The sequence below is a fragment of the Tasmannia lanceolata genome, unplaced genomic scaffold (genome assembly GCF_043159265.1).
Source record: "Tasmannia lanceolata isolate RefF3 unplaced genomic scaffold, GAP_Taslan_0.1 ptg000021l, whole genome shotgun sequence".
In the NCBI taxonomy this organism is placed as follows: Eukaryota; Viridiplantae; Streptophyta; class Magnoliopsida; order Canellales; family Winteraceae; genus Tasmannia; species Tasmannia lanceolata.
The window spans coordinates 6,046,498-6,118,586 of record NW_027518698.1 but is presented as its reverse complement, the minus strand read 5'-3'; the positions used below and the strand labels follow the sequence as shown (position 1 = coordinate 6,118,586).

Genomic DNA, 72,089 nt, shown 5'->3' with positions numbered 1-72,089 from the left:
GGTCTGCACAAGAAAGTAAGAAAACACAACAAAATATACAATATAACAACACAACAAATCCTAAAACTCTAAACGATTTAGCCCGAGTCCTTGGATGATCTGATGTTCATCCAAAGAAGCCTATGTATCCCCGCCTCCACGAGAATCAAGGCAACGTAGTTCTTCACTTCTATTCTAAACTATGATGCCTAAAACACCTAGACCTCTATCTTATACTCGATCTAAAAGACCGGACTAGTTCTTAAAGCTTCTTGTACGATTATTTAAATTCCAGTGAATTGTAGATTTTAGGACACCCTATATGCCCTAACTAAATGCAGGTTAGCTCTAAGCTAATGCTGGTGGTTCCTACAACCTATGTGTAAGTAGGCTGTATTTCCTAAGGAAAACAAAGGGTTGACTAACGCATCCTATTCTAGTCATCAGTCGGCGATGTGAATCGCCCACTGACCGGACGGAGGCGCTCCTATAACTCTAGGACAAACCCCTAACTCTAAAACAAACACAAACAAGTACACAACAAATCAAAGACAAACTCCTAACTCTAAAACTCTCAATCTAGGACAAACTCCTAACTCTAGAAGAAGATCTTGTTGAAAATAAGGTTTTGAAGAAAAAGGGTTAAAGCATTTATTTACAAAGTTTGGCTGTACTTGGGATGAAGATCCCAAGCTGCACTACGTACCTCGTGGAAGAGGATCAAGCGACCGTAGTTCGAAACAAACTTCCTAACTACGCTACTAAAAACACTCAACACTGTAGATTTTTTAAGGTTTTTTATGTTTTCAAATGTTTTTTATGTTTTAAATTTCTAATGTTTTTGGATTTTAAAATTCCTCAATGTTTTAGGACCTTTAAATACTCTCACTCTTACAGGGAACACGCAAGCATAACCACAAACTAGGGCAAATCCCTAAAGCAAAAGGGGAAACCCCGAATAAGCAACTAGTGTCAAAGACACACGAATAAACCACGAACAAGTCAACAAGTGCCCTAAGAAAAATGAAAACAATTTAAGATCCCAAGTTAGCAAAACTCTGATAAGACTGAGTTAGTCTCCAACCAAGAGGAATGACAAAAACTCTAAAAGGGATAAACCTAGCTAACTACACTAAGAGGGGGGGCAAATGAGTCAATGACTCTCTAATAACACTACCAAAGTAAGAATGAGTCAAAGACTCTCTAAAAGATAGGGGGCTACATGGGGCTATACGTAAGTCCCTTAAAAGGGGAAACTCTCTAAATGAGACAAGGATTGTCTCCAAAGGGTTTGATTCTTCTGCTAAGACACAACTTGTCTCCCTAATGGATGGGCTTTTCTGCATGAGACATAGCTTGTCTCCTAAAATGGGGCTCCAGATGACTCTTTCATTGCCCTTGTAACGAGGGAAAGACTCTATCTAAAGGTATCTAAAAGACTTGGAAAGTCTACTAAATAAAGAGGGGGCACCACTTGGACTGAGCAAGTCCCCTAAGGATGGGCTTGGGCTAGCGCCTTCATCGCCCCTTGCAAAGATAAGATAAGATATCTAAATTACTAAATCCTTAGCTTAGAGAGGTGCTCTACTTTATGGGATTTATAAAAAAAGTCTTCTAGGGGAGCCTTTTAATGAGACCAAGATTGTCTCTTTAAAGGATACCCTCTCAAATATCAAGGACTTTGACAGGGTCATTCAAAAGCTAAACCCTCTCCTACAGCTACCTGAATATAGATATATTTAAATGAAGTCTAGCTATCATGAATCAACTCAAGATAAGAAACAAATTACTATGGAGACTACACATAATATTCCTGGTCTTCATTTCACATTTTCATTTTAGGAACAGGACATTATATATTAACAAATCAATATAAACGCCTTAGCTGCTTAAATGACACCATTAAAATCTTATTATAGCTACTAATGTATCCACAAAACATACATCAACCTATATTCACCTACTCTAGAATGCAAAAGTCTCCTAATGGAAATAATAACACTGATGAGAAGAGAAGTTGCTCTTACATAATGGAGAAGCAAGCGACAATAGGCTTGGCTGCAGCCCACTAAATTCAGAATTTCCAAACTATAACGAACACAACTAGATGACAATTCCAGAATATATTCAGTTACTGAATCTGTCCTGAACAATTGAATAGAATAGTTTCTTTCAATTTGAATGCCACATTTCATCAAACAGTTGAGCTTCAATGAGAGACATTTTTGGTACAAACACAAGCTTGTGCGGGATCAGGAAATCAACAGAATTTAAATTACCACAGAGCTCCAATCTAGCAAGGTTTGGATTACTTTCTATGGATAACTATTAGATCTAGAATGTAATCTGGAAGCTTGTTAATGAGGTTCCAGTGCTTAGTTCGATTCTTCCACAACAATTATTCCTAGATCAACCTTGGTGGAGAAAGGAAACCAAAACTTCAGTTCCGGACTGTCTTGTTCAGGAATTTGACGGATCTAAAACCAAACAAAGCAGATCTTGAAGGAATTGAAGCTAAACTTCCAATTATTAAAAATTTTCCTTGAAACTAGCCTCAACAAGAACAGAGTATAGATCCTGGATTAACACTTGTAACTTGATTAGACACGAATTCTAATTCAAACAACATAACTCCCCCAAATAACCAAAGATCCAATAAACAAAAATACCTAATTCACATCCATCATGCTTGATTTAAAAAAAAAAAAAAAAAAAAAAAACTTTCCATTCTAACCAAATTTAAGCAGAAAAGCTACCTGAAATATGCCCTTACCGATTTTCGAAGGTGAAGATGGGGTAGAGCAGATGAGGCAAGATGGTGGAGGTGATTGGGTTTAGGAAATGGTGATGGCGATGGGTGACGCTCGGGGTCGGCCGTTATGGATGGAAGAAGAAGAAGAAGAAGAAGAAGAAGAAGAAAAAGATAGTGGTAGTGGCTCCTCTCCTCTCCCTCTCTGTTTTTCTCTCCCTCCCTCTCTGCTTTTTCTAGAAAATGGGTTTCAAGGTGGAGGTAGGTTGCAGATGGTTTAGGGAAGAAAATGGGTTAATGGTGGAGGTGGCTGGCCGGAGTTGGGAGAGGTTGAAGAAATGAGATGGGTTTTGATCGGATTTAATGGGGGTACTGAATTCCGGCAAGATGGGTTGGTGGAGAAGAAGAGAGGGTTTGGGTTGTGGGAATGAGGTGGTGGAGAAGAAGCTGAAAAATGGAAGAAATACAGGTTGATGGTGGTAGAGGTGGTGAGGATTGGAGGAGGTGATGGTAATGGTGGATTTGGGTGGGGTTTGAATGGTGGAAGATGGTGGTGGTGTGAACTGTGCCTGAGAGGAGGATCGGCCGAATTTGGGTTTTGGGTTAAATGGGGTTTGTGGTAAAAATGGGGAGGGCCGGATTCTATGGACGTGAAGAGGGTTTTGATGTGAAAATGAGGTTGCTGCTATGGGGAAGAGGGGGGTCGGAATTGAAGGAGTTTGGTCGGATTTTCGATTGGGGATGGAGGTAGAAGGTGGAAAAGATGGTTGAAATGGAGCAGGGCCGGCCGGATTCCGGTAGGAGGATCGGAGAAAGATGGTGGTAGGAGGTTGTTGGTCTCGGAAAAAGGTGGCTGGCCGGATTTCCGGTTGGAGGTTGGCCGGCAGGAGTGGATGGGTTTGGAGATCGGAGAAGATGAAGATGGGGTTCTCTCTCTGTGATTTTGCAAAATGAGGTCCCCCTCTCAAACCCTATTTCGTTGGGTTTTAAGGAGAAAGGGAAAAGATATATTCGACCCCTCTTCCTTCCCAGGTCACCCCCCTTGGCAGTGTATTTATGCTTACTCCCTGATTCTACAAAGGGGGTGCCTCGGGTAAGACAAGCCCAAGGGAAAATTATGCATTTGGCCCCCCTCCCTTTATATGGACAGCCAACCTCTAGGGCATTTATAATTAACTTTTATACTGGCAGGGGGTGCCCAAGAAAATAACAAAAACGGAAAATTTTTGAGAAAATATCTTCTTGAGAATTGATCTCAACCCTTCAAATTGCCTTTATCAATAAAGGGTTGAGATTAAAAGCTTTCTAACCACCTAGGAGCTTCCAAGGAAGCTTCCTAAGATTCTCCCCTAACTAATTTTGCTACACACTAATCCGTATACCCCCCCGTATCTCCCTGGACAACCCATTACGAAAAAAATTGAACTGATTTTCTAGGTTCTTGCGCACCCTTGTTTCTGGCTGAATCGTCACCCTTAATCCTACACTACACTACTCTACAAACATCGTCCGTTTGCTAGGCAGACCAAGACGGATTTTGATGAAATTTTATGGGGACCTAAATGAGACCCTAAACTATTCTATGAACAAATTTGGGACATTAAAACACTAGTTTGATTGGGTTTCTTGTCCTGGCCGGGCTTATTAGGGTTCGGTCAAAATGAGGTGTCTACATCTTGCAACTGATAAATGCCTCAGTTTGAAATATGATATTCAAGACCTTATAGACATGGAGCTCCTCGACCCTCAAAATCTTTTGTCAAGCGGCGAATCTCCATCCTTTCCTGATGACCGCAAACCGTGGTTTGAGCAAATGAAGAGAAACTCTCACGATAATCACGACTAGCAATGTACAATGATGGGTCGAACTATTGAGCCCGGTCTCCATAGGTCAGGAAATCAAAGTGGCCACAACACATGGGGCTTATAACAGAGGCAATTTTACTTCAAAAAAATCAAGGAGCTACAAAATCCTATGGTATTCAAATACAATCAGTTAACGGCTACACCTAAGCAAGCACTTAAGAAGGATTTTACCCCTCTCTCATTTCCACCATCAGTCATTTTGCAGCAAGGGTTAGCTTCAGGTCACATTACCCTACCCGGCATTAGGGCTCCTCCTAATCCTTTACCAGCAAATTGGAGAATGGACCAGTATTGTGAATACCATAGAGGCCTTGGCCTCCTTTCTGATAATTGCATTGCCTTAAAATTTAGGATCCAAAAGTTGATTGATGAAAGAAATTAGCCTACCCAAATCATGCAGTACTGCCGCCAGCCGATCGCAATGCTTAGATAACTGAGGGTTCAAAGAAGCACAGGTCTGGTTGCAATGAAAAAAATCAGAAGTTGAAAGTACCATTTATGAGCCAGCTTTCGCCGAGCCTCCAAAGCCGGACAGTTGCAGCAGTCTTAGTCCTTTTGTTATTTTAATTAAGTCCAGTCATGATGTCGAGTCCAGTGATCGAGTGCAGTCTTCTAAAAGTTTGAATAAATTCCTAGTCCAGTTGAGTCTTTTCTTACTTTTATTTTTGAGTCAAGAATGTGAATCCTGAGTCTGTTCAGGATAAGTCTTATCAAATGTAGTCATTTTCAATTCAATAAAATTTGCTTTTTTCTATACATTCGAATGTGTGCTTCTGACTTTAATAAACAATGAGAATAATACTCCCTCCTCGAATGAGGAAAGATGCCGACGAAACTCCTCTTGAATTGCAGCCTATGCTCAAACAAGAGGATGAGCACCGAGCCTAGCCTCTCAAAGATGAAATTGAAGTGGTAAACACTGGCACTGAAACTTTGATTCAGTGAATGCCGATTGAAAATACATTACCCTCTGAAGAATTGAGGAATTGATAAACCTATTTCAAGAATAAATAGATGGTCCAGTAAGCGCTACCATTAATGCCAGAAGAAAGACCCAGATAGAAGGTTCAAGAAAGAATGAAGTGAATATCACATGCTATACAAGGGGCATGGATTCGAAACAACTTCCATATCTCCAGTCAATGGCCCCGGTCACAGGTTTCACCAGTGACAATGTAAAGCCATCAAATTCAATATGAAAAGTGCAAGAGCAATCATCTCAGAGCGATCATCAAAATATCAAGAGCCACCGATTCAAGGATGAAATGATGTCCAAAAACCAGTATGCACTCTCAAAGTCAAATTACTTATCAATATCCAGAAGGAAGAAGAATCATTATCTCTTACCGAAAAATGCCGTCAAACTCCGTGAAAAAAAAGAAAAATAAATAAATAATCAGTACTAGAGAGACTCTAGTAACCTAGATCGATTCCCAATCTGAAAATCGGAAGGCCTCTTTTGGCCAAATAAATCCCAAAATCATAACCCAGTGTCAAAGAATACCGGTTTGCAAATACTTTTAGCCTGAATAAAATTTTCGTCAAAACCCATCAAACTAGGGGCATCTGCCCGGAACTACGCTAAACCTGATCCCTACACTGGGGTACGTAGGCAGCTCGGTTAAACCGAGTTCGGTCGATTCAAAAAAAGAAAAGAAATTCAATCGTTCCAAAAAAAAGAGGGACAAGTTTCAAAAGAAGAAAAGTCAATCATTCCAGAAAGAAAGAAGAAAAGAAAAATCAATTAACCCTCAAACAATTTATCTTCAAACTAGGGGCATTCGCCCTGAACTATGCACGACCTGATTCCTACCCTGGGATACGTAGGCAACCTGTTCACAGGTTCGGTCGAAACCTTTGTTGAACCTTAAGACATTCTTTGAAAAGCCCTATCCTACCTATAAAGTCCTTCCGGTGTTGTGGGACCCGATCCCGCGAGAGGGGTGGGGCGCGAGCCGCCACGCTCTCTCTTGGTCTCTCGTACCCACGCGGTTGGCGTGTGCATTTTTAATATTGGCTTTAATTCATCTTTTATGTGAACTTGGGATCACTATGGCAATCCGAATTCCACACAAAAGAGACTGACAGAGTCGCCACCTAGATGTGGGATCTAGGACCCATAATTAACCAGAAATCTAGACTCGCTACCTGGTTACAAGAATGGAAGGTATGGGGAGTTATCCACCACATGCACCATTCCTGCCCGATAATCGGTCTTCAATTCCAAAAGTTAACTCTTTTAAATTTATTTTAAATGGCTCATTCAACTCTCTGTTAATGTGCGATCTAAGGGACATGCATCCTAAAATCTAATTTCATTGTGGATCCTAAATGTGTATCTTGATTCCTTAATTTGTTTGAATTCCATCTAGGTGCAAGTTCTCCTAAGATTCTAATTTCATGGGAAATCCTAAATGATTTAATTAAGAATGTACAAGAAAATTAATATACAAAAACCTCACAATTTATTGTGGAGCCGACTCGCGGTTGGTATGCCATCAGACATCCAAGCTGCCTACGTACCCAAGCCTCACTGGGATCAGAGTCGACGTAGTTCGGTGCACCTAAGCTAAGCTACTTATGCCTAACTCAACTAAGACACCGACATAGACGGGATTGACTGTTTCAACAGTTTTAAGAGAAGTTATTTAATTCAAGTTGAGGATTTTATTATCCTAGAATTTCATCTAAGATGCTATATGATTCTTATCTAAATGCAAGTTGTTCCTTAGACTAATGCAGGTTAGCCTACATCCTAGTTTACTAGGCTTGTCCTAAGGAAAGATTGGGTGACTAGTGTAACTAGACCTATGGCACGGTTGCTATCCATAGCAAACGTACGTGATGAGGCTGGACTCCTAACTCTAGGACTTCCTAAAACCTAAAACTCCCTAAAACCTAGGACACGACCTGACACAAGTGTTCTTAAATTGGGCTCTAATGGTTCTTGCGACGGAAACCATAATCCAATGGTTTCGAGAGACACGAGATGAATCGATTTCAGTTCTTGAAGTTAATTAATTTCATATTTCAAGGATTTTCGGTTTCTGGACATTTAAGGAATACCAATGGTTCTAGGGTTCACCAATTTCGGCCTTGAATAGCATCCAAGGGAGGAAATCGTGCGCTCTTTCCTTGTGCAATTTAATACTTAGGTTATAGCGTCTTATTGCCTGGCATATCTCAGGATTTCTGTGGACAGTGAACCTCGGAGCCAACAACACGCTATAGCTTAAATATTCAAATTGTCAAAGATCGAGTGCAATTGGGATACGATTATGGATGCACTGGCCATTTTTTCAGGGAAATCTAAAGATCCTAAATTTTCTGTTTTAATGGATTAAGGGGTTAATATGTGACAGAGATTTAAGGTTCTTTAGAGATTTTTAGATGATTTTCAATTAATTTCGGATTTTCAATGAATTTTATCAATTTTAAACATATGAGTGATTTTACAAGTGAAATTGTTGTAAACAAATTCGAAATGAGTTGAAATTTCTACAGAAGCAAGATAGGAATGTATGTAGCTTACTGGATGAGTTTTACAGATTTTCACATTAAGCTCATATTTAATTTTGAATTAACAATAATAGAACCAGATTGCAAAAATAACACAGTAACTACTATAAATAGAAATTTAAATTCATTGAAATTTCTACAGTAACAAGATATAAGTAAAAATAGCATGCTGTAAGATTTTCATGAATTTTAGAAACTATTTATTATCAATTTCGAATTTTTCAATTTTCAGACTAGATTATAAATTAACACTACATACCATATGAAACAAGATGAAAATCACTTGAAACGTTTACAGCAACAAGAAATATAGAATATAAGACTACTGTAAAAATTTTGTGAATTTATCTGTGATCTGATATCAGTAAAAATTCTCCCAAAATCTGATAAGTTTTAAAGAAAGCATAAAATAATATACCAAACAGATTCAATAAATTCTCAAAAATTCATGGTAGAATGTATCAGTATCATATTATTTTCCCACGAAATTTCATTAATTTTGGAATTCATTTAGTATATATTTTATTTTTCTTCATCGAAAAGATATTTTTGAAGAGTTTTCTATTTTTAAAACACGATTTTCGAGAAAATTACGACTCCGGAAAGCATCCTTTAATCTTGTTCTGATATGATGAACACAAGAAAAATTTTAAATTCCAAAAAATAGGTCATCCTGAGATGGCTATTTTTTCGAATTTCGTAATTACTCAGCCAATATTTTAAATAAAATACCACTCTTCACTCAAATTCTAAAAAATCGTTGATCCAATGTCCGATTCGATCCGATAGTTATTTTACTCCATTTAAGTAGAACATTGTATTAAATTTCGAGACGAAACGGAATTGAAACACTCATGCAGATCATGATTTTAAGCACACACATTTAATATTGAATTAAAATCATTTAAATGCTTAAAAATCATGCAAAAATCTAAAAAAATACCAAATAATTTTGGAAAAATTCGAGAACAGTGTACTTACCTATGGTGGAGTTCCTCGCCGCATCCAAATGCCGAAAACTCTGAAAATCACGCCGACGGGCAATCCGCTCGACCCGCTCCGCTTCCTTCTTCTTCTTTTTTTCTTTGTTTTTCCTTTTATTTTTCTTGTTTTCTCAAGTGGATGGGAAGAGAGAGAGAGAGAGAGAGAGAGAGAGAGAGAGAGAGAGAGGGTGAGAGTGAGAGTGATTAAGAGAGATAGAGTGGGATGGATCGAGAGAGAGGTTGAGGGATAATAACAGAAGTGGAGAGAGTGATAACAATACTCTGTTTTTCTAGAAAAAAAAGAGATCAAGAATAAAATGAGAAAATCTGAGAATGTGAGAGGGTGAGGTGGAAAATTAAAGCAAGAGAGTGATCGAGGGATTGAAAAGGATTGAGACAACGTGAGAGACAGATAGAGCCAACGTATTCTCCCCTTATACAGATAGACGAGAGAGAGTAATAAGGAACAGAAAGAAAGTAGATAGAGTAGGATAGATGAGATATAGATGGTGAGAGAGGAAGGGAGGGTAAAACCGAGAAATGGTGGATGAGAGAGGCACAGAGAGAGTTCGAGAGTGAGAGGCAGATTGAGACTGAGAGAGGCTAAGATGGAGATTGAGAGGTTAAGATTGAGAGAGGTAGAGATTGAGATTGACAGGGAGTAACACGGGGAGATTGAGAGCCAGAAAGAGAGTGATACAACACTCTGTTTTTTTTTTCTTTTTTTGTTTTTTTTTTTTACTTTAGCAATGAGAATCTCGATGCTCTGTTTTCAGAGATCGAGAGCAAGAGAGGCTGATGGAGAGTGTGGAGAGAGAGAACGGTTGAGGGTGATAGAGAGCTTGAGAGATGAGGGATGGAGAGAGACGAGAGGAGATACAGATAGTGGGAAAGCGAAACAGAGACCGAGAGGGAGTGATATACGGCTATGCTCTGTTTTTTTTAGAGCGAGAGAAGGTGAGATGGAGAGGGAAACCGAGGGGAGTGTGGGTGAAACAGAGACAGAGAGATGGTGAGGGGATGAGCTCGAGACAGAGGGTGATCGAAAACAGAGACTCTCTTGCGAAGATCAACAACAACAGAGGCTATCTTCTTCAGATAAAAAAAACCAAGGCTCCCCCCTCTCCCCTGCCAAAAGACCGAGCTCTTCTCCAGAGAAAAAGCCACCGAGCCTCCCAAGGCCACCGTCTTCTTTTTTTTCTTAAAATCCCCCAGCTTCTTCTTTCTTTTCTTCTTTTCCTTTCTTTTATTTCTTTTCTCCACAGAGCTTTCTTCCGTTCTTCTTCAAAACAGAGCCACCGTAAAAAAATCCCTTTTTTTTTCCAAGCTTCCCATTTTACTTTTTTTATTATAGAAACCCATCCTCCCTTCTATTTTCATCATCCCCTTTCCTCTCCTTCCAGTCTGTAATTGCTATCTATTTTTCTTTCTTTTTAGAAGCAACGGATTTTTTTGCACCGAATATAGCTTTTGTCCATTTAGCAATTCCATCTTTTCACGAGAATGGTTGCTATTTCAACAACAAGGAAACACCGAATGTCATCAAGTCCATGTAGGTCCCACATATATTGCTTTTAGAATTCAAGCTTCTATTCCTCGCTCTTAGTTTTCATGCACGCGTGTGTTTGCCTTTTTGACCATCCTATCCATTTGATCCGAACCATACAAATGATGAGCCACAATGTAAAATGGTCGAGCCCTAAATCATCTCCATTGGTTGATCTGAACCGTCTAAATGACAGGCAATAATGCGAATTGGTTGTATCTCGCAAGTCATTTTATGGGCTAATCATAACCGTCCAAACAATATGCTGCGAAGTAAATTGGTGGTGACTCCTAATTTATTCTCAGGGATGATCTAAAACTGTCCATTTTGGATGGGCCACATCCCAAGCTAAATGTTTCCCCTAAACCATCTTTGTAGAATGATCTCAACCGTCCGCTTTGCAATATGAATTGGTTGGGCCCCCCCCCCCCCCCCGAACTATTCCCAAAGATTGATCTGAACCGTTCACTTTGACATGCCATGGCGTGGATAACTTGTATCCTCCAAATATCGCCTCCATGGGATGATCCAAACCATTAATTTATAAAGTTGTGCCTCAAAAATCATTTCCAAGGATTATCCAAATAGTTTCATTTGATAATCACAACAAAAATTGGTTGTTAACACGACCTCCCTGAGATCTTGACTATGGCATCTTTATGCACTGGATCGAAGTAGGTTCAAAACTCATTATTCAATAAAACAATGAGCGGCCCCCCAGTTGATCCGAATTTAAACAAATGTTCAATGCGGGCCCACCGAACGGGTACAAATTCAATAAATGCTCAATGCGGGCCCACCGAATGGGTCCGAATTCTCCCCTGGCTTGGATTCTTCTGCATAACCATTCTCAACACTTAGCGAAAAGAAAAATACGGAACATTGCGGAAATGATCGGAAAGATTGAGAAAGCATAAGGGACGGACACGGGAATGGGAAACACTGAAGAAGACTAATAACAAGAACACTAACTTCTTTGTTGATTACAGCAGAGCAAAATGGGGTGTCTACAGGTGTTCAGAATTAATGATCTAGGTCCCGAAACACAAAAAGTGAAAAAGAAAAAAAAGAACGGAGTTTGAAGATCTGCCAGACTGAAAACCTGAAAGGGTGGTCCAGGCAAAATTTAAGATCATTCCCCAACTAAGTTGAAAACCCGAAAGGGCGGCTTAGGCAAAAGCTAAGGGGATAGCCTGCTGAGTTGAGAATCCGAAAGGACGATTCAGGCAAAAGTTAAGGCTAACACGGTCCGCCAAGTTAAAAATCCTCAAGAGGTGACTTGGTCACAGTAAGACAATCATTATAAGAATGCTACAGCCGGTATTAAGATTGAAGATCGAAAATAAGTTCAAGCGAGTTCAAGTGTCATCCTAGAAATTGGGAGCATTGAAACCAAGCAATCGAATGAGTTGTAATCAACTCCTTGAGGCTTTGCCGTTTTAAAGAAGAAGTTCAGTGTTTATCGATTGAGAAACTACTCTTTGAAAGGCTAGACTTACCAAACAAAATGTTAATTAAGTCAGGAGCATCATTCTGTATCAGTCCAGTCAATCCATTCATGTTCGTTTTAGCTCATTCTTTCAGAAACTTCCCGTTCCTCAAATAGTGTCTTTACCATTTTTCCCTTTTGGGTAGAGTCGATCATTGTCCAGTTAGTCAAATGTTGCGACTATCTTGGTGAAAGAGGCCCGGTGTAGCTAGCTCCCTATAACTACGCCGGAGTCATGCTAATCCTGAGGGAAGGACTTCAGGAATCAAGTGAAAACGATCCAATTTAAGCAAAAATCAATTCAGAAAGAGTCCAAAAGCATAAACATCAGTAAGCCCAGTTCCCATAAGAAGATCGTACCCTAGAAAGGCACCATAAGCTTGGAAGAGCCTTGGATGCAATGGTGGTTGAGCCAGTGAGACTTTCTCTGTACTTGTCAAAAGAAGAATCCAATATCCAGTATTACAATATTCCAGTTCTAGTATCCAGTATTCTAGTTTTCCAGTATTGCAGCATCCAGTATTCCAGTATTCCAGTTCCAGTTCCAGTATCCAGTATTCCAATATTCCAGTTCCAGTATCCAGTATTCTAGTATTCCAGTTTCGATATCCAGTATTCTAGTATTCTAGTTTTCGATATCCAGTATTCTAGTATTCCAGTTCCAGCATCCAGTATCCAGTTTCAATCCCAGTATTCCAGTATTTCACTATGCCAGTTCTAGTCTCCATTCCAGTATCCAATATTCCAGTATCACAGTTCTAGTGTCCAGTATCCCTATCACCAGTATTCCAGTATTCCATTTTCCAGTACTTGTATTCATGTTCCCAGTATTTCGACACTCCAATTCCAACACCCAGTTCCAGTGTCCGAAAATCCAGTGTTTTAGTACTCTAATTCTAGTATCCGGTATGTCTTTGTTCTAGATTCCCGGTTCCCGATGTTTAGATCAAGATTCCAATTTCCAGTTTCCAGTCCTAACATCTAGTGATCAAATTCCAATCCCAATTGAATCAATCAAAATGTCAATCCAATCTAATCCCCAGTTCACCAATTTTTAATTTTTGACTCTCCAGTTTTCCAGTAATCAAGTTCTACAATTCCCAGTGAACTAGCTCTTTAACTTCTCAGTTCTTTAATTCTCCAGTTATCCGACTACTGAGTCCCTTAATCATCCAGTTCTCCAATTTTCAGCTCTGCAAATATCCAGTCCCTAAATTTTCTACTTCTCCAGTTTTCCAATTCTTCAGTTCATCAAATCTTCAATTCTCAAGTTTCAAGTTATCCAGTCTTTCAATTCTCCAGTCCACCCATTGTTTGATTATTCGGTTTCTCAGTTCTCTGGTTCTCAAGTCCTTAAGCCTCTAATTCTCCGGTAATCGAGTCCTCCAGTTTTTAAATTGTCATTTCCAGTCTCATTCTCAATTGTCAAATCTGATCTTAAATCCATTAGCCCCTGTCTCACTCGCGAATAGGCTAATTCTCTGATTTCTCTGAGCCCATTCAGGGAACGGTGTCTCCTTCCGTCGTTGCCCGTTTGAAAACGGTGCCACGTCTAGGTTGCATGATTTTTACACCCAGATTGAATCCAGTTCTTTATTATTCTGAACCACCAAGTTACGATATTTAGAGTAAATGATCTTGATTATGTTCTAGGACTTCATCTAGGGTCTTGCATTAGGTTAGGTTGCATTGTCTAGTGAATCCATTGTTGATTAACGCTGCGCAAAATGGTGTTGTCACTTTTGCTTTGGTATTCAATGACTACATCATCTATACCAAAGAGGGGCATATGTAGACACCCCCATTTCGCTCCGCTTTAATCAATAAATAAGTTAGTATTTTCTTATCGGTTTTTCAGTATTTTTCATTTCTGTGTCCGTCTCTTATGTTTTCTCGATCTTTTCGGTCATTTCCGTCGTATTTTGTATTTTTCCGCCGGGTGTTGAGAAGGGTTATTCACAGGAATCTAAATAAGAGAGAACTTTGAGATAATTTGCTTCAGGCAGAGTCAATCGAATGGGCCCGCGCAGTGTTTTGGGGAAGAAATGAGTTTTTGAACTTATTTGGATCTAATAAGCAAAACCGATTTCTATGGCGGAGGTGGCAATCTAGCATGTGCCCATTATTATCGTAATTCGAGCTTAAGGTGGCAACCCATCAATGGAGCGATTTAGGATCAGCCTATGAAAATGATTTGCGGAGCACGACCAATTTACATCAAAGCGCATCAATTGGATCGTTTGAATTTGGACTGATTTAGGAAGGGGTGCACCCAATTTATATCATGGTCCCCCAAATGAACGGTCTGGATCATCCAATTGGAATTGATTTAAGGGGGCGCAACCCAATGTACATTGCAGCCCACGAGTTGAACGGATCGGATCATCCTCCAAAGATTACGAGGCGCGCCCCATTTACGTCACGACCCCATTCAATTTAGTGGATTAGATCATCTTACGGGAATGATTTTGGAGGACACAATTTGTCCATGCCGTAGCCCACTAATTGGACGGTTTGGATCATCAAGGAGGGGCATGATTAATAGTGAAGCCCGCCGTGTTCAATAAAAATCAATTTTTGTACCTAAGTAAATTTCGGCCACAATTGGATATGCCCACTGAATTGAAAAAAAGAAGAAGAAGAAGAATGACTAACATTGATGCACCATGTCAAGTGTGCCAAGAGTATAAGTTTCCCCGTCAACTTCTTCTTCTTTTTTGGACGTGTGAGCTGCTATGCCAAGAAAAAAGGCATATTTTTACTTTGACCGGTTCTCCTTCCCTATTTTATTGCATGTCTGTTTGATGTGGCCCCCCACATATTAGCCGAATCCCATAGAAAGATGAGAGAAGAAGGAAGGTTTATAATATAGAAATTCAATGCTTTAGAAACCCCAATATTTGCCCCATCTTTGAAGTTTGGAAGCCTCGCCTTGTCTCTTTAATGCCTTGCCTTTTTAATGTACTGATGATATATATGGCTGAGCTTGGTAACATATTATTGACTTTCCAAAGCTAGGCAAAATAAGGCTTTTGCTTTAGAAACTTTCTATCCGATGGTCACATTTGAATTTCCATTCTTCATACCTCAACAAGTTGCTATTTTAAGAGGCAAGTGGATTGTGGAAGAGACAAAAAAATGGAAGGAAGAGAACAGCAACTTTTTCCAAAAAAGAGGGAAACGTTTCATTTTTTGGCAACTTTGGGATTCTCTTAATCTCTCATTCAGACTATATAATAAAGGGGAAGGGATGTTCTTGAGGGGACGGATATTTACCCAATTTTCTCAACGATCTCTATATCTACTACCCTCTCTTACCACTCATCCATCTCGTATTACCATACATCTCTCCAAACCCACTTCTAAAATTGGGTGACCAAAGCTGTTGTTTGGGCAATTCTCTTGGAGACAGAAGGATATGTGAATATAATCTTGTTTGGGTTAAAAATCTTGGTGGCGTAAAATTGACTCTTGGTGGAGGCCGAAACTTCGGAGACAAATTATTGGGGCCGAATTGCCTTGGTGGACTCAAGTGGGAGTAAAAACTTGGGTACCGAACAATCTTTCTTTCATCCCTTCCTTGTGAACAAGCGTACCTCCATCTTCTTAAATAAAGTAGGTCTCAAATCATATTATGTCCTTGTTTCTTTCGTATTTTTGTGCCGTACTATCATCCCTTGTTCACGCATATATTTTTTGTCTCTATCATGTTTAATTTGATGTCAGTTTTGTCTCTGTCAGGTTTGATCTCATGTTTATGAATATGATTTTTTTTCTTTATCATATTTTCACTCATGCTAAATATAATTAAATTTGTAGGGTCATTAGAACTTATTTAGGGTGGAATTTTGAAAATCACAGGCTTGCTAGGAATTTCGGATTTGTTTTGGGGAAAACAATTTACTAAAAGCAAAATCTAAACACATGAATAAACAACTCGAATTTTCGTGGATTTTTAAAGCCCAAGATTGAACACTTAAGTTATTAGAACAATAAATTACAGCCCCTTTCAGGTGAAAACTCATAATTTTCTTTAATCCATGAAAACAATTTCATTTGAATTTATGAAATAAAACAGTCACGCAACTTTACAAACCCAAAATAAAATTTGAGTTCGTGAGAAAAAATTTACTTTGAATTGGTAAATCACATCTTGAAAGTTAATGAACCCAGCCTACTTCACTTTGATGGTGCCAGACTTCTCATCAATTTGATAATGGCAGCCTACTTCAATTTTACATCAATAGCCCTCTTCTCAAATTGATAAACACTAGCCCCATTGTTAATTGATATTCACAACCATTTCAAATTGATATTCATAGCCTACTCCCTTTTGATATTAACAGCCTTTTAATCACTAAAAAACGAGAACTATCAAAACAAAACGTGGTAGTGCCAATATCATTCTAGTCATAGCACTAGCTATTTGTCTTTAAACAGATTTTTCAACCTCTAAACAGTAGAATCGTGGAAAATGGTCAACTACAAAGTTGTAGATATTTTCGTGTCGTTTCCAACGAGTATTCTTACTTGATCAGAGAATGAGCGGTTAAAACGTTATGGCCAAAATGGTTGCAGCACACCTTTAGGCATTTCCAGTTTAATGTGGCTGTCCTTTTGCTTGCAGCACACTTTTCGAACTACTATGCCGCAAATTCACAGAAAATGGTAAACTACAAAGTTGAAGCCCTTTGAAATATCTTTCAAATGCATAATTGTATGTTAAATTTGGCTAAGTATTTAAAGAGTTATGACAGTTTTAGTAGGCTTCATTTGTTAGATCTTTAAATGGTTAAGGTTTTATCGAATTTGTGCAATTGTCAAAAGATGGTTGTGTTAACGTCATTTTCCAAACAAAAATCAAAAGACACTAATCTAAAATACGTCCAACCTAAAAGCCACAAATCCAAAATTCACTCATTAAAAATTACCGATTTAAATCTGTTAAAAGCCATTAACCAAAAGACCACTAAAAGTCACAAGTGAGACTAAAAACTTTTAATCAAACAACTTAAAAGACACCACACACACTAAAGGCCTCAAGATAATTAAAAGCTTCAAGAAAATTCTAAAAGTTTTTACAAACCGAAAAGAATTCGAGATTCCTAAGAGCCTGTGGATTCAAAATTCCTTGAGGAACCTTTAGAACCAATTAGGAACACTTACGTCTCGTCCTAGGTTTTAGGGTGTCCTAGAGTTAGGTAGTTCAGCCTCATCACGACCGATTGCTATTATTAGCAATTGAGTCATAGATCTAGTTACACTAGTTACCCCTTTTCCCATAGGACAAGCCTAGTTACCTAGGATGTAGGTTAACCTGCATTAGTCTAAGGGAAGACTTGCACTTAGATAGGACCATATAGCATCTTAGATGAAGTCCTAGGATAATAAAATCTTCAACTTCAACTAAATAATCTCTCTTAAACTGTTGAAACCGTCCTTCCAGTCTAGATTGGTGTCCTAGATGTCTTAGGCATGTAGCTTACTTTAGGCACCGAACTATGATCGACTCTGATTCTAGTGAGGCTGGGACACGTAGGCAACTTGGATACTTGAATGGCATACCAAGCCCGAGTCGGCTTCACACATAAGTGGTGGGGTTTTGTATATTAATCATTAAATTAAAAGTAATTAAATCACTTAGGACTTTCCATGAAATTAGAATTTTAAGAGAACTTTCACTAAGATTGAATTCAAACAAATTAAGAAAATTAAGATACACATTTAGGAATTACATTGAAATTAGATCTTAGGATGCATGTCACGTAGTTCGCACATTAATATAGAGTTAAATGAGCCATTTAAAAGAAATTCAAAAGTGTTAAATTTTGGAATTGAAGACCGATTATCGGGCAGGAATGGTGCATGTGGTGGTAACTCCCCATACCTTCCATTCTCGTAACCAGGTAACGAGTCTAGATTTCTGGTCAATTATGGGTCCTAGATCCCTCATCTAGGTGGCGACTCTGTCACTCTCTTTTGCGCGGAATTCAGATTGCCATAGTGATCCCAAGTTCACGGAAAAGATGAATTAAATCACACCTTGCTAGGCTCGGCGGCTTACCTCTGCCCTTATGGGTACTGGGTTGCACGTTTGTTTGCACCCTATGGCTTGGTTGCTGCCTGCTTGGTTGGGTAATTAAAATTAATAATAAAAAGCACACGCCAATCGCGTGGGTACGAGGGACCAAGAGAGAGTGTAGCGCCTCGCGCGCTAGCCCCTCTCCCGGGATCGGGTCCCACAATGATTAAAACTAAAAGCTTAGGGAGAACCTCTTGACAAGAAGTAAATGCAAGTTTAAATGCTCAAGAGATTTGAAGAAGAATCCATTTGACTTTTTAAGAGAAAGCTATAGGTTTGATATTCAATTATTCGAAAGGTTAATAGAGAAGGTCTTTGATGGTGTTTAAATAGCCCTAGTTCATTTGGGAGAGAACAAGGGCAAAACTGTAATAAAACTGGGCTCTACCCGCTGTACACCCCAACGTCTCTTTTGCGAGTCCGCTACGGTTGACCGAGCCACCGCGATCGCCCTCTCTTAACGGGCGCCCTTTTTTATTTTTAAAATCTTTATCGCCGCGGTCGACCGAGGTAGTCGCGGTCGCCCGTCGATAACGTACAGTTTAAAAATATTTTGGCTTGAAAAAGGGTTACGCGGTCGACCGAGGGGTTGGCGGTCGACCTCTGATACCCAGCTGGATGTTTTCTGAATTTCCAGAAATGCATCCGCGGTCAACCGAATTGTCCCGGTCGACCTGCCCGATAAGTTTCGAGATGTCTTTGAATTCCAGTAAGCATCTCGCGGTGGCCCGGCATGCCCCGGTCGACCGGCCCTGAGTGAAAATCCATTTTTAACTTTAAAATCCAGGGGCTTTTGGGCCATGGTCTTTGGACTTTAAACATGTGTTTTCAAATATATTTATGCACCCAGAAAAATGGTTTTAGAGATGATTTGAAAATATTAAAATATGCAAACACAAAATGCCAAGAGGACTCCCATGCATTCTACTAACTACAACCTTAGGTCTTCTTGATCTTCAATCTTATTTGGCGCTTGCATGATCTTCTCCTTGTCTTGAGATAGTCTTCAAATATGTTCTTGCACTTGTGGATCCCTTGATTCTTCAATGCACCATACGGCTTGAAGGGAGACCACCAAGAGTTGACTTTCTCCAAGACTAGCCCTTATTTTTCTTGCTTCAAGTGTTGACATGAATGAAGCCTGTCTTAATCACCACACTTGAACAACCATTAGCAAACTACCATCAATTTGGGTTTGTTGATCATCAAAACAAGAGAGGAATGTACCCTTTGGCTTACATTCTCCCCCTTTTTGATGATGACAAGCCGAAATTGATTATGGGGTTGGAGGATCCCCCTTGATAACACATTTATACAAATTTTGCCTCAACCTCAATATATGCTTATTATAAATGTGAAAATTAAAAGATTTATAAATCCATTTTGAACAAATGACAATGAGCACAAGATAAGCATAGGTAGAGCTAACATGGTGGCTAGGGAAAGCATATGCATGGAACACAAAAGTGTGAGAACACACATGCATACATAAGCAATTTGTCATTCTTCTCCCCCTTTCGTCGCATCAAAAAGAATGGGGAATGATAAAAACACATGAATATCCCCCTTTTTATGTATATATATATATATATATATATATTTGTTTTATAAAAGCCGATTTCTCTCCCCTTTTTTGTAGAATACATGCCTAGATACATATAGTATTTAGAGAACAAATAAACATGATCATGGTCTTGATGAGGCATGAAGCCTAATGATTAGATGTCTTAATTAGAATGTGTGTGTACACTCTCCATCTTACGGGTAAGAGGACTAAGAGTACAAATTGAGTAGCTTTTATGGTTAAGTTGACATCATGACCATGCTTTCCATAATACACAATCATTCAAATATATAGAGTATATGTATATGCATGCCAGTTCAAAATTCTTTTACCTATTGAAGTGACCACATATTCAAACCACTCCTAAGATCACAAAATCTCTCTTCACTTAGGGGTTTGGAAAATATATCAGCAAGTTGAGCATCAGTGTGATTGTACTCAATTGATATATCACATTTCTGTGAATGATTTTTAAGAAAATGATGTCTTATCTCTATTTGCTTTGTTCTAGAGTGTTGAATAGGGTTCTTGGTTAGATTGATAGCACTAGTGTTATCATAATGGATTGGAACACATTTAAAGTTGAGACAATAGTCTTCGAAGGTGTTCTTCATCCAAAGGTTGTGCACAACAAGCTCCTGCAGCAATATATTCACCCTCTGTAGTGGATAAGGCGACCGAATTTTGCTTCTTACTAAACCAAGAAACAAGGGATCTACCTAGAAACTGACAAGTGCCGCTTGTACTTTTTTGATCCACTCTACATCCGACAAAGTCAACATCCGAATACCCTACTAGGTTTAAATCATTGGAATTTTCATGCTATAAACCTAGGCTAGGAGTCCCCTTGAGATATTTGAATATTCTCTTGACACCTTGCAAATGGGATTCCTTAGGGTCTGACTGAAATCTAGCACATAGACAAACACTAAACATAATGTCCGGTCAGCTAGCAGTCAAATATAGTAGATTCCCTCTCATACCCCTATATTTCTTTTGATCAATAGATGGGCCAAGATCATCTTTGCTTAGTTTGGTGGATGTACTCATAGGAGTAGGCTTTATTGGAGAGCTATACATCCCAAACTTTTTAAGCAATTCTCTTGTATATTTTTCTTGATTAATAAATATGCCATTTCTTAATTGATGAATTTGTAGACCTAGGAAATATTTGAGTTCTCTCATCATGCTCATTTCAAATTCATCTTGCATACATTGAGCAAACTCTTTACACATACTCTCATTTGTTGATCCAAAGATGGTATCATCAACATATACTTGTACAATGAGTATGTCACTTTCTTGATGTTTGATGAAAAGGGTTTTATCCACCTTACCCATACCAAAACCCTTGTCTAGTAGAAATAAACTAAGCCTATCATACCAGGCTCTAGGAGCTTGCTTTAAACCATACAAGGCTTTGTCCAATTTATAGACATGGTTAGGGAATTTAAAATCTTCAAATCCGGGAGGTTGTTCAACATAAACTTCCTCCATTATGTATCTATTTAGGAATGCACTCTTGACATCCATTTGATATAGCTTGAATCCTTTATGATAAGCAAATGCAAGAAGCATCCTAATGGCCTTTAACCGGGCTCTTGACATCCTAGATACATATAGTACTAGAGAGCAAATAGACATGTTCATGGTCCTGATGAGACATGAAGCCTAATGATTAGATGTCTTGATTAGAATCTGAGTGTACACTCTCCATCTTTCTAGGTAAGAGGACTAAGAGTACAAATTGAGTAGCTTTTAAGTTTAAGTTGACATCATGACCATGTATTCCATAACACACAATCATCCAAATATATAGAATATATGTATATGCATGCCAGTTCAAAATTCTTTTACCTGTTGAAGTGACCACATATTCAAACCACTCCTAAGATCACAAAATCTCTCTTCACTTGGGAGTTTGGTGAATATGTCAGCAAGTTTCGCATCAGTGTGAATGTACTCACTGGAGATGTCACCTTTCTGTGAATGATCTCTAAGAAAATGATGTCTTATCTCTATATGCTTTGTCCTAGAGTGTTAAATAGGGTTCTTGGTTAGATTGATCGCACTAGTGTTATCACAATGGATTGGAACACAATCAAATTTGAGACTATAGTCTTCCAAGGTGTTCTTCATCCAAAGGACTTGTGCGCAACAAGCTCCTGCAGCAATATATTCGGCCTCTGTAGTGGATAAGACGAGCGAATTTTTCTTCCTACTAAACCAAGAAATAAGGGATCTACCAAGGAACTGACAAGTGCCGCTTGTACTTTTTCGATCCACTCTATATCCGGCAAAGTCAGCATCCGAATACCCTACTAGGTTAAAATCATTAGAATTTGCATACCATAAACCTAGACTAGGAGTCCCCTTGAGATATTTGAATATTTGAATATTCTCTTGACAGCTCGCAGATGGGATTCCTTAGGGTCTGACTGAAATCTAGCACATAAACAAACACTAATCATAATGTCCTGTCGACTAGCAGTCAAATATAGTAGACTCCCTATCATACCCCTATATTTATTTTGATCAATAGATGGGCCAAGATCATCTTTGCTCAGTTTGGTGGATGTACTTATATGAGTAGGCTTTGTTGGAGAGCTATCCATCCCAAACCTTTTAAGCAATTCTCTTGTATATTTTTCTTGATTAATGAATATACCATTCTTCAATTGATGAATTTGTAGACCTAGGAAATATTTGAGTTCTCCCATCATGCTCATTTTAAATTCATCTTGCATGCATTGAGCAAACTCTTTACACATACGCTCATTTGTTGATCCAAAGATGATATCATGAACATATACTTGTACAATGAGTATGTCATTTTCTTGGCGTTTGATGAAAAGGGTTTTCTCCACCTTACCCATATCAAAGCCCTTGTCCGATAAGAATGAACTAAGCCTGTCATACCAAGCTCTAGGAGCTTGCTTTAGTCTATATAAGGCTTTGTCCAACTTATAAACATTGTTAGTGAATTTGAAATCTTCAAATCCGGGAGGTTGTTCAACATAAACTTCCTCCATTATGAATACATTTAGGAATGCGCTCTTGACATCTATTTGATATAGCTTGAATCCTCTATGGCAAGCAAATGCAAGAAGCATGCTAATGGCCTCTAATCGGGCTACGGGTGCAAAGATTTCATCATAGTCGATTCCTTCTTCTTGATTGTAACCTTGGGCTACCAATCGAGCTTTGTTCCTTTGAATCTCCCCTTGTTCATCCAGCTAGACCCATCTAGTGCCGATCACAGGATAGTCTCTAGGTCTAGGAACTAATTTCCAAACTTTATTTCTTTCGAATTGATTTAGCTCCTCTTGCATGGCAATAATCCAAAAATTATCTTTCTCCGCCTCATCTATACTCTTAGGCTCTATATGTGACAAGAATGCAGCAAACTCACACACATTTCTATACCAAGACCTTGTTTTGACTCCTTGAGAGATATCACCGATGATTTGGGTACTTGGGTGACTGGATAGAATCCGTTTCCCTTTCCCTTGATCATCAACCTCTTTATGAGGACTTTCTAGCTCTAATGTCTCTAGGGTTTCGCTAATATTATCAACAGGCACTTCATTTTCAATTTCGTTTAGGTTTGTGTTTCGGGGAGTAACATCGTAATCTTCATCATCATGTGATCTTTTCATTTCTTCACTAAGTTCATCAAATTTCACATGAATGACTTCTTCAACACATAGTGTTCTTCTATTGAATACTCTATATGATTTACTTCTAGTAGAGTATCCAAGGAAAATACCTTCATCGGATTTAGCATCAAATTTATGAAGGTTATCTTTTATATTTAAGATATAGCACTTACATCCGAACACCTTAAAATATTTAATATTAGGCTTTCTAACATTTCAAAGTTCATAAGGTGTTTTGTAAGTGTGAGGCCTAATCATGACTCTATTAATGACATAGCAAGCCGTGTTAACGGCTTCCGCCCAAAAAATTCTAGGTACATTTTTGTCATAAAGCATAGACTTAGCCATTTCCTGAAGAACCCTATTTTTTCTCTCCACTACATCATTTTGTTGTGGGATTCTAGGTGTTGAAAAATTGTGATCAATTCCATGTTCTTTGCAATATGAACTAAAGTGAATGTTTTCAAATTCGGTTCCATGATCACACCTAATTTTTAAAATCTTGCAACCTTTTTCAACTTGTAATCTATTACATAAAGTATAAAATTTTTCAAACGTTTCATCTTTGGATGCAAGAAAACAAACTCACGTAAATCGAGAGAAATCATCAACAATCACAAACACATATCTTCTACCATGAAGACTACATATTTTCTTGGGACCAAATAAATCTATATACAATAATTGTAATGGTCTAGAAGTAGATATGAAATGCTTGGGTTTAAATGAATCCTTCTGTTGTTTACCAAGTTGACAACCTCTACATACAATATCATTCTCATATTTCAACTTGGGTAAGCCTTTCACAATTTCTTTTGCGGCAAGTCTCGACATTAAATCCATATTCGCATGTCCTAGCCTTTTGTGCTAAATCCATGAATTGTCGTCCGCAGAGGAAAGACATTTCACGTCTTGGTCATTTAGCTCTTCTAGGACTAATGAATATAGGCTTCCGTCTCTAGCCGCTGCAAATTTAATTTTACTTTCACTTTCTTTCTTAACTGTGCACTTGTTATTTTTAAACAAAACTTCACAATTAACATCGTATAGTTGGCTAATACTTAACAAATTTTGATGTAGGCCTTCAACAAGAAAAACATTTTTTATACTAAGATCTTTGAATTTAATAGTACCTTCCCCAATGATTTTTCCTTCGCCATTGTCTCCAAAGGTGACATGTCCTTGATTTCCCATGACAATGCTTGAGAATTTGGTGGGGTCTCCGATCATGTGCCTTGAGCATCCACTGTCCAGGTACCATCTATCCATTGTGGCTCTTGAGCTCAAGCACCCATTGAGTTTGGAGGAATCACTTGCCATGTAGCACACAAAGTTGGATTTCTCGTCTCCAATTGATTTGATATCTGATATATCGCTCAGCCCATCCCAATTAGCATTAAAACTCTTCTTGTTCTTGTCATCTCTTCCTTTTATTCTATCTTCCTTTTTCTTGAATAATGGACGGTGAGTACGAATGTGTCCTTCTTTACCACATTCGAAACATCGAATAGGATCATCATCATTCTCTCTACTTCTTCTATCTTTATCTCTCTTTGGGGAGGTGCTTCTTCTTGAGCTCCTATTTTTCCGATTGAACTTTCTAAACCTCGAGATCCGTTTGGAGAGGAGAACCATTTCCGAATTTAGGTTTTCCATACTTAGCTCTCTCCTATTGTCATCTTCTTCGCTTTCTACCCTGGCTTTGAAAGCCACAACCTTCTTCCTAGATTCTTCATTCTTTCCTTTTCTTTTGCTTTCCCTCTTATTCATCTTCATCTCATGAGTGATGAAGTTACCCATGAGGTCGTTTAATTCAAGGGTATCCATTTTGATTGCTAACATGTTGGAGATAGATTCTCCTTCATGCATCTCAAAGGCCTCAAAGTCATTAATAAATATATTTACTTTAGATTTCTTCACTTGAGTTGTCCCTTCATGAGTTGTCTCAAGTGAGGTCCAAATTTCCCTCGCCGTCTTACAAGTCGAAACTATTGAATTCTTCATGAGAAAGAGCACAAAATAGTAGTGTTACTTCCTTGGCATCTAATGTAGCCATTCTCTTTTCGGCAGGACTCCATTCCTTCCTATCCGTTGTGGGTTCAATGTACCCATCTTGGACTTACTCCCAAATTTTAAAATCTACAGATTTTAAATAAAAGGCCATTCTAATTTTCTAATACCCGTAGTTTAGTCCATTAAAATACGGAGGTCTATTTGAGGCATGACCCTCAATATACCCCGAGGGACCTACCGGATGAGGAAGGGGATTGGATGAGGATGGAGGAGGATCGGCTGCCATGGATCTTTCTCTTGTAGATTTTAGAATATAAAATCTCTATTAAGAACCTTTAGCTTGGATACCAAGTGAAATCCCGAAGGGCAACAACCAAGAGGGGGGTGAATTGGTGTTTTCAAATTTTTCTATTTGAAAAGCTGGGGCAAGTGAGTTTGGCCTAATTAGTTCTAACCCTTGTTCAAGTTATATTAAAAATAAAAGGGAAAGAGATTACCAACACCACAAGAGAAAGGAAGAAGAGTAAGGAGACCACACGATGATTTATATTGGTTCGGTCACAACTTGACCTACTCCACTACCCAAGTACTTCGCCTTTCCTTTGGATTTTCTCCACTATGGTGAGACTCCTTGATGCCGTCTCACAAAGCGTATACACATTCACCACCTCCACAAGGGAACACACCCTTGTATTACAAATCCACCTCCAAATATGTTCTTCTTCGTTGCACTCCGGCCTTGAAGTAAGAAACTCCTCTTTGCACTCTCACATACACATGAAATGAAGAAGGGAAAATGAAGAACACTCAAGCCTCTTATAGGCGTATACAACTCTCAAAACTCACAAAACTCCCAATGATTAAAACTAAAAGCTTAGGGAGAACCCCTTGACAAGAAGTAAGTGCAAGTTTAAATGCTCAAGAGATTTGAAGAAGAATCCTTTTGATTTTTCAAGACAAAGCTCTAGGTTTGATATTCAAATATTCAAAAGATTAATAGAGAAGGTCTTTGATGGGGTTTAAATAGCCCTAGTTCATTTGGGAGAGAACAAGGACAAAACTGTAATAAAAGTGGGTGGTTGCACCTACCCACTGTACACCCCAACGTCTCTTTTGCGAGTTCGTTGCGGTCGCCGAGCCATAGCCGTCGCCCGCCCTTATAGGGCGCCCTTTTTTTATTTTCAAAATATTTATCACCGCGGTTCACCGAGGTAGTTGCGGTCGCCCGCCGATACCATACTATTTAGAAATATTTTGGCTTGAAAAAGGGTTACGCGGTCGACCGGACCTTCGTGGTCGCCCGCCATGGGCTTACTGTTTCTAAAATTTATTTTGCCTAATAAACTTTTCACGGGTTGGCGGTCGACCTCTGATACCCATCTGGATGTTTTCTGAATTTCCAGAAATGCATCCGCGGTCGACCGAATTGTCCCGGTCGACCGGCCCAATAAGTTTCGAGATGTCTTTGAATTCTAGTAAGCATCTCACGGTGGCCCGGCATGCCCCTGTCGACCGGCCCTGAGTGAAAATATATTTTTAACTTTAAAATCCAGGGGCTTTTGGGCCATGGTCTTTGGGCTTTAAACATGTATTTTCAAATACATTTATGCACCTAGAAAAATGGTTTTAGAGATGATTTGAAAACATTAAAACATGCAAACACAAAATGCCAAGAGGACTCCCATGCATTCTACTAACTTCAACCTTTGGTCTTCCGAATTCCACGCAAAAGAGAGTGACAGAGTCGCCACCTAGATGAGGGATCTAGGACACATAATTGACCAAAAATCTAGACTCGTTACCTGATTACGAGAATGGAAGGTATGGGGAGTTACCACCACATGCACCATTCCTGCCCGATAATCGGTCTTCAATTCCAAAAGTTAACTCTTTCGAATTTCTTTTAAATGGCTCATTTAACTCTATATTAATGTGCGAACTTTGTAACATGCATCCTAAGATCCAATTTCAATCTAATTCCTAAATGTATATCTTGATTTTCTTAATTTGTTTGAATTCAATCTAAGTGAAAGTTCTACTAAACTTCTAATTTCATGAAAAGTCCTAAGTGATTTAATTACTTTTAATTTAAGGATTAATGTACAAAACCCCACTTATGTGTGGAGCCGACTCGTGATTGGTATGCCATCAAGCATCCAAGTTGCCTACGTACCCAAGCCTCACTGGGATCAGAGTCGACGTAGTTCGGTGCACCTGAACTAAGCTACTTATGCCTAACTCATCTAGGACACCGATCTAGACTGGATTGACTGTTTTAACAATTTTAAGAGAAATTATTTAATTCAAGTTGAAGATTTTATTATCCTAGGACTTCATCTAAGATGCTATATGGTCCTATCTAAGTGCAAGACATCCCTTTGACTAATGCAGGTGAACCTACATCCTAGGTAACTAGGCTTGTCCTATGAGAAAAGTGAGGTGACTAGTGTAACTAGATCTATGGCACGGTTGCTATCCATAGCAAACGCCCGTGATGAGCCTGGACTCCTAACTCTAGGACTCCCTAAAACTTAGGACACAACATGACGTAAGTGTTCCTAAATGGGGCTCTAATGGTTCTTACGATGGAAACCGCAATCCAACGGTTCCGAAAGACATGATGTAAATTGATTCAATTTGCTGAAGTTAATGATTTTCAGATTTCAAGGATTTTCGGTTCCTAAACATCTAAGGAATACCAAAGGCTCTATGGTTCGCAAGTTTCGACCTCGAATCACAACCATGGAAGGGAATCGTGCTCTCAACCCTTGTATAATTTAGCACGTAAATTATAGTATCTTATTGCCTGGCATATTTCTCAGGATTTCCGTGGACAGTGGACCTCGGAGCCGATATCATACTATAATTTACGCATTCCAATTATGCTGGATCGATCGCAATTAGTATACGATTATGGTTACGATCTCGGCAGTTAAATTGTCACATCATAGCTAATTTACAAAGGCAATCTATGAACCCTAAGGTTTTTGTTTCAAAAAGTTAGGGATTGAATTTATGATGAAAAGTTAAGATTTTTACTGACTTTTGTATTGATTTGCTATTAAATTGTGATTTAATATCATTAAGACCAGATTGTTAGGAATACATAGTAACCCTAAGCAATCGAACTCCAAATCAGGTAAAACTTTCCAGTAACAAGATATGGATAATTGTATCTTACTGGAAAAATTTCATGAATTATCATTAAGATTTGATATCAATTTCTGAGTTTCCAAACTTTAAATCAGATTATAGATTAACACATCAACTTGTAGCATATCAATTTCAAATTAATCCAAACTTTCACAGAATAAAGATAATCATGAGATTAGACTACTGTATGACTTTCATGAACTTTTATTACGATTTGATGCCAATTGCAATTCACACAAAAATCGGATGAAACCAAAGAATTACTTAAAAAGCAAACCTAATAGTATCCTAAAATCAAATAAAAAATTCCAGTAGATATATAATAGATTATAAAATTTTCTATCAAAATTTCAAAACTTAAAAATTAAATCTCCTCCATAAAATCGATTTTTAAATAGAAAAGGGGGATTTGTTTCCTAGAAATTGAAACTCATTTATTAAAATAAATTACAAAACCATATTAAAACTTTGCAAAACCAATTTAAAATTTTTATCTAACATTCCAGTAACTTAAGTTACTGGATTTTAAAGAAAAATTTCAAAAATTTACTAATTTAATACGAAAAAGAATTACGGCACGTAAAACAAAAAAGCGATTAGAAAATAAATAACAAAACTTTTTTTCAAAAAAAAAATCTCATGAAAAATTCAATTTATTATTGAAAATTAATTCTGGAGAGTTTCATTAATTTTTAAAATATTTTGATATTTATTAAAAATGGCCGAAATTTAAAATAATTTAAAACCAGATTAAAAAAATTCAAACAAATCCGAAAATTTTTGGGTATTCTGAAAATCAAAACATTAGTTTGGAAATAATATTTTATAAATTTTCGACATGGTTTGATATACTTTTGGATTCGTTCATCAAGAAATAACCCCTTTCGGGGTTATTGTTTGAAAATTAGAATGAAAATTAAAACGGCCAAACCGTGATTGAAAATTAAGTTTCCAGTAGTATTTTATTTTATAGAAATCCCAAAAAATATCAGTTTTTAAAGAAACCCACGTTTTCTAACACTTGCGTTGATAATCCGATGTAAATCCATATTGGATAAAAAACGAAAGAAAATCATTATTAAATGGAGGAAATTTAATTTTTGGATCAAATTTTGGATTTTGAAAAATCATAATCTATATTATAACATACTGATATTTCAAGAAAAAATTCATTGATTTGATCTATCAAAAGTAAAACCCTAGCATGTTTTTCTACTTTTGATATTACAAAGATAAAGATCCTACCGTTGATCGCGCTCCTTGTCTCTAGGGTGCGTAGATCCGAGGTATACGCTTTGTCGCACCCTTTTATATGATGAAGAAGATCCAAAGAACACTCCAATAATTCTTGATTGTGTGATGCCTTGGAGAAGAAGAAAGAATTCAAGAATTCCTTTGGTGAAGAACCCTTGAGAGAGAGATCACACTTCAACAGAAAAGAGATTTTTTTTTCTTCTTGGGAGGAGAGAGAAAAAAATAAATTTTGATCTTTTTCCAATCTTTTTTTAGGATTGTTTACTTTTATTTTTATACAAAAAGCTAGGGTTAAAAGAAAAATAGTAGTTCCCAATGTAAGAGCTCTCATTTTTGGCTTGTTTTCAATTTTCCCCTCTTGCTTGCTTTCTTTTTTGTTTCCAAATTGGATTTGATTCCAATCTTAATTTATTGTCAATCAAGACATGCTATTCTTTATTCCACATTGCTTCTTTGGAAGAAAACCTTTTTTAAGCAATCATTCCTCTTTTCCTTCTTTCCTTCTTTTCTTTTTTTTATTCTTTTTATTTTTCTTTTAACAAATATGATGTCACCATTGTGACATCATCAAGGTTGGATGCTCAATTCATGTGGGTCAGCCATGTGGGGCACCCACCATGGTGGTCGACCCATATGGGTGAACCCACATGAGCTCCATCTTTACGGGCTTTAGCCCAATGGGCCATTTCACACGGGTTTTGGGTTTTTCCGTAAAAATTCAATAAAATCTTTCTAAATTCAATATTCTATATATGGACACAACCCATTTGACATTTATGGTGCATCCCTCACACATGATCAAACCATCTTTTTTGGGAAAATAATTTTTCGGACCAAAATGCCCCTATTTGACAATTACACATCCAAATGTGACCAAAATAACCTTAAATTGGTTCACCCCTAAAGGTTAAAAATGGAAAGTCTTTATGATCAAACTTCAAAAATAGAAACTTTTAAAGTTGGGTCCTTTTGATGAGCAATATCAAACAGGATCATTTGGTACCCCCTGAAAATACCCAAAATGCCTTCAACACTTAGAATTTCCAAATTAAGCGAAACTCCTGAGAAATTCTAAATTTAGTAGGTTTTCTAAAATTCAGGAAATCATTCATAATCTCTCAGACATATTTCGGGGATCAAAAGAATTACACAGGAAAAGACCAAATTACCCCGAGGTGCTAGAATTTGGCGAGACTAGGGAAAACCTTGAGAAATTCTAAAAATAGCAGATTTTCAAAAATTTATGAACGGACTCACAACTTAGGGACTAAATATGATATGTTTGGAAATGTCTAAAATACCCCCGAAGTGCAAGACTAAGAGAAAATCTTGAGAGATCTAAATTTAGCAGGTTTCCCAAATCTTACGTAATTACTCTTAATCCATCAGCCGTACCCTCGAGATGGTTTTGGACATATGAGAAATAATTGAAATATCCATAAGATGATGAAAATGTGGAAGCCCCATGAGTTTCTAAAAATAGCAGCTTTTTTCAAAATTTGTAAAATCACTCAAGATTTCTCAAATATAACTCGGGGGTCAAATAAGACACATCGGGAATGACCAACATACCCCTGCAGTTCAAAATAGGCAAAAATGAGGGAAACCCTGAAAATTCTAAAAATAGCAGGTTTTTTTCATTTGCTTGGGAACTTAAACTTTCATCTTCCAGATACCAAAGGAACCCCCTAGAGACCTTTAGGATGGCGAATCAACTTCAAAACTCCAATAATGAGGTGAAATCTACCCTAAAATGCATAGATGCCTAATCTAATGCTGAATACGGACTCAAGACTCGATGATGCTACCGAATCTTTCGCTTTTTAAAGCGTAGCAAAATGGGGGTGTCTACAGGATTTCATTAATAGATTCAAGATTTTGTTGTAACATGTTAAAGCAACCCACCTGCTTCTATGTCTTAACTACCTTTCTTTTATTTTGCAGATATGGAGACAAATCTTAATCATTGAAAGATTTGGTTTCACATGGCGAAATATAGACTGATGAAAACCATATCTTCACTGGAGTACTTGCATCCTTCCGTCGTATAAGAAACTTTAATATATCTTTTTTTTATTATTCATATTCATATTTTTCCTTACAAAATTGTTTTATTTTGAACCTTGGAAGTTATATTCTATGATAATGTGCTAGCATCCCAAGTTCATGTGTTCTGCGTTACCATCACAAGTTTATGTGTTCTAGAATATACATTTGTGTTAATTCCTATGCTTCTTTTTTTATTACTGTGTCCATTTTTCATTATCTTTTTTTCCCGGAATCATTTTCTTAGCTTCGTATTGGAGATCTGTTGAGAAGGCAAATGACAGAGAATGCAGAAAGTGTCATGGCCCTTCCAATATAATGTTTTTCACATATACTTAACCAAAAGTTCATTAAGTATTTAAATTGAGTGTTCTTGAAGATATTTAAATTTTGATTTTTGTTACCAAGTCCCTCTCATTAAAAATGTCTTCTCTCATTATTGAATTTCAACACCGTGAATGCACTTGGGAAACTTGGGAATTAATTTTCTGTCTCTGAACTTTAAGCTATTAATATGAAAAAATTTGATCTAAACAGGGGGCAACACCATCTAGCACGGTGAATCAGCATTGCAACACTAAGGATCTGTTTGGATTGAAGAAAGTTTTTGGAAAATTTTGGAATGCTTCAGGTTCTTCGCTTCATACATGATGAAAGACTTCAATCTATGGCCTTAACGTTCAATGACCTGCATCAACTTTGAATACTTATCATGGGTATTTGTTCTTTAACTTCATTAGACCAAGATGCAAGTTGATTAGAACCTCTTTAAACTCACGTTTGAATAGATGCTTTATGTCTAAATTGGTTCTTCTTCAATTACGTAAGAACCAACCGCCGTCAGACATTACAACCAACCAATGTTAATTAATGCTTTTTTTTAATCAATATGCAATGTTATCAGCTATTTAATTTCTCTATTCTCAATAGTTTTAATGCTTCTTTTAATTAATCATCACCCATTAATTTCTCTTCGCTGCCCCGTGCATCGTACGGGTTTTCTAAGACTCTTGATGTGGTATTTTCAATTGAATGTCTATAAACTTGATTTATATATATATATATGCAACGCACGGGGCCAAGAAAAAAAACTGTATAAATGAAGAACGAAAAAACTGAGTATAAATCAGGAACACACCTGAACTACTATATATATATATATATTATATACTATATAGCAGAAGAGAAAAGAAGAGAAATTTTTGAATTTTTTGAAAATTCTATGAGAAGTACACATTACTTTTTATGACTTTTTTTAACAAATGCACCCATTCAACCCACATATTTTCAATCCTACCCCCTCCTTTATGCTTTTTAACAAAGGCACCCATTAAAGCCACATAATTTCAATCTTACCCCCCCTCCTTAATGGTTTTTTAATAAAAAATCTATAGGGTGATCTTAACCATCCGATTTAAGAGGAATTATGGAAACCTCTATAGATTGGAGGGCTAGGATCAGCCTATGGAAATGATTGTTGGGGCACAACCTATTTATGTTGTGTTCAATCACATGGACGGTTTGGATCAACCTATGACGTGGTCTGTACAGTTCTTCATTGGCCCGTGCATCGCACGAGGTTTTTTTTGGATCAACCTATGACGTGGTCCGTACAGTTCTTCATCGGCCCGTGCATCGCACGAGGTTTTTTACTAGTATATATATATAGCATAAGAGAAAATGAGAGAATTATTTGAATTTCTCCCAAAATTCTATGAGAATTACACATCACTTGTTTGACTTTTTTTAACAAAGGCACCTATTCAACCCACATATTTTCAATTCTACGCCTTCCTTTATGCTTTTTAACAAAGGCACCCATTAAAGCCACATAATTTCAATCCTACCCCCCTCCTTTATGCTTTTTTAATTACGGAAACCTCTATAGATTGGAGGGCTAGGATCAGCCTATGGAAATGATTTTACGGGCACAACCTATTGATGTTGTGTTCCATCACATGGACGGTTTGGATCAACCTATGACTCCTAAAATTCTATGAGAATTACACATCACTTTTTTTTTGACTTTTTTTAACAAAGGCACCCATTCAACCCATATATTTTCAATCCTACCCCGTCATTTATGCTTTTTAACAAAGGCACCCATTAAAGCCACATAATTTCAATCCTACCCCCCTCCTTTATGCTTTTTTAATTATGGAAACCTTTATGGATTTGAGGGCTAGGATCAGCCTATGGAAATGATTTTACGAGCACAACCTATTGATGTTGTGTTCCATCACATGGACGGTTTGGATCAACCTATGATGTGGTCCGTACAGTTCTTTGTTGGCCCGTGCATCGCACATGGTTTTTTACTAGTATATATCTGCTACTATATAGCTAGAGAAAAAAGAGATTTCTTTTCTTTTTATCTAAGATTTACACGTCAGCATTAATATTTACATTTTCTCCCATCCCAACTATCACCTTTAATGATTTTTCTCCAAAAATGCCATGAATGCCCTTATGGTCTCTCCAAAATGACTCCCCCTATCACTGCTAAACGACGGCCATGTCTTTCTCTTTGTCTGTAATTGTCATACTTTGTGGCATGTGCATTGTAGTTTTTACTGTAATTGTCATATTCTGGGACAAGCTATCGGTATTTTTTCGTCATTTTCCTACTTTGGTACCATGTGACCGTATTTTGTCTATAACACTTACCACCCATTATAATTTATTGCTACCCACCTGTGCACAAATACTTCTGCCAATCTTTGCAGTTTTCACACTTCAATAATAATAAGACAAATATCTTAACAAGTCAACAACAATGAGCTAACATCACATGACCACATGCAATTGCAAAGGATGGGCGAGAAATAACCTTGGAGAAGATAAACAAAATGTTATATGAAACTCCATAGGATGATCTAAACCATCCATTTGATGGCCTTCAAACAAGTGTTTTAAAAAACAGTTGTTTTGAGAAACCACCATAGGATTCATCCAAACCGTCCATATGATGGACCTTCAGAACAGTTTTTTTATAAAGCACCATAGGATGATCCAAACCGTCCATTTGATGGAGCTTCAAACCAGCTTTGACTACGGCAGTGTTTTTTTGGGAGGTGATAAATTCACCCCCTTCTGGGATGAATTCACCCCGTATTTTAGAAAAATGGAATGTACAACCTACACCATAGGATGATCCAATTGACATATAATTTGAGTTCAATATTCAGTTTTGGACTCACAACACATTTTCAAATTCCACAACAAACACGGCCTTAGATTTTCAGTCAAAAACTGATAATTGGGCTCAATATTGCGTTTAATTTTTAGTCCAATATAACCATTTAAAAAAAAATATTAATGTAGTCCAATATTCAGTAAACATTAATTAAAAATTAATATGAATGAACACAAGAAGCAATTGGTATGGACATCTCACAGAAGCACATTTTATCCCATGCTTAAATTAAGATTTTCCAATTCAACCACATTTCTTTGTACATTTTGATGCATCTTTTGTTTTTTGCTCACTGAACAGATTTTCTGGGTGTTTTGTTTACCATAGCTTACCGAAATAAGTTAGCTTCTATTGGATTTAATTTGTTGCGGTTTAATTTTAGAAATATTTCCTTCTTTTGAACTTCATTTTTTTCTTATTTTTTGGTTATTGACCTCTTCAATTTTCTTTTTTGAATACATATGTAAATTTTTTTTTAATCATACCTTTTATTTCCTGTCCCGTGCATCGCACGGAGTGTTTTACTAGTATATATCTAATATAAGATAGCTGGATGGGGTTTCACTGTTCGCCCACGTGGACAGTCCCCCATCCGGCGTTTGATCCTACGTGGCATCCACCCTCCATCCCGCAATTTTAAAAAACCCAAAAACGTCCAAATGTTCAAAACCCCCAAACGTTGTGCCTCTTCATTATCCAACGTTTCACGCAATTTTAAACTTGCTATCCACCATCTCATAGGCTACAACTTGCCTATGCTTACTTCGAGGTGCAAAGATTGGCCGAAGTACTATTTGTGCAAAGGTTGCTAGCAATAAATCTAGCAAAAAAAATAATCATTACAGCTATTTGAAAAAAGATGGGCCAAATACTAAGTTTAAAATGAAAAAATACGGACAAAAGGAAGCAAAGTAGAAAAATTACGGAAAAATACCAAAACAATGTAAAATATGACAATTACGGAAAAAAAATACGAATAAAATCTACACGCATTCCAAGATATATCTCCTTTCACCGTCCTTATGCAAAAGATGATATATCTCCTTTCAACATCAGCCCCCTATTCATTTTCTCTTTCCAAGATATATCAGTCCCCCTATTCATTTTCTCACCAATTTTTTTGCTTTCCAAGATATAAATTCCTACAAAAAAAAAAAAAATCTTAAAAAATCCGGTTTTTGAGGGGGTGCCAATCCTACAAAAAAAAAATTCTTAAAAAATCCTGTAACTGTGGTGCTGCCACGTGGCACCCCTCCTCTATCCCGAAATTTTAAAAAGTCTAAATTTTAAAAAATCCAAATTTCTAAATTTCGTTCCAACCGTTGCAACCTTTTCCCCTTCATTCTAAAGCCAATGTCCAAAACATTTCGATTAAACCCATTCCCAACGGTTTGCTTAGTATTTATTTTGAGGGACACCTCCGAACGTTGCAACCCTTTGCCCTTCTTATTTATTGTAAAGCCGTGTCCCAAAAGTTGCAATAAAACCCATTGCAAGACTCTTCAAATGCATCCAGGCTTGGCCTTGAAAAACTGATGTTGTCCCCACCTTTTCTGGGGGGATTTCATTTCAGACGATGCCTTACTATTTTTTGGGTTTTTGATATGCAGAGCATCAGAAAGAACTCCTTGGATATAATGTGGCTTTTCTTCGGTTTGCTGCTGTTGGGGTTTTTCTTGCGTAGGCCAATCCAGTGGACGGACAACCCGCATCTTTGCAAAAGATCCATCTACCCACCTCCAATGCCAAGAACAAATTCCTTCCGACCGGCACAAATTTAACAGGTTGGGACCCTCTTCTCCCTCCCTCTTTTTCTTTTATCTTTTTTGTTTTCTACTCTCCAATCCTACTTTATTTGTTTTATGTGCTTCTAAAGAAATTAGAGACGTAGGAAACACTGTACGTATTTGATTTTGAATAATTATCCTCTCCTTTCCTTTCTCATTGGTGAAAATTGACATGATAATTGGGTGTAATTTGGTAATTTTTATTGGGGAAAACTACTAGAAACCACAAGATAATAACGAATCTACAAATATCCTCCCAAATATTTTTTATTTACCAATACCACATTATTGTGCCTAAAAATAGCTTTTCATCTTTTTTTTTACCCACTTTACCCTTGGCTATTTTAGCCTTTAGTTGTAGGTGATAGCGAAATCCCTAAAATCTCTCAAAGGCTATTCGTTTGAAACTCTCTCTCTCAAATGAGATAGATTATATATGGTGTACAGTACAATGTTTTTCCAAAAGTATTGTCGAGGTCATACCGTAGGGTGATCCAAACCATTCATTTGTTAGACCAGAACTTCAAAAGGTTGGGCCCTCTAATTCTATAATATAATTTTAGCAAAAAAAAGTATTGTACAGGCCATACTACATGATCCAAACCGCCCATTTGGTGGGCCACAACGTAAATAGGTTGTAGCCTCAAAATCATTTCCATGGACACCTTTATAGATCGAGGGTTGGGATCATCCTATGGAAATGATTAGGGGTGTAAACGGATCGAATTCGAATCGGATATGGCTATATCCGAATTCGATTACCGTATTCACTATCCGAATTCGGATTCGGATTCGAATTTGACGGATATCTAATATCTATTACCGAATTCGTATCCGCCGAATATTGTTCGAATTCGGATATTATCCGTATCCGTTTATCCTGTAAATTCGAACATTTTATTGCAACACTTTATCTTTCTTCTCCTTCTTACTCCTCAAATGAATTTATCAAACCCTAAAACCAGACCTTTACCTTCTCTTCACAAAATTAACTCTCAAACCCTAAAATATATGAGATCCTCTTCTTCCTTTTAAAACAAAGGCAGAAAGAGAGGCGGTGGGGATGGATGATGGTGTTCGTAGTGGTCTTTGGATTTTTTCTTTCTTTTTTGTGTGTGTATATGATGGAATGGGTTGGGCTATTTTGAACAGGGGAAGTGGGGGTGCTGATTGTGAAAGATGAAGAGAAATGGGGGATGGAGATGGGGATTGGGTTAGAGATGAAGGTGACTGGCGGTGATGGAGGTGGCTGTGAGAAGGTGGAGACGGGCGGCGGTGGATTTTTGTGGGGTTGGAGGCACCAAGAAATGCCGAAGATGGTGTCTTAGTCTCCTCATTTCTCCTCTCTTGTTTCTCCTTACAAACCTTAGAAGTCCCTTCTTTTAATTACATTTTGGGTTTTTATATAACTTTAAGTTGGAAAATTGATATGAGCCGTCCATTTACCATCAATGACCTAGATTGCCTTTTTACTTTAGAATTCTCTAGAAACTATGACATATTCTTTCAATCATCATCATCCATTTGTCTCTTTCATCCTACAGGCCACATTTGTTGCTTCCTAAAGAAGCCATGTCATTCCAAGAATGCCCTTAAAATGAGATATTACTTCATTTCCTACCCAAAACACTTTTTGTTTTTATTTTTTTCTAAAAAGAAAATTTGCTTTTCTTTTAGAAACAAAAGATAGTGTGTCATTACTAAAAATAAATATTAATGATATTATTAATAATAAATAAAAATGATTTACTTCTCGGATTCGGATGTTAACCGGATCGGATACCAGATTCGCATCCGCTAAGAGCCGGATATCTCATAAACGGATTCAGATAATATCCGCTTGAAACGGATCCGGATAATATTCGCTTTAAACGGATTCGGATGCCGACGATAATCGAATTTTCGAATATCCATTTACATCCCTAGAAATGATTTATGGTGTGGCCCATCAAATGATGGTTTGGATCGTGGCCCAGATACTTTTTGAAAAATGAAGAGAGTCAAACGATTTAATGTTGCCATTTTTTTGAAAAAATTAACATTGCCTTTATTGATGAATTATTAATGAGAGATTTTAGGGATTTCTAACTAAGTATGAATTGGGCAAATTAAAAGATTAAATGCTATTTAAGGCACAAATCGTTAGTATTGGTAATTAAATTTTTTTTGAGGGGATTATTGTAGATACATTTTGATATAGAACAAATTTATTAAAAGACTGTTTTATACTGACTGAGGATCAAGAAACCGGCCACGATAGTCTCGAAGGAACTCCTAAATATAGGGCTACTTTGACCCTTACTAAACCCAGAACTTTTCCTTTTGCTGGAACAAACTCAAACAAAGACTTTTCAACAACATGAGACCTTCCACAAAAGCATATTAGAAACAGAAAAACAACTAGGGATGCAATTTGGGTCGGTTGGGTTGAGCTTTTACTAAAAAATGAATTGGAATCAACCCGAACCCGACCCTATTTTAAGGTAAAAGCTCAACCAGAATTCCCAAAAATTGATGCAAGTTGAAAAACAAGTCATACTTTTTAAGTAATGGGGGGTTTCTGTAGAACCTTCTAAACAAGCCTAGAAAATTTCAGAAAAATCACCTTCAATCTAGAAATAGAAAAGGATCAAATTGGGAAATTTCTATGAAATTTGGATATGGGTTGGACCCCATTACTGATATCAAGATGATGTCATGCTCACATTAGCAAATAACCTTTTGGTCTCGCATGAATTGCTCCATCACACTTCATCCTTGCATAAGTTTATAGGACTGTTGTACTGAAGGAGTTTAAACTTTTGAAAGTTTGCATCTCTGTCATGGTGCTTACTCAAAGTTTATAATATCATGGCACTTGTAACATAACAGTAGCATAACATCACTCTTGTCCAATGTTGAGTTAAACATTTTACCAAAAAGGTAGAAAGTAAAAGAAAAACTTTGGTAAAAAGGAAAATGGATCCAAAACCGAAAACTAAACTTAAGAAAGATTTTCCTAAATTTAAGAAAAAGTACAAAAGCAATAAAGAACTTTTGTGTAGTAAAGAAATGAGTCATCTCCACTTCAAAAAAAAAAAGGATTGCATCTTTTGAAGAAAAAGCTTTGTTTAAAGATAGGAAGGAAGAAGAGAGAAGAGAGAAACAAGAAAGCAAAGGTGAGAAAAAGATTCGACTAACTTCGTTTTTTTTACTTTTGCAGTTTTTCATAGGGACTCTTCTCCTTCAGGAGAAGAAAGGCTTTCTTTCGGAAGAAGGATATACATTCTCAAAGATCTTTTCTTCTGTGAGATTTGAAAGAGAGCCTTACTCCCAGAAGAAGAAGACATCCTTGAAGGTACTTCTCCGGGGGATCCAAGAAGTACTTCATCTAGGAAGTGGAAGATGCATCTTTAAAGCTTTTCTCCTCTGAAAAATCCAAAAGAAGATTTCCAAAAGATAGGCCTCCTCCAGGAAGAAGAAGGCATTCTCAAAATTCCTCTCTTCCGAGATCCAAGAAGAAAGAGACTTCCTCAAGCATAAGGAAACATCTTTCCACAAAAAAAGAGAGGATTTTGTTCTGAAAGATCTAGAAAGATGGATATTGATATAAGAAGAAGACCATATGAGAAATTCAAAAGAGCTTTATCGAATGTTATCAATCTTAAAATTAATGTTCCAATAAAGTTGAGGATTAAAAAGCCAATTGGTTTGAGGGTTATGACTCCAACAAAGCTGCAAATCATGGCACCATTTCTTTTTAGAGTTGTGTCTCAGATGGATTATTTTTGTAGATTCTCCCATCAATCTCTGACTTGTCCCAATGGATCTTCATGCCGTTATGCCTACAAAACAACGAAAGCCGATCACGATTGAATTATCGCACTAATCAACTTTCAAATCAACACAAATGACGCCACCGATAGAAGTTCAGATCACTTCCTTGATCAATTTTCCGATCATATATACGATAGATGTTCAACTGGTGATGCCAATCGATCTCCACTATTGTAACTATAGATCTATAATCTTTAAGATGGATTAGTATGGATCTTCCTCCAAGGAGAAATATGAAGAGACTCCTTTTGTAAGAGCTTTAAAAAGAGACAAATTATTAAAAATTGACTTGAGGGAGTTCTTCCTTCAAGAAGACTCCTTTACAAAAATAGAGTCAAAATAGGTAATATGACTCAAAAACACCATTCATTCCAAATCCCGGATCGCTCAAGTCATTCACTTTTCCCTTCTAGTTGAATCGACCTTTATACAACCCGGCATACCACCTCAATATCATGCCACTTCTCGATAATAGAGATGAAAGTTTGATCACTCACCCTCTTTGCGAGGCAAACCACCTTCGCTAATGAGAACAAAGGAGATTTTCCTTCGTGGGAATTTTCTTACAAAAAGATTCGAAAAGAAATTTTTGTTTATGCATTCTACAACTCGAAAGGGGTTCATCTCCCTAGATGACTCGTTACTCCCGGGCACTCACGTACGGCATCTGATCCGTGTCAGCTGCTGTTCACAAGGCGCGATCTCACCGGCTTCTGCCGAAAGCAATCTAGCAGAGCGAGTATTTTCGTTTCTTTTGTTCAAATGACACAAATTTTATTATAAAAAGAAAAGGTGAAGGGCCCCGGGACCGAGATGGTTGAAGATACATAGGGAGGCTATAGAATAATATGAAAAAGAAAACCCAAAAGAGGTCAAGTGGGCAGCAGGCAAACTCACCCTGGTAACTCCTTCCTTGCAAGCCGATCACCCTCTTTATCAATCGATCGATGAACATGGTGGAAACGGACTGCGAGCCTCTCCACTTGGTCTAGAATCTCATCAGTCAACTCCGCTAACCTCTATGGGTGAGGCTGGCTGCTGTCCATCCATCTAATTATGTTGAGGAAGTCTCCCTCCTCAATTAGCCTGTCCAAATCAGTTCTGTCAGTAATCCTGATTCCCTGCAGAACCGCGCTCACTTCTGCCTCATTAGAATCCTTGACCTCAGTGGGTCCCGAATAAGCCCATCTAGTCGCTCCATCCTATCACCAATGCTAGAATCGTCAAAATTTAACTTGATCCAACCAAGACCAGGGGTTCCATCTAGGGGATGCTGACTCCTTTCTTTCTGAGCTAGAGCAGAACTCCTTCCAACTCCTGCTGATATCTGAACTAGAGTAAAGCTTGAAGCAGGGGAGAAACTTCATCCAAGGGATAATTATCGATGTGTTTTATGTGCACATGAAGTAAAAGCCCTTGACATCATTTTTGAAAAGTCTCGCATTCCTCTCCTTCCAAAGAACCCAAATAGTGGCTAGTAGTGCCACCCTCCGTAAAGAGGCTAGGCTTGGGCACAGGGATATGTCTCCAATTTTATGTGCCCTTTTGGTGCCTCAGAGCTAATTGCTTTAAATACCATACGAGCTTCATACAATTACTAAAAATCCTCTAATGAAGTCATAATTTCTAAAAGTCCTTAATTTTTATGTGAAACCAAATTTTCATGATAGCACTACCAGATTTCTTTGTATGGTGATAATATTTAAAATTCTGTAACAAAAATTAAGTTATTGTAGTCAATATGAAATGAGAATTTGATATAGTACTTACTCAAATTTGATTAAGAATTTAACATAGAAGTGAAATGTGAAATGTTTTTGCTGGGATGATACTGGTTTGGGAAGTATCCAGCCTATACAGTTTTATACTGCTGGATACAGATACATGGGTTTTCATTGTGATGATACTATGTAAAAACACATATCCCGACACAGTGCTTTGCTATGGAAATCTGAATGCTGTACTTATCACATTATATTTATCATCTCCAATGACAATCTAATCCATGAAATGTGACACTGGTCCTGCTGCCCCTATATTTGTAGGATCAAGGTGATTCTTGTCATGGTGTGCCTGATAATTTTGGACACCGTACCCTTATAAAGTAGTGTCCAACAGTCCAATGTCTAGTGCATCAACTTTCTGATTAAGGAAATTGTTGCTCTGTACTTCTATAATTTTGCATTATATTATATCTAATATATTTACTTCCATATATTTGTGTTCTTTCATGAAACATAAATCATGAAATTATACCTTCTTCTAGAGTGGCAGCCTGTTTGGATGCCTTGGCTATTCAGTGGTTAATCTTGTGTAAATTTTACAGAAGTAACAATCATGGTTTCCATGTCTTGCAGTCATTACTTTTTCACTTTTATTCAGGTGCTTGCTAAGGAAATTGTGAGATCGAGAAAAGCGGTGAACCGTCTTCATGAAAATAAGGCACAACTGAATTCTATTTCGATGCACCTTGGTGAAAGTGTTGGTATGATGATTTGCATGTTTTAACTCCTTGATTTTACTTCTTGAATATGCCCATCTCATTTGGAGGCTAATGCTACATGAAAAGTAGTGGTAACTTGCAATCATCTAACATCCTTGTTGTAATTAATCATTATTCTCAGTTGGTATTACCTTGCTAGAAGTAGATTTTTTTGAAGGAAATGATGGTTAGTTTTCTGTTTGTTATTGTTTCTTTACTCAAATATATTTGAATGAACCAGAAATTCATGTTTGATTTACAGTTTGATGCATGGGGTTGATGTTCGAGTGGGAATGATAGAATGAAGGGCTTCCTTGCAAAAATCAGCTTCAAGGGCATCCCTATTGGGTGATTTCTGCAAAGTGAACACAGTTTCCACTTTTTTAGGTGCCATCCACTTTTTCGGGGCCACACTATTTTTGCAAGGGTGCCCTTCATTCTATCATTCCTCATGTTATTATTGTTGGGGAGCCGGGTGTTGAGGCCGCTCAACGTAGAGGATGGAACAGGAATTTGGGTCTAGGAGGAATCCAGTTTGGTAGCCATGAAATAAGAGAAAAATAGAAGAGTGTATTGGCACTGACATGCAAGCTGAAGCTAGGGTTTTGCTTGATGACCTGAGATTTCGTAAATATTTGAACTGAAGTTGTATTATAATAAACTTTTATGGTCATGTACTTAAACAGCTGGATCAACTAGCTACCCTTGTCTAGGTAGCATGGATTTTGGATCAAGCAATGTGTTTTTTTTATGAACGATGGAACAAGCAATGTTTCCATTAACCCTTTCAGTCAGTAGCTTCACACATCCATATCTGAACTTTTCTGTGAGCTAAGACAACATAAGAGGGTCTACGCCTTGATCTCCAATTAGGGCCTTCCATGAAGATAGGAAAAGAATTTACATAATTTTTTGAAGGTCGGTTCTGATTTTGTTATTTTACATATAGAAAGTGCTGGCGTGATTTTTAAGTTCCCCTGTTTACCAGAATTACAAAAATTATCTCCTTATTCCATGTCTAAGGAGTTGGAAGTAGAAAAATTGGGCTAAGTTCATTTGGGAGGACTTGCCTCCAATTCATTAGCAAATTCTATTGTTTTCAAGAAGTTTAGGAAAACAATCTACATAATTTTTAGGTTGGTTCTGAGCTTGTTATTTTGCATATAGAAAGTTCTGGCGTGATTTTTAATTCCCCTTGTTTACCATAATTACCAAGATTATCTCCTTTTTGCATATCCAAGGAGTTGGAAGCAGAAAAAATAAGCATAAGTTCATGTGGGAGGACTTGCTTTCAAAAATTGGATACTTTGCATGGAAGTTTTTAACATATGCTATTGTTTTGGACGGCAAGATAAAAGATAAACATATTCAGTTGCCTTCAAAATGCAGTTGCTGCTCTCATTCTTTGAACAAAGTCAACCCTAATAAAATAAAGGCAGGTCATGTCCTCTCCTTGTATTCTCTTTGTTTTAATTATTAATAAAATAAAGGGTTCATCCTAGTACCCCGTCGAGTTCTGGGTTAAAAAAAAAGGTGGAAGCATCTACTTTTAGGGTTTCAAACTAGTGTATGGACTAAAAAGGTTTCAACTCACACTTTCCTAGGTAGTTAATCTCAATTTAGTGGGAATGATATGGTAATTCTTGACTGGGTAGTAGTGGAAAAGATTATATTTTGGCATGAAATTTTGATTCCATCAAATGAACCTTAAATGACTTTTTAGCATACTGGGCTTAAAATTACAGATGCTTGGGACGTGAGCCCGTATTTCAGTGGGAAAATCCCAAGTGTGACTAGCATGGGTTTGTGGGTTCAAACCAGCTTACCTATCAGAAAAAAATTACAGACGCATTACTAAAATGGTGAAGCATTTTATTTCCATTTATGATTTGGTCATGTCGATTTCTGATGTTTTCTGTTACTTACGTTCCCATATTTTTAAATGGAATGTATCTATTTAAATGAGTCTCGCCGAAGAAGTTATGGTGTTGTCCTTGTAAATTCCCTCAGGTTGTCAATTATTTTGTGACATTGTTTTTTAATCACATGTTTCTTTTGAATGTACTACTTGATGAATACTCACTCATACCAGTTGAATTTCTAGCCAACCCTTGATGGACCCTTATTGGTTGCATTTCCAGCCACTGCCAGAACAGTGGGACATTTGTCGAAGAGTGCTGAGGTCATGAAGCTTGTCAATGGACTTATGAAGGCTCCAGAAGTTGCTGCAACAATGCAAGAATTTAGCAAAGAAATGGCCAAGGTATTCTATTTACCATTATTTTGTTTTAGTTTTCCAACCCTCTTCTTTTTTCTGTCATGTTATATCTTAATTATCTAACTCTCTTTATCTTAAATTAAATTTCTATGCTTAATTGGGACTGAAAGAGGATGCATGCTTAAAACTGTTATGCTCTGTATGAAGTGATGTCGCACCATTGACCATACTATTATGTGAATGGATTTTGATTGTGTCCAATTTATTATTCTTACTAACATATTTTTATCTTTGATAGGCATAACACATTTTTGTGTGGGATCAGTTGTAGAATTATTGCCGTCTTATATGATGGTACCACTAATAACAAACATAGAAGAAGATATAGAAAAAGGTGAAATGAATATATCAATGTAAAACAGGGAATGGCAGTGAGGAGAGGACTTCTAATATCTTCCAATAAGAAAATCTAAGGGGCTACAGTCGCAAGAGGTTTTATCCTTTTATCAGGAGGATTTCTGTTTTGTTTTTTTATGCCTTTCAACTGAGATGGATAGGAGATTATGTAGACCTCCCTCTCTCAAACAATCATGCATTGTAACGTATGAAAATTTAGTTTTAGCAGCTTAAGAAATTAATTTCAGCAAACGGTTATGCGTTACATCTCTCACCCTTCCATTATATCACTTGCCCTCATCCATAAGTGGGTCCACCTGACGATATAATGCCAAGTCACCAACTGACGTGGCAGAACATCAACTCAAGTCTTGAGAATTTATCTTACGGTGAAGGTTAATTGTTCATTCGTTGTGTCTATCTGATCATACAAAGGTTATTTGTTCATTCGTCATGTCTACCCAATCATATGATCTTAAATCAGGAGTTTATCCTACAACAAAGGTTATTTGGTCATTTGTCGCAACTATCTGATCGAATGCTAAATGTTCCCAAACGATCCTACATCAGAAGTTTATCGTAAGACATCTATTCCAATAGGTTTTGTCAATGAGCCGGAGATCGTCTCCTTAGTAGGCAGATATCCCAATGAAATCTCACTTTTCGCATATACATCCTATATAATGGTTTTGATGTTCAATATGCTTTTCTCTAAGGCCAATCTCAACATTCTGTATGGTGGTCATTGACGCTTGATTGTCACAGTAAATGTGAACATGATTACTTGATATTTATCCTTGCTTGAGATCCTCCAAGAAGCGTCCTAAAGAGCTTCAGACATAACTGCATTACATTCGATGAATTCAGCTTCCATTGTAAACTTAGCAACAAAGTCTTGATTTTTACTTGACCAAGATATTACTCCTCCTTCTAATAGAAAGATATATTCTGATGTAGATCTTCTATCATCAAGGTTTTCAGCTAAGTTAGCATCAAAATACGTGAAATCATCTCCTTGATATGAAAACTTGTAATGCATTGCACCTTTAAGAGATCTCAGAATTCTCTCAACTGTTGTCCAATGAGCAATTCCAAGAGTGATTTGATGTTCGCTTGCAAGACCTACCACAAAGCCTAGATCTAATCTTGTACACAACATGACATATATTAGAATTCCTAGTGCCTGAGCATATGGTTTGTTCTGCATTTCAGTTATCCCTTCATCATTAGATGTTGCATGTTCTTTTATAATTTAGTACCTTTGCATGGGAGTATTCATAGGTTTCGATAAGTCCCTTTTAAACTTTTTTTGTACTTGATTTAAGTAGCTCTCTTGTAACATGCTAACAAGTTTAGAGTTTAGACTTTTTATCCCTATTAATTTTAATACCCAAGACAAATGAGGCTTCACCATGTCTTTCATTTCAAATTGGGATTTTAACCATTATTTCTTTCTCAATCATGTCATGTCTAGTCATTGCCAACTAACAAGATATCATAACATACAATAATAACATCGCAAATGACCTCCCACCTTTGCAAATATATACACAATGATCAAAGTTTTTTTTTTTTTGGAATGGTAAGAAAGATTTCATTAAAAAGAACAGAGATCGAGAAGGTCCCTAAAATACAATCTCAAGCTAACATAACATACAAGATCTAGGATACATTAAATGGGGGATTAGGGGGGCAGGAAGTCGAAAAGCTCCAAGCTCTCTTTGGATACCCTTTCTCTGGCTAACCTATCCGCCTCAGTATTCGCTGACCTCCTAACATGTGTAAAGTTGATCGAAGCTATCCCAATTCTATCTTGAATCTCGTTAAATAAAGCCACAAATCACCAAGGTACTCCACGTAAGCCTCTCAGCCATCTTAGAACATTGAGCGAGTCCCCTTCCACCACTACCTTATTCAGATCCTCGTTTTGAAGCAACTTTATACCTTGGTGCATGGCACATACTTCAGCGTCATTAGCATCTGCCACACCGATTGGACCGCTAAATGCCCATGAAACCCCCCTTCATCATTCCTTAAGAGGCCTTCAATACCAGATAACCAAGGATTGCCTATGCTGGAACCATCAAATTCAGCTTTATAGTCCCTTGAATAGGCGGCATCCATGCTCGGGTAACTATTGGTTCATTGCTAACCCCACAACATATTTCTTTCCATCCATACCACAAATCATAAGCCGAAACAAATCTAAAGCAAGGCAAAGTTTTCACCCAAGAAATAGTTAAGGCAATCACTTTGTTGAAGATAAACTTAGCTCCCTTAGAGAAACCTTTGAAAGTCCTGGCATTTCTTTCCTTCCATAGCACTCAAATTGTAGCAAGGAATGAAACTTGCCACAAGATCTTTCCTTTTTTCTTCCATGGAGCTATTACCCAACTTTCCCAATATTCCATAAATTTCATAGGGAGAACCCATTCCATCCCGAATCTATGTAAGAGTCTCCTCCATATTTTTGAAGCCAACTTGCACTATAGGAGTAGATGATCCACTGTTTCTCCCGCCTCAATGCATAGGGCACATTAATCGAAATACCACATATTCCTGTCTCTCAGGAAGTCAATAGTCTGAATCCTTTCTTGAACTGCGGCCCAACCAAATAGGCAAACCCTTGGTGGAGCTTGGATGTCCCAGAGTTTGGCTACTTTGGAGGAACCGGGGCAAGGTAGAAGTTGATGGTAGAATGACTTTACCGAGAATTCCCCACCTGAGTTCCAAACGCAAATTCTTTTATCCTCTCCGTCAAACTTGATGTAGCATCTTTCCAATACCTCCAAAAACCTACCCACCACCTCAAGTTCTCAATCAAAAAAACGCCTTCGAAAAGGCGGAGTCCAAACTACCCCATTATCTGAACGACAAAAGCATTCTTTAACCACAACCTCTTTTACCGATGCTAAAGCATACAACTGCGGGAAAGTTTCTTGCAATGGAGTATCTGTGCACCATTTGTCCTTCCAGAATCTGATCCTGTCCCCTGCATAAACTCTGAATCTAACCCCTTCCACAAATTTTGCTTTAAACCAAGGAAGCAGGATTCTTCCATGGGAGCCTTTGATTCCCGCTTCGATTCCCGTTTCGATTCCCGCTTTCGATTCCCGCTCTGGCAACCTTGAGTAGGATTCTTCCCTGGGAGCCTTCGATTCCCGCTTTCGATTCCCGTTTCGATTCCCACTTTCTATTCCCGCTCTCGCAACCTTGCTTTAAACACATAATATCCCTCCACAGTGTTTTACCTAGCTTCCTGAACTTATCCTCTGTTTCCCAATGACCTTGGCAGGCCTCATATTTTGTGTCAATCAACTTTGCCCATAAATGAAAACCCTCCTCCCAAAATCTCCTTTGTGGGCTTACATACTTCTTCCCAACTTACTAAAGGGATTCCTCTCTTTTCATTAGATCCTCCCCAAAGGAATCTCCTCTGAATCTTTTCTATTCGATGAATAAAGCTCATGGGCATTTACATACCGATAGTTGATATATAGGGATATTGCCTAGGGCCGCCTTTATCAAAGCAAGTCTTCCCCCTCTAGAAACCAAATTCCTCTTCCAAGTCTCAAGCCTCTTCTCCACTCTATCTACTATTGGTTCCCAACTTTCTTTCCTTGTCCTCCCAACTCCAAGAGGCAAACCTAGATAAGTAGAAGGCATAGAGTCCTCCATGCAACCCATTACCCCAGCTAGGCCCCCCTCGACTCTTCTGCTTGAAGATTTACACCAAACACCATAGACTCGTGGAAGTTTATTTTTTGACCCAATATCATTTCGTAGCATCTGACAATAGCTTTCAGGTTCACCACTTTGAGAAGATCCGAGGTGCTAAACAAGAGAGTGTCATCCGCAAATTGCAAATGAAAAACCTCTAAGGCGTCCTCCCCCATCTCAAAACCCTTAATCAGACCTTTCTCTTTGCCTTTATCTAAAAGCCTGCTTAATGTTTCAGCTACCAATACGAAAAGAAAGAGAGAAAGGGGTCTCTTTGTTTCAAACCTCTTGATGATTTAACGAATCCTTTTGGGAAACTATATATAATACTGAAACCAAGCTGATGAGATACAAATTCTTATCCATGACCTCCACTTAAGACCGAACCCCATACCCCCCATCTGATAATCTAAGTAGTCCCACTCAACCCTGTCATAAGCTTTTTCCATATCTAACTTGCACACAATACCTTTCTTCCCCATCTCCGAGCAGTAATCAATTGTCTCATTCGCAATGAGAGAACAATCCACAATCTGTCTCTGATGAATGAATGCACACTGATTTGGAGAGACAATCTTTGGCATCACCTTCTTAATTCTCTTTGCTAACACCTTATATAAGCATACAACCAGACTAATTGGCCTGAAATTAGATACCTTCCTTCCACCCTTAACTTTTGGCACAAAAGTTTGAAAGGTAGCACCTGTCCCTTTATCCAGTTCCATTCCTTGATGAAACTCCTTAAAGAACTTCATGATATCTTCTTTCACGAATCCCCAACATTCCTGGAAAAAAAAAGCAATGCAAAACCCGTTTGGGCCTGCAGCTTTATCTTTACCCAGCGTGAACACACCTCTTTCTACTTCCTCCTCTATGAAAGGATGTTCTAAAGAGCATCTATCCTCTTCAGAAAGGCATGCAAAGAACACACCTTCAGGAACCAAATGGTCATACCTCTCTGATGCATACAAACCCTTATAATAATTAATAATTTCCTCTGTAATCCACTCCTTGTTGACAACAACCTCCTCATTAATTTGCAGAGCTTCAATACGATTCCCTCTTCTACGGGCACTAGCTATGGCATGAAAATAGGCCGTATTTTTATCTCCCTCTTTTAGCCATTTTACCCTAGATTTTTGTTTCCATGATATCTCCTCCTGTAGCACAAACCGATTATGCTCTTCCTTCAGTTTAGCAGCTTCCTCAATTTCCTCATAACTAGCTACCCCCGCCTCCTCCTTCTTAACCATCGTACTTATCCACATTAACTACCATTCCTTTCTCTCAGATGAAACTTTTTCTCCTTCCAACTTCCATTGCTTCAGTTTCTTCTTGACGAATCTTAGCTTGTGTCCAATAACCATATCCGCAGGTCCCGATACCTTCTGTTCCACTGGCCAACCTCCTAACTTTTCATCCATCTTAGGATGCTCCGTGTTAGACCATTGCCCTCCCCCACTTCGTGTTAGACCATTGCCCAATCCTTTTGGGCCCATCCATCTAACACGGATTGGGCAATGGTCTAACACGGAGTGGGGAAGGGCAATGTGGCATACTTCCTGAAACCCTTCTAACCACCTCGGGCAAATTAGGAATCTATTGAGCCTGCTTCGACTCTCATTCCTAGACCATGTGAATTGCGCATCCATGAGGGGGATGTCCAAAAGTTCCTTTGCCGCGATAAAGTCCGAAAAGGCTTTGGCTATAATGATTACAGCCCACCCTTTCCTCCACAAATTTAATTTCATTGAAATCTCCTGCAATACACCAAGGGACGGATCATCTAGCACTTACAGCCTCCAACTCCACCCAAAATAGACTTCTCTCACTTCTAACCTAACCATACACCCCTAAAAAAGACCATTGTGAAAATCTTCTGCAATACACCAAGGGACGGATCATCCAGCACTTACAGCCTCCAACTCCACCCAAAATAGACTTCTCTCACTTCTAACCTAACCATACACCCCTAAAAAAGGCCATTGTGAATTATCACTCAGATTGTTCACGGCAATGGAGTGAAAAATGCCCACTCCAGGAATCAACAAGCTCCCATTTCGCAGCATCCCACACAATCAAAATTCCACCCGAAGCACCAATAGCGTTTACAGCTAAAAGCCCCCAATCACCTCGAACCCCCAACCCTTTAACTGATGCCCTATTAACCGAGGACCACTTCGTTTCTTGTATGCATAGAATATCCGGGGAGTGTTTGCGCACCATCTCCTTCACTTGAGCTTTCTTATTAAGGGTATCCAAACCATTGATGTTCCAAGACATGATCTTCATTATCCTTGATTTGAGCATTTGGACCTTCCCTTGGGAGTACTCCTAATACCCCTGCCCGACTGCTTGGCCTTGAGACTACCCTGAGTGGTCGCCTCATAATTGACCTCGGACTTGAGTCTAGCCAACTCCCTCATCATCTTCCTGGATACTGCCGTAGAGTTGGGGTCCGATAATTGTCTTACCATCAATTATCTTTCCTTCGCTTCTCGAAACCTTTTTCTAAGTTTAGCCATTAATCCGGAGTAAGTTAGGCCCAAAACCTTGCTCATTTCCATGACGTGATCAACAAACGAATCGATCATTTCCCCATCTAGACTCCTACAATCAATCGGAACTGCTTCCTCAACTTCTCTGATTGTTAACATCATATTCTCCTCCTCACTTCCTTCCTGTGAATCCCATCCTGTGTTTACACCTCTCCCAACTCCGACTAAACTATATATGGCTCTGCTAACTGAATCGGATTTAGGGTACCACTGTAACTAGAATTGGGATCTGGAAACTCAAATGTAGGAAAAGCTCAAATGTATGAATTCGGGAATAGCTAACAGGGAGAAGTGAAGGGCGTGTTCGGCAACTATTCTTTTACCGGATTTTCCCCTTTTTTCGGGGTGGGGAATGAGGAAAGCCAAAAAAATCTCAAAAGTCTCGTTCAGCTACCTAACCCGCTAAGGTCCATTTCTAAAATTCTACCTTTTTTTCGACTAAAAAATAGAATTTTGCAAAGCAATAACTAACCGCTTCTAAAAAGATTCTCATCACTCCGTTTCTCGCCTGGTTAATCGGGCGAGAATGAGAAGCCTTGCCGAGCGTGCCCGAATCTTGCTCCAGAACCTGCGAAGCATCAACCTGTGGCAACATTTGAAGCGATAGTTCGTTAGAATTGATAAAAAAAAGTATCTGAAGTGTCATGTTCTTTTCTTGCTGAGAACTCCGGCAACCCCAAAGATCGCCCTAACTACGTTGATGGACCCCCCATGATAATCTCTTCCCTTCGGTCTTCAGGAACTTGTAGTTGATGATGCCTCCTCCGAGCCACAGTCCCTTTTCCTCTGATCTTCCACCATTTCTCGGCAATCGTATATCGCCTTTAGCCCTACAGCCTCTGATTCCTCAAACATGATAGTAGCAGCCACCTAAGAGATAGATTCCCTACGATCTCTCTGCACCTCACTTGACAAAAAGGTAGATGGATTCGGAGGCTCAGGTGAAAAGGAAATCAAGGGCGTGCTTGGACACAATACAAGGGTGGGCCTTTCTTTGTTGCCTGCCCCCAACAGGGCTCCCAATACCACACCTAAGAGCCAAACCTCAAAAGAAAGCCCCCACCCAGGAAGTGGGTTTGGGCCTTGACTAGTGGGCCCCATGGTTTCTAATATTTGTTTCAACCAGCCCCAACTTGGCTGAGCCTGGCCCACCCACTCTGCTGCTGCCTTTTTAACATAATCCGAAAGAATGGATACCGGCTCATCCCGGTTGCAAGAAGATCTCGCACAAAACTCACCCGTTGATCTCTCCCTTGCCACGTGTCCCTCAGGAATGGCTTGGGATGACACCTCCTGAAAACTGTCAACCACTTGATTTTCAAAATTCAACTGGGGCTCCATGCTATCGTGAGCTCGTATCTCTGTGCTGTCGTGCACCGACTCTAGACGGTGCTGGATCCATTCTCTCGCCTTCGTCTTCGACTCTGCAATCCGCCCGAAGGTGTGCATTGGGTTCTCGGCTCCCACCCACGATTACAGGCGTAGCGACCTTCTTAGCTTTTCTCTTTACTAATACCCATAATACGTCGTCGTCTATGAAAAGTGGCACTCTCATCGACTCTGGTATCTCCTCCGAAACCAAAAGAAGAACTGCCCCTTCCTTATAACCTTGTCCTTAAATGACTTTGTTTAGTATAAAACCAAATTTTATCACAGCATTATGAAAAGTATAATATCATTGCCTAGGGGATCGTTTTAGTCCATATGAAGACTTTTTTTTATTATTGAATTTATCCTTGCCCTCAATTTCACAACCTTCAATTGTATCATATTTATTTCTTCATTAAGTTTGCCATTTAAAAATGTTATTTTAACATCCATTTGGTAAAGTTCTAAATCAAGGTATGCCATTGTTGACATAATTATCCTTATAGATGTAAATTTGGGTGTAGGATTGTACGTTTCCTTATAATCAATGCCATCCTTTTTACCATCTCAAAACTGCTCTCCTCAGATTGGTCAATCATCATGAAAGCTGTTTCTGAATCAGTATTAGCACTCTTTTCTTTGTTGTTTGAGGAGTCATCTTCTTCTGTTGAAGATGACGAAGACTCATCTATGTTGGTATGGACTTCATAAACAACCTCCTCATCTGGTGGTGATATTTCATATCCCCAGCAAGGCTCTAATTCCTGAGAACGGGAGGCCTTCGCATAAGAAAAATTAAAATGGTCAATCAAACTCTCCTAGGGAAATGGATATGGAGGTACAGAGAGGAAAAGGACCAGTTGTGGGTGACGGTCATAGATGGTAAGTATTTTCTTAAGGTAACAATTTATTAATCAAATTACAATCCGTAGGGGATAAGCTGTCCCCACTAGAAAGACAAGTCGTGCTATAGCCTGCGTCAAAAATACATCAATGGACTAAACAAAGATCCTAGACAACAATGAAACGGGACCCCAAAATGAAATCAATTGCGCCCCCAGGAAATTATTGGATGTCATTATGAGGTTGGTAATGGCCGGACTACTGTCATCCATAAATACCATTGTGTCATCGGCAAATTGGAGATGAGTTATAGTTGGAGAATTCCTACTCCGTTTAAGGCACTTGATGTATCCTTTGCTTTCCGCGTTAGATATGAGAAGGCTTAATGCTTCTACCATCATGATAAATAAGTAGGGATGTTAGGGGTCGCCCTGCCTTAAACCCCTGGAGGGATATCCTGAATCAAAGGTTCAAAGGGATCGGATTTAGAGTGTATTCGGGGGAGATGATCAAGTTCTAGTCACATGAATGATGTGGCAAGGCATCATTAGCGGAAGCTTTCCCTGACTTATTTACAGTGGTGGTTAACAAAGAGCTCAAGTAGAGGACTGTTTTGAGAGAGGGGAGAACCGTATCTAATGGAAAATTAATTTTAGGAGCTTTTATTATAGGGAGCTGAATCGGGTAGCAAGTTTACTAGATATGCTACAATCATGTTATATCAAAAAGTTTGTGGCGGATAAAAGGGTTTGGACTTCGTGCTCCTCAGGTATCTTCAATGTCAAATCCTTCTCCCTTCAAATTGCATCTAATCCTGCAACCCCGTTAGTAGCTAAGTGTGGAACATCCCGGCACCGCCCAAGGTTTGCGCATTTGGTTAGACGGTTGTTCTAGTTAAAATCCTCACAGTAAACCATTTGCATAATTGGCACATGTTAATAGTTAATCATTGTACTTTTTGTGTGGAGCGGGTGAGTCGGTGGACCATATCTTCTTACATTGTAAGTTGGCCATGTTTGTGTGGAGAAGATTATTAAGTAGATTTGGCATATCATGGGTATTTCCATCTGTTAGAAGTTAAGAGAAGAGAGGAGAAAGAGAAAAAGAGAGTGAGCTAGAGAGCAATGCTCACCAATGTATTTATATAAGGAAGAAGTACAAAGACCAAAAGGTCCTTAGGCACACATACAACATCTAACACTCCCCCTCAAGCTGGAATGTATATATCATACATTCCTAGCTTGTTACAAATAGCACCCCATTTTGCTTTACTCAATGACTTAGTAATAATTGGTTCACTGATCTAGTGAAAGGGAGCTAATCTCACCCATCTGAATCCTTTGACGGAGGAAGTGACAGTCCACTTTAATATGCTTGGTTCACGCATGGGAAACTGGGTTGGTAGTAATGTGGATAGCAGCCTTATTATCACAATGCAAGAGAGATGGAGATGAGCAGGGTGCGCAACCAGATGAGCTCTCCACTATTATGTGACATGGCTCGGTATTCAACTTCTGCACTAGATTTGGATACTATGTCTTGCTTCTTGCTTTTCCATGACACTAAATTTCCCCCAACAAAGGTACAATACTCAGTGGTGGATGCCCTATCTACTGGGGATTCTGCCTAGTCTGCATCACAAAATCCCTCAAATTTCTCACGTCCATGTCTCTTGAACAGTAGGCATTTACCTGGTGTGCTTTTCAAGTAGTGAAAGAATCTGAATCACAGCTGCACAGTGAGAGGTACGTGTTGCATTCATGAATTGGCTAACTAACCCTACTGCAAATGAAATATTTGGGTGAGTCATTGTGAGGTATATAAGCTTTCCCACCAAACGCCTGTACCTGCGAGGATCATCTAACCACTCTCCCTCATCTGGAAGTGGCTTTGTATTCGGGTCCATGGGAATAGTAGCTGGTTTCATACCCAAAGAGCCGGTCTCATCCAATAGGTCTAGAACGTATTTCCTTTGCGAAAGGGAGAGGTTACTGTGAGAGTAAGCTACCTTAATCCCCAGAAAATATCTTGGCGACCTAGATCTTTTGTGGAAAATTCTTTTTGCAAGAAGGCCTTCAATTTATGAATGCCTACTGACTTATCTAGATAATTAAGAAAATGCCCGGACATCAATGGAGTAGAAATCTTCTTCCTTTGTTTAGGGTTTATGTGCTTACCATGACGTCATAAAGATAGATAGAGAGAGATGAAACATTTTGGAGAGAAAATTGAGTCTCCCCTCGTATTTTATTGAATGAGAAGACTTCCCATTTTTTCCCTTTCTATTAGTCTACCAGTAAGCTATACGGGTTGTTGTTGACGTCTCAAGAAGTTACAACAATATCCACGTGCGACACCCTTAGTTAAAACCCTTGGAGGGAGTATGTCGGATGGGATGATTTCTTAGAAGTATTACCATATTCCGAAGGGTTGGGTTCATTGTTGTAAATGAATCTTGTAACTGTGATACACCGTAGCTATAATTACCCCTCCTTCCCCCCACACGCCCCAACACACACAAACAGACACCCACACACACGCACGCACGCACACACCCACCCACTCATCCACACACAGAGATATAGACACACCAATATGTTTGCCTTCGAGGACATTGAAATCCCAGGGGTGATGGCAACCCAAGAAGGGGGGTGAATTGGGTTTTAAAAACTTTTGCCAAAAAGCAATGCGGAAGCTAAAAACAACGGCAAATTAAAACCTTAAGCACAAATGAAATAAAAATCAAAATGCACACCACAAAATAAAGAGCAAGGGTAAAGAGAGAGTGCACCGAGATTTTTAAGTGGTTCGGTCCCAACCTCGGACCTACTCCACTCCACCTACACAATCCGTTGATGGCTTCATTATGGATTCCCTTAATGGCGGGGAATCAACCCAATTACAACTTGGTTCGGCTACGCCTCGCAAGACTCACCACGAACCGGAGAAAGCTCCGCATCTCCAACACTCGCCCTTGGGATGGCTACGCGTCCCTTTGCACTTGCCAAATATACAATGTATGATAAAAAAAAAGAAAATATAAAACGCTCGTCAAGGGTGGATGAAGCTCTCACACAAATTCTCTCTTCAAAGATGTACAAAGATACGTCCTATGCTTAATCCTAAACAAATAGCTCACAAAAGGCTCAAGGAGGTTTCCTCACACTTAGATATATTCCAATGAAGTTTTGGTGTGTGAAAATATGGTTTGGAGGGTTAAGAAACTCATATTTATAGCCTATTTGAAAATATGACCGTTTGGGGGTAAAACTGTAAAAAACTGGGTTGAAAAGTCAACTTGCGGAAGCCCCAACGGTTCGTTTGCCAAACCGGCGAGGTCGACAGAGCCACCGCGGTCGTCCGTCCCTATCGGGCGCCCTTTTTTATTTTCAAATTTCTTACCATCGCGGTCGACTGGCCCCATGGCGGTCGCTCGGCGAGGGCTACCCGTCCGCTCAAAATCTAAGCTCAAAACCTATCCGCGATCGACTGACCCTTGACGGTCGTCCTCCCCAAACCATGATGGAATGTTTCTGTTTCACCAGAAGCCATTCCGCGGTCTCCTGGATCACCTTGGTCGACCGGCTCGCTATTGAAAGCCAAGTGCTAGATTTCCAGCACTCCGTCCGCGGTCGCCCGGGACACCCTGCTCGACCGGCCCTGTGTTAAATTCCATTTTAAGATATAAAATTTAGGGGCTTTGGCCCATGGTCTTTGGGCTTTAGTCCTAAGTTTTCAAATTCATTTTCCTAAGTTTTCAAATACATTTTCAAGTTCATTTTAAACTTTTGTTAAGTGCTCCTTGGTCATCTCATAGGTACTTGCTAAGGATTGGGCTTTTACATTCTATGACTTGACAAACACTTGATTTCTTCAGTGTCTTCATCTCTTCAAGTCTTCATTGTCATCATGGATCATCTCTTCCATCTTCCTTTGGGTTCAAATGATCTTCTCCATTTGATTCATGCCACGATCCATGCAATGTCCTTAACTTTTGTGTTTGATTACTTGAATCTCCAATACATGCACTTCAATATCAAACACATTAGAAATACAACAAAAATCAACTTGTGTTTGGAATCATCAAAACATAGAAGATTGCCAAGGTAGGAACCATTGGGCTTACAGACATATTAGCAAGGTGTCTATATTTTGGTTGACCAAAATTATCCTTTTAGTTATAGTTTAAGAACTACAGAAATGGTCTTTTAGTCATTTCCATATTTTCATTTAACTTCCTCTCCTTGTCTTTTGGTCTTCCCTTTCATCCCTCTTCCATTTTCATGATGTCTACGTCATCGTCAATACCCTTTTTCCTCTTTCTTCATCTTCTTCCTCACCCTCCCCTTCCTCCTCTCCCTCCTCTCCCTCCTCACCACACCCAAAGTTGCCCATGGAAGTTGGGATTCTTTTCTTTTACTCATGGCCATGGAAATGATCCCCTATGAAGCACGGGTACGGGTATGGGGTGCGGGTACGACACGACACGGGTACGTGATTTGCCAAAAAAACCGGGTGCGGGTACACTCGGGTACGCCGAATATAATAATATATTTTAATATTTTATTATATATTTATAAAAATTTAAAAAAAAAATTGTAGAGCAATCAAATAACAATAACATCACCAAAATGGAAAATTCTAATATTACTCTTCATTTCATAAGTGATTAGGTTCCATATTTCATAACATGAGGCATCAATACATCATTCATTAGATAAAAAAGTCTGTCACCAGTGTGTTGACCAGTGTGTTGACCAGTGCCTGACAAGATGAATAATTTTTAGAGACCAAATTATGAGATTTTTTTTACCTGAATTTTGGGATTTAATAATGTTTGGACAAAATAGATTTTATGAATTTTTAAAATTTGAAAAATACCCCACCGTTTCGAAGTTAAGAAAGTTAAAATTTTGACCCGACCATTTTTCTTTGAATTTTGTACTAGAACTGGAGAGTTGACTTTTTTTCCTTTTAGATTTGGGTGTTGAAACTATTTTTATCCAAAAGGGGGGTATTCCGTTATTTACATGACATAGTAAAGACAATAAAATAATACCGACTACAGGAAAGTAGAGAGAAGTACAGGAGAGGAAAGAGAAGCAGTAGGAAGAAGCAGGACGTGTCGGGTACGCGTGGTGCGCACCCGACACGCACCCAACCACCAAAACTAGTTTTTTTTTATAAAAACAAATGGGGTACGTACCCCGGACGTACTCGGGGCGTACCCGGACGTACCCGCACCCCATACGTGTCGGGTGCGGGTGCGGGAGCCCCGGGAGAGTACCCGTGCTTCCTAGATGATCCCTACAAAAGGGCTTCTCAATGCCAAAATATGTCCCACAAAATTTCATGTTGTATGTGCTTAATGTTTAAGCTGAGTTTTTCTAATGCTGTTTTTTCCATAGCTCAGACAAGTCCTTCAAATTCCTTTTTACAAAAGGATTAATGGGTGATTAATGCAGGATGTTTTGAATGCTCAAAACCCTCTTTTTTGTGTATATAATCTTCCCCATCGGATACATTGCCAAGGGCAGTTAGTAATAGAAGACCAGAGCCCGTGGTGTTCAAGTTCTTGATGATAGAATATATGGGAATGGTTGAGATGGCATATGTTCTTCTGGTCGGATTTCAGTCCAGAAATCTAGATGAACAACTCTAAGATCACTTGCTGTTAAAACCATGAGAAAACCCTTTGATAGGGTTTACACAAGCACGAAAAGAGAGATGCTGATATCCAAAGAATGGAATAACAGAAACAGAGCTATGCACATGAGCTTGCTCCCTTTCTGATGTTAGGCTCCACCCAATCCCTCTATTCGAAAAAATATTTTGAGGAATCGGGTCAACAAGATTGATGGTGGCATCTGGGTGAGGCTGGAGAGAGTGAATCACAATCGAGTTTCAGCTTGTTGGCTCTGTAGATTGGCAAGGAGTTGGGATTTACAGGGGCTCTATTAGAGATTCGTAGAGGGGGAGAGATGAAGGGATAGATTCGAGATATGAGGAGGTGTTCGTATTCAAATGAACAAACAGGGTTACTTGCAGTCAGAAAGAGATGAAGATGTGGTTGTGGGGAGAATGAAGAAGAAACATAAAATATAAGCGAAAAAAGGAAATTACTAAATTGGACATGCTTTCTAACTTTAATTATCAATTCCATTCTGTGCTGTCCGAATGCCATCCGTTCGAGGACAGAAAACGAAATAAAACTGAAAACGAAACATTCTGCATGGAAATTTCAGTTTATTCCATTTGTTCCGACTTGTTTCCAATTTTGCCATTTTTTGCTTTTTTTTTTTGGATTTTCTATTTTTACCACCTTTTTAGTGGCTGTTTTCTAGCCATTTTAAGGGCATTCGATGTATCTTAACCTTCCCAAATGAATGGGAGGGTTAAAAAAAACATAGAAGAAAAATGGTTACGGCATCTTTTTTAGGAATGGCCAGAGCACGAGAATGGTCCAATCCGCCAAAAAAAAAGGGCATGGAATTGATGACTAAGGTTTACATTCTCATTCATAGTACTGATAGCTTAAGTACATACATGTTAATGTTTTCTTTTCTTAAAGTGTCAAAAAAGATTGCATTGGAAATGAAATACGTACAAAGCGAGGATTACAAAAGACAAAATTATGGTTAGATGTCCCGTGATGATACATCAAATCAGCATCCTCCAAAAACTATCCTACTCATAGTGGGTATGTATTTCCAGTAACTAAGTCCAGCCTCTCCACACCCTCTTTTGCAAGAATGTCCACCTTATCATTTGTTGATCTTGGAGTGTGCTTTAAAAGGCGTGCTATAACACGTGGTAATCTCCATGGTTGATTGGTAATGACTTGTAGGCTAACTCACATATATTAGGTTGTAGTTTTCATGGAAAGGGCACCTACGTTGCTCCAATAGGTTACTTGAGTTGCTAAATTCCTTTTATAATATAACCAAAACTTGTTGTATTCCTTAGATTCAAGATCATTTTCTTCAGAAATAAGTGCATTTTGTGGCTGAAACACTAGAGGGACATCGCATGAGCCGCTGAAAAGAAACTTTTTGAATATTGTTGAACACTTCTTTTTTTGGTAGTTAACCTGGGATTGAACCTCTGACCTCCAAGTTGAAGAACAACGCCTTGACCATTGACCTAAAGGCTCAATCCCTCGTTGAAAAGTTCAACTTGATTTTCATATGTATGTTCTCGAGAAAGCAGAGGAGCCACATGGACCTCTCTCCTATGGTTTGTAGTCAGACTGATGCAGACACATCTTGTGTTGAGAGTTTCATTCCGAAACTCTAGCCGAAAAAGAGAATTATCAAATATCCAAGCTCCCTAAAGGATTTTATTTAATAATCTTTATCTTTAGTTTTAGTTAGTATTTAAAATATTCTAGGATATTATGTGTTTTACTTTTGCTAAAATTGATCTAAAGCAGTAGTTGGTTTATGTAGGAGTCCTTTTATTAAGTGGAAGGTTTGGTCTTTTGTATATAAGTGATCGATTGAGAATAAGGAAGGGGACTTTTCTTTTTGACGAAATACACTATTACATGTGAACAGTAACAGAAGCGTTGGCTTCTTCTTTGTTTCGGTTTTTTTGTGAAAACCGTATATTTGTGCTTGGATTTTCATCTCCTCCTTGCATCTCATTAGTTTGGTATCAGAGCCAAGGTTCAGATTTTGCGTGTGTTGTGAGAAGACAAAAACCATGGCAAACAATAATCTTGGCCGGGGTCGAGGTGCTCGTATAGAGGCTCCCCAACCGGATTGCCAAGCCAATGAAGTTGAGGACTTAAGGAGGCAAAGTCCAACAACTCACGAAATGTTTAACACGATTCGAAACTCTAAGTCGTGATGACGAGAGGCTCGTCTCGGAGTTCGTAAACCCGTTTCATAATCGTGCTCCACGGGGTGAACCGGGTGATAGGGGATTTGAAGATCGGATGGGTTCTAATCAGCCCTACCGTGATGTGAATATGAAAGTGAATGTACCAGATTTTGAAGGGAAGATTCAACCCGATGAGTTCCTTTATCTGGCTCTCAACACGGTTGAACGAGTGTTTGATTATAAGGAGGTACCGGATCATCTCAAGGTGAAGATTGTGGCTATCAAGTTGAAGAAATATGCTTCGGCTTGGTGGGAACAATTAAAGATTCGTAGAGAAAGATTGGGAAAAGAGAAAATCAATTCTTGGGAAAAGATGAAGGAGTTGAAGAAAAAAATCTTGCCGGAAAACTACCTTCATGATAATTACATGAAGTTGTATAATCTTCATCAGGGAAATCAGACCCAATGTTATCTGGCACACGGTTCGTTCCGGTACATGGTACAGGAACGGGTACGGGGTACGATGGTAGCCTGGTACGCAGTACGATGAGGGTATGCTATGTTGGTTCACTATTCGGGGTCGCGGGTCGGTTTGGAGCGCTAATTCAGACTAACACACACACTCTCTCTCTCTCTCTCTACACACACACACATATGTGTATATATATATATATATATATATATATATATATATATATATATATATATATATATATATATATATATAGAGAGAGAGAGAGAGAGAGAGAGAGAGAGAGAGAGAGAGAGAGAGAAGTGTTTCTAGTCTGCCGACTAGAGATCATTCTCTAGTCCGGCGACCAAAAAACATGGGTCCCACCTTATTTGGGTGATGCAAAGCATTCATTTGATGGGCCCTGACATAGAGAGGGTGTCCACAAAAATCAGCTCCATAGGATCATCCCAACCCTGTGATTTGTGGAGCTTAAAATGGACGGCTATAAATCGGCACCAATCTGTCCATTTTTTAGATCCACAAATGGAAGGGTTAAGTTGGTCCTATGAAGCTGATTTTTTTTGGACACCCTATCTATGATGGGGCCTACCAAATGAATGATTTAGATCACCACAAAAAATGTGGGACCCAAGTGTTTTTGGTCGCCGGACTAGAGAATGATCTCTAGTCGGCAGACTAGAAACACTTTTCTCTCTCTCTCTCTCTCTCTCTCTCTCTATATATATATATATATATATATATGAGGGCGAGGTTTCTGAGCTCTAGCTCAGCCTGAGTTAGAGCTCTATAAATACACCATCTCCATGTTGTTTCAATCATCCAGCCCATTCTATGGGACCTCACATAGATAAGGTGTTCCTAACAAACCATCTCCATACCATAATCCTAACCATTCAATCTATAGAAGCCCATTTTCTAGCCGTCCATTCTAAACCTCCACAAATCATAACCCTAACCATAACATATAATCCTAACCATAACCATAACCCTAATCATAACCTATAAAATGAATGGGTTGGATGATTCAAACAACTATGGGAGTGGTGGTTTCTGAGCTCGAGCTCAGAAACCTTTTCCTATATATATATATATATATATATATATAAAATTTCATATATGTTACAAGAATATTATTCCATAGTACAAACTACATACATTTAATACACAAAATATAAAAACCTCATGTATGTCATATATATTTTTCCATAAAGAAAGTTCCCGTTGGAATATATGAATATCCTTCCGTAGTCCATACTCCATACATTTAATAATAAAAAAAAAACCTCATGGATGCAGATTTTTTTTCAAAAAACAAAGCTCTAGTTCTAATCCAATCCAAAATATATAAAATTTGCAGCTCTCTCCATGTCTTCCTTAGTCTATATGCATCTCTCTCCTTCTCTCCCGAGAGGCACCGCGGGTCGTCATTTTTGGCGATCCGGGTTGCTAGCGAACCACTTTTGGGATCGTGCGAGCCCGGATCGTGGGTCATAGGGCAGATGGCAAATCCGGTAACTATGATCGGACCGTGGTTGATTACACAGAAGAGTTCGATTTACTAACAATGTGTTGCGTTGTGACCGAGCCTGAAGAGCAAATTGTTGCGCACTACGTGGGAGGCTTACAGAAGGAGATCCGGGATGCGGTGATGCTACAACCCTAAAGGAGTTACAACGATGCATACAAGTTGGCCATTAACGTCGAGAAGCAACAGAAGGAGCGCTCATGGCATCCTGCGATGCCAACTGAGAAATCAACCAATTTCGATCAGGCCGCCTCCAATCTTGGTCGTCTGTATGGTGAAAACGATCGAAGAAATGTTTGTCAAGGCTCTAACCCTTCCAACAAGCCAAAGACCGGTGGAGTGCCTAAGTGCTTCAAGTGCTCGGGTCTTGGCCATATAGCGACTGAGTGCCCTAACCGAAGGTATGTAAATTTGGTTGAAGAATTACATGAGTTTGCCAAAAAGGATGCTCTAGATGAACAACCGCACTTTGACGACTACAATGATGATGAGGGCGACGAGATCACGTGGAGCGATCATGGCGAGGCGTTAATTATTCGACGTGCTATGACTACGGCCAAAGTGGAAAATCCAGATTTGTTGCGGCATAATATTTTTCGTACAAGATGTACCTCGAATGACAAGATATGTAATCTCATCATTGATAGCGGAAATTGCGAGAACGTGGTGGCACAAGAGATGGTTGACAAGCTCAATCTCAAGACCGAGAGGAATCCTACAACTTACAAGCTTGCATGGTTTAAGAATGGAAATGAGGTACTTGTTAATCAGCATTGCTTATGTAAGCCGAAAGGCCATTGATCACCAAGTTTTGATTGGAACAACCAAGATTGATTGATCTATTACACCTAATGTCGCTTGCATATGAAGTTGTCAGGTATAATGCATCACAGTCAAGCAAAGCGATTCGGACATTGTAAGATCCACGGAGCCTTGATACACACACAATTGGCGTGAAATGAAGTGCGAAGACTCATGAAGATTCAAGAAGACAAGAGAGTCCCCTAATCAACCTTGAATATGTGTCTAGGAAGAATACTCCCCAAATAGGTTGAAAGTCCATTGATGATTCCCCTCAGAAATACTAATTCAAGTTTCGAGGGAAACCACGGACGTCCGTTTGTAAGTTGAGTTGAAAAATAAAAATGGCCGAGCAAAAGCCGGACGTCCGGGAAACCGGTGGACGGCTGTCTGAAACTGGGTTTGAAAATAAAAATAATTGCCGAGCCGAAGCCGGACTCCCGTGACGAAACTGGGTCCAGTTTTGAATTTCAAACGGCACTATTTGCCGGACGTCTGGACTTCGTTCGCGACGCCCTAGAAAGCTAAACATTAGGGTTTTTTTGTGCTCTTATATAAATACACACATATAACCCTAAGAACTAATCTTCTTACAATACACACACCTTCAAGCCTCCATTGTCTATCTTTAAGGACTCACCTACATTCCCTTTGCTCATTTTTTGTGAGAATATACATTTACTCCTCTCCAAGTGCCATTACTTTCATCCTTTAGAGAGATTCAATAGGGATTTATGTTTTGAGTGAGATAAGAGTTGTTTGACAAGCCTACACAAGTGTATAAGCCTAAAGAAGAGGCAAGCGAGCTTTATATTTCTTTTCCATTGTAAAAGAAGGGTTGTAACCCTTTGAGAGTTTAAAGACTCATTGATTGTAAGGAGGCCTCAGACCCGGCCGTGGTGTGGTGTTCGGAATAGTGAAGAAGCCCAAGGACGACAAACTTGGAAGAGTGGAGTAGGTCTTTCGAGAAGACCGAACCACTATAAATTTTGGTGTTCTTTGTGGTGTGCCTCTTACTCTCTTTCTCATTGTCTCTTGTGCTTAGTAATATCTTTAACTCTACTCTTTACATACTCAAAGCAACAAGGGTTAGAATAAGTTTTGAAAAGGGATTGAAAAACGGTATTATGTGAAAACAAGTTTCCTAAACAACAAAAGTTTTTATTATACCTAATTCAGCCCCGCCCCTCTCTGAGATTGCTTAGTTAAATTTCAGTTTAGTTTCCTTTTCTATTGGGAAAAATTATCAAGATGCTCAATGGTGTGATGTGGTGCCGATGGATTCTTGCCACTTGTTGTTGGGTCGACCGTGGCAATACGATCGAAAAGCGGTCCATGACAGCTACAAAAACACTAACACATTTGTTAAGGATGAAGTGAAAGTGGTTTTGGGTCCATCTAAGATGGAAAGTATTCCTAAGCCTTTAAAAGGGGAAGGAAGAAACTTTCTAACTATGTCCGAGTTTTTGGAGGAATCAAAAGAAAACAAGGAACCGACTCGAGAGAGCAACCCACAGTACAAAGAATTGGTCTATAAGCATAAGAAGCATGTGAAATTTAAAGAAGGAGATCTTTTTTGGATCAAGATGCGGAAAGAAAGGTTTTCAAGGGGTAAACGTGGCAAGTTACAAGACCAAGCCGATGGTCCGTTTCGTGTGCTCAAGCGTATTGGTGAGAATGCTTATATGATTGATCTACCCGGCAATTTGGGAGTTTCCCCCACATTTAACGAAGCTGATTTGGAGGCGTATCATGGAGATGAAAGTGTTGGTTGTTAGGACTCGAGGTCGAGTCCTTTTCAACCGGGAGATATTGATGCAGACGCATCTTGTGTTGAGAGTTTCATTCCGAAACTCTAGCCGAAGAAGAGAAGTATCAAATATCCAAGCTATCTAAAGGAGTTTATTTAATAATCTTTATCTTTATCTTTAGCTTAGTTTTAGTTAGTATTTAAAATATTCTAGGATATTACGTTTTAAACTTTTGCTAGGATTTATCTAAAGCAGTAGTTGGTTTATGTAGTCGTCCTTTATTAAGTGGAAGGTTTGGTATTTTGTATATAAGTGATCGATTGAGAATTAGGGGACTTTTCTTTTTGACGAAATACACTGTTACATGTGAACAGTAACAGAAGCGTTGGCTTCTTCTTTGTTTCGGTTTTTCTTGTGAAAACCGTATATTTGTTCTTGGATTTTCATCTCCTCCTTGCATCTCATTACAGACCTATTTGGCTGCACATGGATGTGGGTAGTATTTTTCTTTTGGGCTTCTTTGATCATTAGAAATTGATGAAGGCAACTGATGGCATTCTCTGAATAAGATAGCCTACACCGTGGACAATCGTGAAAGGGATAAAAAGAAGAGGATGGAGCACAATGAATTGGTGTTACATGGTTCATCCATAGATGTTCAATCTGTGATGGTGTTTGAGGGGAAACACGCTAACATTTTGTTTAAATTTCACTCAAACGTTTTGGTTGGCACATTCATGTTCAGATGCAGCTGGCTGGTCTTCATTTATTCAAAATTTGACAAAGAACTATTTCAGGTCGTCTTTAAATCTCATTCTTTTTCTCTATGTCTGTTTTATTTAGACCCTGTTTGTTTTGGATTTTGAGAACCAGTCGTCAGTCCAAAATGTTAGTTGGACTCGAAAATTAAACAAAAATTTGGGTCCCACTATTTAGTTTTGGACTCAAAATCGGTTCTCAAAAACCAAAACGAACAGGGCCTTAGACTGGATTATTTGATACCGAATTCAATCAGCTACTCACTTATGGGTTAAAGACTTTTTAGTGAACTGAGTAGAGGTGATGTTTCTAGTTCTTTTACATTTACAAAACATGCTTCTGCATTTAGTTTAGATCCCCAAATGGCTAGAGATTCAAATGACAAGCCCTTTGCTTGAAACTAAATGGTCCCATTTATTTGTAGGCTGGGGTGATTGAAGAGATGGTAAATGATGCTGTTGATTCAGCATTAGATTCCGAAGACGTAGAAGAGGAAATTGAAGAGGAGGTAGATAAAGTACTTACTGAGCTAGCCGGCGAGACCGCTGCTCAACTTCCAGAAGCTGCTAAAAGGCAAAGAACAAAAGAACCTATCCAGAGAGAAAATGCCACACATGAGGTATGCAGTACTGAAACTACATTGATTTTTTCAGTCTGTTGGTTACTTAATAAGAACTTAACTGACTTTTGTTTGCATTTCCAGCAAGAAGCTGTAGCTGAAGGCGTTGATGATGACGATGAATTGGACGAGATAAGGGCGCGGCTCGCAAAAGTTAGATCATAGCTTACGCAGTAATAGTGTATCATCCAACTGGTTCATTTCATTAACTCTGACAAGATCTTGGGATTTCTATGTGATGGATATTACTCATAGATCATTGATTAACAGACTGACTGGCTATTTAGCTGTGTTTGTGAATATTAAGGCAAATAAAATGTAATATATATACCGTTATTCTATGTACAAGACAAAATGGGCATTGAACAATTTTTATGCCCGACTCAAATTTATGGGGTTTCTTTCGATGTAAAATAGAATTTTATTCACTTTTCCTCGTAAAATTTTCATTTGAGGTTGGATATTTCGAATACAAGCTACTGAATTTTTATGCTTGATTTGGGCATAAGATTTCCCAGAGTAAGATCGTGGTAGGAAAATAGCAAAAATGCCCCATATAGCATGAAAATAAAAAATATCCATATCTTATGGAAAATTATCAAAGTACACCCATCTCATAGAAAATAACCACAATAACCCCGTCATAAAAAGAGAAAAAAAAAAGTATAAAGTACCTCTAATCTCATGGAAAATGATAAAAAAGCCCATATCTTATAGAAAATACTGACAGTACGCCTCATGCATATCTCATGGAAAATAACAAAAATAGTCATACCTCTAGACAATGACCAATGTACCCCAATCTCATAGCAAATAACCAAAATCCCCTGTCGATTGAAAAAGAGAAATGATAAATTTGCCCCCTTTTCATTACATGGGACAGCCAGTTGCAGTGTATGTGACAATCATGCCCACTCAATGCTTCCCACGTGAATTACATAGGGCTCTCTTCAGTCGTAGATACACTGGAGCTGGTTGTCTCCAACTGAAAAATGTTTGGTGGAGATGGTGCGAAAAAGAGGAGAAGAGATGCTTCAAGGCACGATGTAGCTTTCCTTAAGACATTATTCGCCCCCACACTAAGTGTGCAAGCGCTAACCATGAATTTGCCTCCAAGATACAATGAAGCCCGGTGTTTCCAACACCAACATGTTTGCCGACATTCTGCACTAAACGGAGACAAACCAAGAACCACCTTTAGAAGAACAAGTATGTGAGATCTCTAGTTAGTTACTGTTTCTACACAGTAAACTATAATGTAATTTGCAAAACAGTACTTTGAAAGGCTTTCAAGAGTCTTTTGCTTTGGAAATTTGTAATTGGGAAGTTCCCAAGTGTGACTTTCGCATTCTATATGAAATGGCATGTTTCTTCTGTTTTTATATAGCTAATGGTGTCTTTTCTGTTTGAAAAGCACCCTTACAATGTAGGAGCTCCTTGTGAACGGTGCGGGTCCACCCAATAGCTAAAACCCATTGTGCATTAAAGCAAAGTAGAGAAGTGAGAAAAGCAATGTAAACCACTCTCCAACTTTTCAAACTTCCAATGTGGGACTATCTTTCCAAAGCTCTTTTACTCTCTTTTCCAAAGGCACCCACTTTTACAAAACAAAAACACTTTTCGTTGTAAAATCTTTTCAAAGCACACTTTATTTTTGAAAATACACTAACAAAAAAGGGGCGGATATATCAATTCCCTGGAAAAAATGATAAAAAATACCTTTATCTGATAGAAAAATATACAAAAAACCTATATCTCATGGAAAATAACAAAAAATCCATATATATATATATATATATATATATATATATATATATATATATATATATATATATATATATATATATATATATATATATATATACTTTGCTTTTCCTTATGCACATGAGCAGGCTGAGCGCGGGTGTGGCCGAGTCCTTGCACCAAGTTCCAAACCTTCTTGACTCAATTAGGCTATATTTCCATCGTCGTGGAGCGTGGCCAGATCCTTGCGCTGGATCTCAAGCCTTTTTTGCTCAGTTGTGCACCTTTGCTATCTAGGGGGAATGGTAGTAGGGCGGCCGGACTTTTGCTCTGAGCTCTGAACCCTTCTTGATCAACCAGGCTCTTTTTCCATCTAAATGGAATGGTAGTAGGGTGGCAGGACCCTTGCTCTGAGGTCCGAACCCTTTTTGCTCAACCAGGCTCTCTTTCCATCTAAGTGGAATGGTAGTAGGGTGGCCAGACCCTTGCTCTGACGTCCGAGCCCGTTTTGCTCAACCAGACTCTTTTTCCATCTAAGTGGAATGGTAGTAGGGTGGCCGGACCCTTGCTCTGACATCCGAGCCCTTTTTGCTCAACCAGGCTCTTTTTCCATCTAAGTGGAATAGTAATGAGGTGGCCGGACCCTTGCTCTGAGGTCCGAACGCTTTTTGCTCAACCAGGCTCTCTTTCCATCTAAGTGGAATGGTAGTAGGGTGGTCGGACCCTTGCTCTGACGTCCGAGCCCTCTTTGCTCAACCAGGCTCTTTTTCCATCTAAGGGGAATGGTAGTAGGGTGATCGGACCCTTTCGAATGGCCTTCCGCTCACTTTTGGCAGGAAAACTGTGGGGGTAGCTCATTTCCAAGGTTTGACGGTGGGGGTAGAAGTGTCTTTTCATAGATGAAATGACGCTTTGATTTTGACGACTTTTTCAAATTCCCAAAACGGTGCCACGTGAGGGATGTCCTATCCGATTGAAAGGAGGCGAGAGGGTGACTGACACGTATGGAAACCCTAACTTAAAAGCTTTTTCGGGATTTTCCTCCATTCCTTCATCTTCTCCGGGTGTAATAGGTTTTTCTACAAGGCACTTTCATCCACCGGTCGATTTCTTTCTTCACGGGGTGTTTTCATTGTTGGCTTATCTCTGGCCCTCGCCTTCTTCCCGATGAGTCTCGTATTTTTCGTTTCAATCAATCTTTGGTTCTGTACTTTTCTTTTTTCTTCGACAATGTCTGGTACGACTGATTCCCTAAGTCCACCTAGTGAGTCTGTGCTAGTAGTCGAGAGTGATCAACAAAGGGGTAAGAGGAGGCGGTTGGTGAAAGGCAAAGGGGGTGATTTTCAAGACGACCTTATGCTTAGAGAACTGGGGGATAGTACTGGGGTCCCTGGTTCAACGTCTTCGGAGGCCACTCACTCTGGACTCCCCGCTCAGGTTCCCCCCACCCGCGAGGTGGTCATTAGGAACATAATGGCCAGTGAGACTGTTCGCCTTGGGCGTGTGATGTCAATCAAGAGTGCCTTGAAGAAGGGGGAGGCGGGCAGGATTAGGAAAGAATACCGGATACCTGATGAGTATGGGATTTGAATCCCAACTTCTAAAGATGGGGTGTGCGAGGGGGTTACAGAGGCCGAGGTAGCCTTTTACGTGGAGTCTTTTAGGGCGGGGGTTAGATTTCTGCTTTTGGGTATCATCGTCGAAGCTCTTGAGTTTTACCTGGTGGCGCCTTCCCAACTGATGCCTAACAGTTGGCGCACCCTCTTAGCCTTTGTAGCCAAGGCCGGTCAGCACAAGGTCCAGGCCACCCTCCCTTTGCTTAGGAGTTGTGTCGCCCTCAGCCCTCTAATAAAGGGCGAGGACAATTGGTTGTACTTGACCCAGCGTCCCCAAGTAAAGATTGCAGCAAGCCTGCCTTCCTCCATAAAGAGGTGGAAGGAGGAGTTCATGTTTATTACCCCTCCGTAGGATGCGGATTGGGGTTTCCTCATTTCTTGGAGGCCTTCCCACGAGTGGAGAAGGAAGTCCTTTCTCGATAAGTTGGATTATAGTAAATTTGACTTGGAGAAGCTTGTCACCGGGGAACCCATTGATGTTTCCGAGTTCAAGGAAGAGGAGAGTTTGAGGCAGTATGGCATGATCCATTCTATGGAGAGGAGGACCCACAGGACAGTCGAGGATGTGGGAGAGAGCTCCGCCAATCCTCATGGTGAGTCCCCACTCCTCATTAGCGGCTTTCTCTAGGTTTTTCCCGAGTTTTGTTTTTTGTATTGCTGAATCACTTTTCTTGATTCTGGGTTACAGAT

The 72,089-nt window shown here is 38.8% G+C and overlaps 1 protein-coding gene across 2 annotated transcripts; it reads left to right on the top strand.

The window, feature by feature from the left end:
* Positions 1 to 36,197: 36,197 nt before the first annotated feature.
* VPS24.2 (SNF7 family protein) lies at positions 36,198 to 68,483 on the top strand. 2 transcript variants are annotated; one of them, XM_077365635.1, is made up of 5 exons: positions 36,198 to 36,882; positions 43,084 to 43,186; positions 45,325 to 45,446; positions 67,846 to 68,040; positions 68,125 to 68,483. In XM_077365635.1, the coding sequence occupies exons 2-5, from the start codon at positions 43,165 to 43,167 to the stop codon at positions 68,203 to 68,205; spliced, it is 420 nt and encodes a 139-aa protein (XP_077221750.1). In that variant the 5' UTR covers positions 36,198 to 36,882; positions 43,084 to 43,164; the 3' UTR covers positions 68,206 to 68,483. The 2 variants fall into 2 exon arrangements, with proteins under 2 accessions (XP_077221750.1, XP_077221749.1); XM_077365634.1 differs by lacking the exon at positions 36,198 to 36,882 and adding an exon at positions 39,912 to 40,043.
* The last annotated feature ends 3,606 nt before the right edge of the window (positions 68,484 to 72,089 follow it).

Excerpts from the sequence above, each read along its gene's own strand:
- VPS24.2 (XM_077365635.1), top strand. The coding sequence starts at position 43,165 with ATGCACCTTGGTGAAAGTGTTG. Across the intron at positions 43,187-45,324 it reads GCACCTTGGTGAAAGTGTTG|CCACTGCCAGAACAGTGGGA; the intron begins GTATGATGATTT and ends TTGCATTTCCAG. Across the intron at positions 68,041-68,124 it reads GAGAAAATGCCACACATGAG|CAAGAAGCTGTAGCTGAAGG; the intron begins GTATGCAGTACT and ends TTGCATTTCCAG.